At 40.6% G+C, this 72,089-nt stretch overlaps 1 protein-coding gene across 1 annotated transcript; it reads right to left on the reverse strand.

Annotated features, from left to right (window-relative positions):
• Positions 1-27,903: 27,903 nt before the first annotated feature.
• On the reverse strand, positions 27,904-32,360 carry GPR85 (G protein-coupled receptor 85). The gene is made up of 2 exons (XM_084305985.1): positions 31,937-32,360; positions 27,904-30,326 (listed from the first exon to the last, which is right to left on the reverse strand). Exon 2 carries the CDS (start codon positions 30,149-30,151, stop codon positions 29,039-29,041), a length of 1,113 nt encoding a protein of 370 aa, XP_084162111.1. The 5' UTR covers positions 30,152-30,326; positions 31,937-32,360; the 3' UTR covers positions 27,904-29,038.
• Positions 32,361-72,089: the final 39,729 nt, after the last annotated feature.

Raw genomic sequence — 72,089 nt, forward strand, 5'->3', positions numbered from 1 at the left:
GCAAAACTGTCAGCAATTTTTCTTGCAATCCACAACACTTATGGCACCCAAGGAAAGCCACTGCTTCTCTTGCCTTTTTTTTTTTTTTTTTTGTCTTAAAATAGATCAAACTCACACTTTTGTTTTAAAATAATGGGAACATATATCACAGACACTGAGTAAAATACTGAATCTTTGCAGAAGTCATCAAAACTCTGTTCTCTTGACTATCTCTAACCATAGTAATAGAGTTCTGGTTCACAGAATTACAGAATTGTTGAGGTTGGAAGGGACCATCTGCTACAAGCCCCCTGCTCAAGCAGGACCATCCAGAGCAGTCTGTCCCCAGGTATGGCCTCACTGGGGCTGAGTGGGAAGGATCACCTCCCACAGCTTGCTGACAGTGTAGCTCAGGATACCATTAGTTTCTGATGCAAGGGCACATTGTTGGCATGTATTAAATTTGATGTCCACCAGGACCCTCGGGTCCCCTTCTACATAGCTGATTTCCAATCAGTTGGCCCCAGCCTGTACCAGTGCGTGTGGTTGTTCCTCCCCAGTTGCAGGACTTTTCATTTTTCCTTGTTTAACCTCATGAGATTCCTATCAGCCCATTTCTCTAACTTGTTGTGGTCCCTCTAGGTGGCAGCACAACTTCCTGGTGTATGCACCACTCCTCTCAGTTTTGTGTCATCAGCAGAATTGCTGAAGGTGCACTCTGCTCTGTCTTCCAGACCACGTTGACTAGCACTTTACACATTATTGACAAAGCTGTCTTGAACCATACACGAAACACTATGTAGGTGATTTCATAGAATCATAGAATCATAGAATATCCTGAGTTGGAAGGGACCCTTAAGGATCATCAAGTCCAACTCTTGACACCGCACAGGTCTACCCAAAAGTTCAGACCATGTGACTAAGTGCACAGTCCAATCTCTTCTTAAATTCAGACAGGCTCGGTGCAGTGACCACTTCCCTGGGGAGCCTGTTCCAGTGTGCAACCACCCTCTCTGTGAAGAACCCCCTCCTGATGTCAAGCCTAAATTTCCCCTGCCTCAGCTTAACCCCGTTCCCGCGGGTCCTGTCACTAGTGTTAATGGAGAAAAGGTCTCCTGCCTCTCGACACCCCCTTACGAGGAAGTTGTAGACTGTGATGAGGTCTCCCCTCAGCCTCCTCTTCTCCAGGCTGAACAGGCCCAGTGACCTCAGCCGTTTTAAAATAATCTTCCAACTTTCATTTAATATTGTGCTTTGAGCATTGGCTGAAGTCTTCTGCTTCCAAATAAAACTGAATGGTCTGGTAAAAACGGTGACTTTCAAACTAATGTTTGAAGTACGTGCAGATCACTTCTTTGTTTGATCTATTCCATTTCCAAGTCAAACCCTCCATTAGTATGTTCAGAGTAAGTTAATATGATGGTTATATTACTTTCAGAAAGGACAGCACGATATTTTTAGGACTATGAATTGCGATTATGGGATGCCAGTCTTTCAGATTTCATTTAGACAGACAGTGCTATCTTCCATGTAATCATTGTTTTGGAACCTCAAATTCTTTTGTCGTAGGATCTGCTGTCATTTCCCCACTGACAATATCTCAGTATGAATGACTGTATAATACACAGTATAATATATTATTAGAATTAATGTATGTACTGGGAACTGTGGGGTATAATGAATGTGTGCAAATTTGCCCAGGTCAGTGAGAGACCACATACACAGGGTACCAGTGATCCCTGCTTCAGGTAAGTCTCACCTACAAACTCTACTAGGCTGATTATGGGGTTTATAGTTGTTTTGCACAAAACAATGATATTTTGAGGGCTGGTATGAAATAAAAAGAAGGTAGTGTGTTATTTATCAGTGATGGCAGCATAGCCTATGTGCTTCTTGCTGAACAAACCAAGAATCTGTAATGTTTTGCTGGAGAAAAATGTGAACTCTATGTAGGCCAAACAGGATTATCTTCTTAACAACAGCAATTTGCATTACTTTTAATAGGATTTATTCTTAGTGGCTTGTAGCAGAGAATGAAAGAAACATCTCAGCTCTTTAAGCAAGATGTTCCCTAAATGAGTTCACAGGGTTACGTGTAATACTGGTATTGTATAGGCACCACTGTGAAACAAGGCTAAATTCAATGACACAACCAAGAAGAAACAGAGAGGAATTATTTTAGCCCTTCTGAACATAAGCAAACATTTTGTTAGTGAAAAGAAATCCTTAGATAATTTCGACATGAGATGAGGCAAGGAGAAAGAAAGACTATTAAATGTGTTCTTTAGTGCATTAGAGGAACTTTTTATGAACAGCAGAGTGGAGCATCTACACTGGGTACAGAGCGAACCAGAGAGGATCACAGAATCATTTAGGTTGGAAGAGACCTCCAAGATCACCAAGTCCAACCTCTGACCTAACACTAACAAGCCCTCCACTAAACCATATCACTAAGCTCTACATCTAAACGTCTTTTAAAGACCTCCAGGGATGGTGACTCAACCACTTCCATGGGCAGTCCATTCCAATGCCTTAACAACCCTTTCAGTATGAAAATAGGATGGTTAGCTCAGATAGCAGAGCCAGGCTGTCTGGCTGGGTTTTCAGAAGCTGCTCTGGTAACTCCTCAGTGAAGGTGAGGGCTGATGCACAGAGCCTCCACTATCGACATACAAAGTGCAGAACAGCAAATGTGCAACTTAATAGTAACAGTTTTTCATATGTCATTTCACTCTTGCTATGAACCCCCACACAGTCTTTGCATAACTTAGGCCAACGTCTTTAAGTTGTGTCAAAAAGCAGATGACACTTTTGTGCTTCACACTGGGGGTGTGTAAGCTGCATAGTAAAACAGCTAACCAGATAGCCTTAACTACAAAACCTTGCTGATTTGTGAACTATCATCCCCCTTTACCCTTTTCTTGCATTTTATATGCTGTATCCTTGTGCATTTTTAAAGATAAAGGAGATCAAGCCCAACATTTAACACAGTATCATATGGTGTGATATTATTAGTAACTAAAATAAATTTAATTTGTGTCATTGAAGAAGCTCTAACAGAAAACTAAAGCTATCTGTAGGCATTTTGGTATAAACTCCTCCAGCTGTCTCTATAATCTATCCACAAAATACTTCAAATATTGAACCATGTTAATTTGAATAGAAATATGATCTGCATCATACTTACTTCCCAACAATTGAATAGTTGATAAAGTATCTGCTTTGAATGAATACATTTAATTGAAGGAGAAGCCAGTATGAAATACAAGCCTTTAAGAGCAACTAATTGTGTGGCTTAAGTTACGGCAAGATGTGACTGGCAGTTGACTGACTCTGAGTTCCCCAGAGGAAGTTTTACTTCCAAAGTAATTGTAACAACCCTACCAGTGTAGTGTGGCGATAATCAAGAACGATGCTTTCACAGATTACCTCCTGTTTGATTAACCAGGCAAAATGTCAAACGACTTCATGCCTTAATAAGGAACTACTGAAAAAGTATGGGGTTATCAAGAAATATAGAGGATGTTACATAAATACTCTGTAGTCCTTGACTGCTCTATAGTCAGTTTTATTCACTGTAAAAATTGCTTGAGGCAATGGCTTTGAGTTACCTTCATAAGAGGTGAAAGGAAATAGTATGGGAGGGCAGGCTATTGACTGGTGCTAACGTATCAGATGTTTGGGATAGGGCCCAGAATGTTGCACACTGTGATGGCACCAGCTATTGTTCACAAAGAAACACATTTTTAAAAGTTACAGAAATAATGTCAACACTTAGTTTTCTCATCAAATGGTAAGGAAACATACAACTTGCAGACTGTAGGTGAGAAACGTGTTGCTTGGATTAGTGAAAATGCCCCTTGAATAGCAAAGACAAAACTCCTGCTGATAAACAAGGCACTGTCTTTTAATGTTTTATCATGATAGAATGGGACAAAACTGTGAAAGAGAATAGCAACACAGTTGTAGGAGTGTGGATAACTCTCCTTATTGAACTCTGACAAACTCATCAGTGCAACTATGAAAATGAGCTGAAAAATCCCCCTTCACATCAATTCCAGCTGGTAAAATGAAAGTCACTTTTGTACATGTAGTATTTACCTGAATGATAACTTGATTAGGTACTCTGAGTTGAGAATCCTCTGAATAACTAGAATACACGATCTGTACTTCTATTTTGCTTAATAGAAGGCCCAGCAATTACGTCAGTCAAATTATGCCAGTCAAATTAGACTATTGAGAAGAGAGAGAAATTCATTACACCAAGAAACTATGCTTCTGTACAGCATTACTGTAAATGAGCCCAAGTGGACTAAACCCATGAATCACTCATACTTCATGGTGAAGAGCACAAACAGCCGCTTAAAATGAGTAAGACTCTTTGACTTGGCCTGAAAGCTAAAAATACGACCCCGTATCTCAACCTTCGGATAAAGTGCCAAAAGAGCTCAGGATACTGACTGAATTCTAAGGAAAGGGGATTTTCTTTAAAATTATCTACAGAATGCTGTAGGCTTTTATGCATGATAGTCTTGCATATATAAATGGAAAAAAAAATGTGTCCGTAAGGATTATTGGCTGTTAGTTGGCAAATGTAGAGGTTGTGGTTGGGAAGTGTTATAAAGCAATAAAACCAGCCCCTCATGGGGCACAGAGCACATACAGCTATGCATGGTATTAATCTTGGGGTTGATCCCCACTTAGTAGATAAGGTCATTTTGAACTGATCTGGTACTTTCTGAGTACTAAATATCCTGTATACATTCCTAATGTACTCAGAACAGCACAGACAATCCTGCAACTCCACTGGCACAAAAGCTTGACTGGCATGAAGCAAGGGCCTGTATCAGAAAACACAGTCTCATTTTAGTAGCAAAATCTTTGCGTGAAGTCAGCAGAAACAAAGATGGAAATCTGAATTTGCAACAGAATCGTGATAAGACTGAGCTGAGTCATTACCTTTTGAAAATATTAATGGCAAGCTCTAAGTCTGCAGTTTGCTTGAAATTCTTGTCTGCTTCAAGAACTATTTTAACTAATGCAATTCTCTACTGTGCACTCTGACTAGAACACGGAGATCCCAAGAATGATGAAAAAACTCAACGTGATCAGCCAGATGACCTGGATGGTGTGGTTTAGATCTACTGCCCCTCTTGGATGCTGGTCATACCCCAGCCACCTCTCATATCTGTGGCTGCACATGCACTCCTGGCACAGCCCACCTGCATCAGGAATCCTCCCTCATCACAGCTTCTGCCTTTGTGGATAAGTGAGGAAAGAATATTTTAGTTTGACAGGACTTCTCTTCCTTGAGCTCCTGCCTGAGGAAGTTTGTTGCTCCTTGAAGAGTTTTTGCCTGGTTCAACTGCATGCAGCCAAGTAAGAAAGTATTGATGACAGAGCCTCTGACAGTAACACAAAATATACTCAGTACAACCTCTGTGGGCCAGATTGCTTCATACGTGGCTGAACAGGACAATTAGGTACTCTGTCCTTGGGCAGGATGAAGCAGCAAGGTAAAATCCAGTATCTCTAAGTGGCAGTAGTGCGGTTTTATAATACTGAATAGCAGAAGAAGCTGTGGAAGGTGGGGGCTTTTTTGATTTTGACTGCAAAAGCAAACTGGGACTGGGTACAACACAAAAAGAAGAATATTAAAGAAAGGTATGCTAAAGTCTAATGCCATTTAGCGTGAGAATGGCATAAAAAATGTAGGATAGAAGACATCTGTGATGTCTCTTTGTGTGTATATTACTGAGGATTCCTCTCAAAAGCATACAAGTATACAAATATTCACATTTTCTGTAGTTGTAAGGATGCCTGTAAAAGAATTACCTGTTTCATGTTATCTGTGGAAATGGTTCATTTTTAATGGTAATGCTTTAAATAATGAATCACTTCCAGGGATGGGAGTAAGCAAAAGCATTTTCCATTTGGTTATTCATTCTCTTTATTTGCAGAGGCCATGTAGGAATTCAAATTAAATGAATGTAAAGTGGCTGTCTTTTAAGATGGAAAAATGTAAAAAAAGCCATATAAAATTATTCTTTTTATGGCTTGAGAAGACATATATCCATATTGAAATAATACAAAATCTGTCTATTTTTCTGCAGCTATTGTACTTTTTTTCCCTTCTGAAGTGAGCCTGAGAAAAAATTAGATTTACTTTCCCAGTACAGCTTGAAATTAAATATTAAATAGCTGATTTACCAGGAAATGTAAGGTGTTTCCAAACAGTCTCCTTTTGCTTGAAACAAATTTATTGCAGGAACAGAAAAATGCATATTAGTCATCAAAAGCTGTTTATAGATGAGTTTAAAGTGCTATCAACTAAATGATTCTCATCATGTAGACTACATTCCAGACCAATAATGCAGAAGAGAATTAGTGGAGGATGGATTAAATAGCCAGAGGTAACTGAAAATGAGGAACAGTAATAATTTGCATTTGGCTTGTGACATAAATCCAATATAAAGGTTTGTATTTTCTAACTTGGTGTCATCCAAATCTCACTTTTGCTACTGAGGCCAAAATTCAAAAAGTGACTGCTTATTTTAGATATCTGTTTGATGGAGGCCAAGTCTGATCCTAAATATGTTAGGTTTTTAAGCTTGGAAATAATCCTGACTTTGAATGCTACTGTATAATGCAGCCTCCTAGTCTTAGGAGAGAAAGCTGTTTTATTTTATTTTATTTTATTTTATTTTATTTTATTTTATTTTATTTTATTTTATTTTATTTTATTTTATTTTATTTTATTTTATTTTTATTTTTATTTTTTATTTTTATTTTTTTTAACGTGTGAGGCATGAATGGTGTGTCTGGACTGAGGGTGGATGTCCTCTGCACTGCAACTCAAGGTCCTTCTTCCTCAGCCCTTCACCTCAAGGGATCTGCTCAACGGCACAGCAGTTTCCTTCCAGCCTCTCTATCCAGACTGAGCTAAACTGCTGCCACTTGGCCTTAAGCTTCACCTAATCCTGCTTCATGGAGTTGGCCTAACAAGGACATTAAGTGGGGACACTTAATGTGTGTCTTGACTGGGTAAGGGTGTATAATAAACACTAAACTTTCCAGTCTAGTCAATATAGTTGAAATTCTGGGTATGCACAATATTGGTATTACTGATAATTTTTCATCATCACCACAAACACAAAAAAGCAGGTGTTGACAGCCTTACGAAGGAACCAGGCATAGCTTGGAGGCCTATACCGCTGAAATTCATTGCTTTGGCTCCACAGAAGTCCCATGTCAGGTGCCAAGATCCTTTGTAGATCTGGGCACCAGCACCTTCCACAAGGTCCCACAGGAAACCTGGGTGAGTTTTTTGGGTGTGGGTTCAGCAGGGAATTTAATCTAGCTCTACACCTGAGACTAAGCCTCCAAAACGCACAACACTCTGCTTTAATTCTGTGTTCAGCAGTCACTTGTTAGAATATCAGGATTTCCGGATTTTGGATACTGTCTTTTGTACTGAACTGAAAACTACATTACCTGTACAGTACTGCTGTAAATTTACAGCTTGCAGAGCTTGTTGAAATCTTTTGGGATAAAAGGTCTCGTATAAATGCAGGTGTTTTATTAGTACGCCAGGGAAAAAACACTGGACTACTGAGTAAATATCTGCAGGGTGTTAAGAAAAGGTGAACTGTCACCGCCCGTCAGACCAAGACAGTGACAAATGGCCTGAAAGAGATACTTTGAGGGCAACAGCAGATGCTTTAAAACTGGATGAAACACCGAAAACAGACACTTGGACCCTTTTGTTTTATAGGGTCTTTTTCAAGTATGGGAGTGAAAACACTAAAAGGATGACAAGCTTTTTCCTTCCTCAGAATCCTGTTGGCAAAGGAGAATTAAACCTTTAGAACAAAATAGTTTGTCCTAATGGCAGGGGAAGAGGAGACAACGGCTTATATGCAACAGAGAACCCATTAAAAGGTGTCTGGGATTGCAGGAATGTTTGGGAATAGAGGCAAAGCAGGTGGTTGAGGGCTGGGATAGCTTTGTAGGCTGCAAATTATAAATTGTCCTTTGTGGTTTTGCCATCTAATACCTCTATTCAAAATTGCATTGGTTGTAAGTAAATTAGATAAGGATATAGCATCTACTATTGTGACAACGTTTTCTTGTGGAGGCCAAACCTCTCTCATCAACAAAAAGCTTTGCCAGAATTGCTATTATATTTAATGAACCAGAAAATAATATACAGCCAGGTTAATATTCTTCCAAAACTTCTATTAGAGGCCACAGCCAGGGGAAAGGACACTGTATTAGTGACATGTTGCAGGAGGTCAATTACCGTGCAAATTCATTTCACCTGGTAATATTTAGTGCTCAAACTTTCATCTGGCTTGCTTGGATTGGAAGGCAGCCTGCATGTGAAATGCCCTGTAAAAGCAGGGTTGCTTTCAGTGGGTTACTGCATTAAAAATGTTATCTTTTGCATTTTTGTCATTTACAAGCTAACAAATGGTGACAGCTCTGCCCTTTTAGTCATAATAACCTGTTGTCCACTCCTTAACACCCTCCTCCCTAAGGACTAAGTTATTTTAATAGAGAAATTTAATTAGGATTTTTCCCCATCCTCATTTTTGCAAGCTGGTGCACTTCTAGACTTGGTGTTGAAATATAATGGAAAAATGCAGTTTCCCCAGGAATTGTTTCTTGACTAGATGTGATAAATATGAAATGCTTTAGGACAGTTTGTTCTAATGAGGCTAGAAACTAGTTCTGCTGATACGAATGATTGAGGTAGGATATGATAAACATAAGGTTCAGATAAGCACCAAGACTGTAAGGTGATTATCTAACCTGACCTTCTCTCTTTCTCTTGTCCACCTGGCACTGCAGAGCAGTGACAGCAGCCGAGTCATGGGATCCTTTCTTTAATTTAGACTGCCTGTCCTTAAAAGCTTTTGCCAGAGGAACAAGTGCAGAACCACTCACTCCTCAGGGCCCAGCACTGAGGCACCACAGTCCCTAACCCTTCCTGTACACATGCCACCAAGCCACCAACAACTTGTGGTAGGGTCACTCTTTCAGCAGCCTTTCTGCTGGCCCGTATCAGGCTGATCTGTCAGCAAAATGAATTTTTCCTTCCCAGATGGGATTAAACAGTAGCCCCAAATAAAACAGGTCTTTCAAGCAAAATAGTCTTTTCATGACTTTCTTTTAAGTGCTGCTGTGGGCTTCCCTAAATCTTGATTGGCTTTTCAGCATTCACCGGGACAGAAACTGGTCACAGTTGTCTGGTGGCAGTCACATCAGTACCCAATGTGGAGTGACACAGCCCCTTTACTACTGTTCACACTGTTTTATTTGTGCACTGAAGGGTTTCATTTGGCTCCTTCAGCCACACTTGTGCACCAGGAGCCTACATTTGGCTGATATCTACCAGGACATCAAGTCATCCTTGCAATGACTGCTGGTTAGCATGCAGTTCCTGTTCTTCAAGAACAGCTTCAGCTGAAGAACGATGCATACTGTTTGTTTGTGCCTGGTCAAAAGCACAATCTGAATTGTATCAGTGATCTGCCAGCCCCATTATTCACTGCCTCCTCAATTTCTATAAACTTTCTCAGTCATGATTTTTTTTTTTTCTTCCAGGTCACTGATAAAAAAAACGAAATCATCTGAGGCCAAGAACAAATCATTGAAGGCCCCCGTTAAAAAAAATCCTATTTGATGCAGATTCCCCATCTACGGTTTCAGGCTGAGTTCTGTCATTTACCTAGTTTTCAATGGCTTTAATCATTTATTTTTGTATCCTGTTTCTGAAGAAGAAAGTTGGAAAGAAGAAAGTGATCTACAGGTCTAGATCAAATGATGCACAGAAGTCTAAGCACGTTATATTATCAATATTGCTTTTAACAGTTAACATTTGTAATTTAATCAGAAATATTGAAATCTCTATTTATAGGTCAATTCAAACTTTTTTGATTGGCACTAATCATTCATTAACCATTCCTTAATCCTATCATGAATCCCACTATTAGGACAATTTTTGTGTGTGTGTTTTGTTTTTTGTTTTGTTTTGTTTTGTTTTGTTTTGTTTTCCCCAACTGTTTCTTTATCTGCTCTGATATCGATAACAGGAAAATCAGTTTGTATCTTGAGTAAATCTTTAGAAGCATAAATGCTTTTTGCAGACACTGGTCCAAGATTATCAGCAACAATACAGGAGTCTGTTTATCAGGAAGGCAATACCTCTGAGCAAAGAGGTATATTCACTGGGCTATAACATCAAGTTCTACCATGTTTGCTTTCTTTTTGGTTTCGTCAGTCTCACAGCACTGATCAAACAATGATTCCATTTCAACAGATTATATCGTAGTCCAGTGGCATGAAACAACTGAAGGTTTGAATTCCTTCAGCCTGAGGAGGGATTGAATTATCAGATCTCTAATCATTCCCAGAGTCCTGTTTTAAAATCCTCAGGAGAGGATTCTGTGTTCTGGATCTTGACTGGACAGGAAAGCCTCCAGGTGCTGAAGGTCAGAAGAGGGTTTCTGTGCCCATTGTATTTTACTAGCGAGCTTTTATTTACTTTGTTTAGTTTGTAGACCTTCTGGGTTGCTCTCTGAGTAGGTGCCCCCTTCTCGTTACTTTGATATATCCTCCAAGGGTATGTTGCCACTCCACTGAATCAACATGTATGACATAGCTGCCTTACATTCAGGCTTTCCAGTGTCTGAATTACAGGCATCTCGATAGTCATTTTGGTTCTCTACTTCATATTATTGAAGTCAAGGGTAAAGAGTCATTCACTTTACTGGCAGTGTGCCTGGATGATAGTCTGAATCCCCAACTGTATATTGATTTCACTAATACCAAAGGACTTACAATGAATAAGGACTCGCTCTTAGCCTATATTTTGTAAATATTTAAATAATTGTTCTATCTTTTCTAAACATTGCCATTCTATTTATAAAGAAAAGTTGTAAGTTGTTTTGTATGGAGTTATTATTAATCTTTCACCTCATGTCACTTAAGTGTTGCATGCCCATATTTCCTAGTCAAATGAAAGTATAATTTAATAACTATACTTAAAATTGTACTTAATTCTTATGTGTGTTGGGGATCTCAAGATTAAATTCAGTGGGGCCAATTCAATTAGATATACTGTAGACCTCAGTGAAGATGCCAGCTTCTGAAGACCATAGTTATTAATCACTACGAGCCACATCATGTCCTCTGAGTTAGCTAAATACATACACAGAGCTGGAGTTAAACTGATATCCTTGAGGACAAGACCTTCAGCTCCTTTAAAGATTAGATGATGATAACAATGCTATCACTTAGAAAGCCTGACTTAAGACAAATTTGACTATACAAAGCTATCAATGAATGCTTTAAAGATTTTATATCTGAAAGTATTTAAAGTAGAAATCATCCTAAAGATGTCAAGTAAAAAAGCTGTCATCCACTAAAATGTGTCTGGATGATACAGAAATACTTGTATAATCAATGCAAAGAAACAAACTAAGTCCCGTGGTGATTTCTGATCACTGTTTTCTACTTTGTCATTTATTTACTTATTTTTTCTGTAAGGACACTCACAAATAATAAGTTTATCCCTTCTACATTGCATCTGTACACTGAATATACAGGGCTTTGCACAGGGAGTATGGGAGGCAAAGAGCTCTTCATCTTCCCATCTGGTGTTTTAAGATTAATTACTTACAAAAGAGTGAATTAAATAAACTTTTGAATGCTGTATAGGAAATTTAGATTTTCTAATAAAATATTGAAATGAAAAACAAACATCTCAGATTTCTGTGATCTATTTCTACTTTCAGGAAGGTTTGAATGGACAAATCTGCTTCATAAATTATCTTCCAAGAGCGGCCCTAATCCATGATCCTAAATTAAAATCCTATCTCACATCCAACCAGGACATGTTTTCTGAAAACTTTTTATTCCAAGTTTTTACAGCGAAGAGCAAAACTTATTTGAATTCCAGCTTCTGCCTCATAAATTTTACAATCTCATGTGTTTGGAAAAGTCAGTTTTAAAGGGGAAAACAGTCTTTCATGCACAGATACACAAATCAGCCAAGCCGACCCCATGTTATCTGTTTGGATCTGAAGTGAAATTAAACATGTTATTAAACTGTTAAACACTTGCACTACAGATGAAGTCTGATAACTGTTACTTTCTATTATACACTGCAACGTTAGCATCAGTATTTCATAACTAGCCTCATAGGATAAAATGTATAATCATTTCTCTTCGCTTTTTGCACAGTGGTCAACTCTATAAAACACTCAAATATGTATTTAAATACAGTAGTGCCAAACTAGATTTTATTCCCAAAAGAATGGAGAGAGGACAATAGAATTTGTGTTATCATTTACTTTGAATATCCTTCCCCATATATGTACCAGTCCTGCAAACATTCATGTGCATAATTAATTGTTTGCATTGCAGAGGTACCGCTGAGGCTAGCTAAAGCTGTACTTGACATTTTTACATTTTAGTATTCTAAATTCAGTTTATGAGATGTCTTCAGAATTTCCCATTGTTTGTAGAAGCTTACTCTGCTGCCAGCTTGTTATTAGCAGGATAGAAAAAAAAAAGAAAGGATTGTTATGCAACTTCTTCCTTTCTTCATGATACATTTGGGTTTCATTCAGTGTGCCCCAAAACCTTGGGGAAAATTTCTCTGGCTTAAACAGCTACTAGATCAAGCCCTGAGTGAATCATCCAGGAGCTCTGTTTCTGTGATCAGACGTTCACTCACCAGGGGATGCCTGTTTCCCTTTTCTTGCCATTTCTGTTTGTTGCAATCCATTCCCCTTAGTCTACTGGTATTCAAATAACCTTTCTTTCAACTACAACAACACAAGTCATTTACTCCCAAGTCGTTATTTCAGCTCTTTTCATTGGCAGCTACTATCCTGATGATGTTGAATTGCACTACGAATTCCTCTTGGGAGGAATAGCCCCATGCATCGGCACAGGCTGGGGGCTGGCTGTAAAGCAGCTTCGCGGAAAAGGCGCTTGGTGTCCTGGTGGACCCCAAATTGAACACAGGCCAGCAATGTGTCCCTCTGGCAAAAAAAGCCTACAGCATCTGGTCACCAGGTCAAGCGCTGGCATCCCTACCCTCTGCTCAGTGCCAACAAGATCCATCTGGAGTGCTGGGTCCAGTGTTGGACCACTCGGTACAACAGAGACAAAGCCACACTGCAGTGAGTCCAGAAAAGGACCACAAAGAAAATCAAGGGCTTTGTCCACCTGACATATGGGAAGAGGCTGAGAGCAGAAACTGATGAGCTGGGACTGCTTAAGGTGGGTCCTTATTGGCATGAATAAATGCCCAGCCCAGCTGGGGAATTAAAGAAGACAGGTCCTCCCATCTTCAGTGGCAGGATGAGAGGAAACAGGCACAAATCAGAAAACAGAAAATACCTGTTAAAAATGAGAGAAAAAAAAAACTTTATTGCGAGTGTTTACTCGAGCAAATTGCCCTAACAGGTTGTGGACTGTCCAGCCTTGCAAGCACTCAGAAGCTGACTGGATATGGCCATGAACAACCTGTTCTACCTGACCCTCTGCTGAGCTGGTGTTTGGACTAGATGATCTCCACATCTTTTCCAACCTCAGCTTTTCCATGATTCTGTTTAGCTGAAACATACTGTGTTGGGAAGCTGGTGTTGCAATGTGGTTCTTACATCCTTGAATCCAATTCTGCACACATGTATTACTGACAATAATATCTGCTATCAGAAGGATCAGCAACGATAAGCTGTTGCTGGTTATAGGTTGTATTTGCAAGATTAGGCCTTTAATAAATTCAAGAAATTCACTTCTATCAAGCCCAAGCTTTCAATTACGTGTTGTAGATTGTTCTTTAACAGAGCTCAGTACAGGACTGCATTCTATATACACTTCACTGGTTAGACAGGTTTGATGGAAGGAGGGAATCAATAATTTATGTTCTTTTAAAAATATGCATAAGTACATCACAGAGAATATCAAAACTTCAGGGAAAGGTGATATTATTATTTAATGCCTTGTTGATGAGGTTTATTTTGGTAAGCTCTTGACAGCACAAGGTAACATATCATCTTTGCATTGACACAAACACTACCAAAATGTGAAAGGATGCCTAGCAGTAAAAGATCTGCATCTAAAATAGATTTTTGAGAGAGCAAATTATTTTTTCCTTCCCAATAGCTTGTTGATTTTTCTTTGTTAGAATTCTGCCAAGACCTCTGAGCAAAATTAAAAAGCATTTTTGTTATTATGTGCCATTCTCTCCAGGTCTGTTGTAAATTCTCAATTTCTTTCTGCCTTCCATTCACTGTTGAAAAATGTTTGTTGGTATTTGTGACGGGGATGAATGTCTTTATATTTCCATTGCTTTTGCAGTATAGCTGCTTTCATTACTCATTGCACTGTGCTATTCATTTTTACATTGGAGACCAAGGCCTTTTTCTATTTTTCTCCTTTATGTCCTTTGTTTGGCTTGTGATGAGAGTGATTCAGAATGCTCCAGAGGGCAGTGTTGTGCTGAAAGCCTGGGTTCTGTGGGCTTTGCCTGGATACTTTTTGGGCATCAGGAGGCTGAATGTTATTTATTCACACGCAGAATCGCTTAAATGACCTTAAGTCTTAATTCCACAATGGCCTTGGATTTACACATTTTATGACTGGGGTCCTTGCAACAAACAAATTAATTGTGCTTGTGCACATAATATGATCTTCAAGGTTTTTCAAATGCTGAGTTAGATGGAGTCAATTAAAAAAATACAATTAAAAAATCACAGTCATCTTAAATAACAACGTGCTAGCTTCACCAAACAGGCTTAATGGTTTGGAATATTAATTTCCCTGCTTGTGTCACATGGGGGAAAGGGAAGAGAGAAATCATCCCAATGAGGGTGCGAGACAACGCTGTTCCCATCCTCCCCTGGGAGTTCTGTGAAGGAGAAGCATTTCACAGAGAGGCTGCAGGGAAAGCACTAAATCACACATCTCCTACAACTATGGCTTTCCATACTCTCCTTCTGCCTTGTCCTGCCCTTGGGGTATGCACCAGCATTGATAGCTGGCCTGGAAGAGCCGGGATCACTGGGTCCAATTGTCACTGATCCCCATACTCCTTAAGAGCTTTCTGGCTGCATTTATCTTATTTTTAAGTAATTTTCAAATTCCTCTGTAAACCAAAGACACCTTGACTGTGTCTAAACTGACCTAATTTAAGGGATGCCTACTAATGAAAGGTTACATTGTAGCAGCCTCCCACTGAACCCAAGGTGCCTGCCTGCCCACGCTCCTTTCCCCAAGACCCCAACGACTATTGCAGCCTCTCCACATCACCTCTCTGAGCATCCGTGCTGCTCCCAGGGACCCTCCCTGCTTTCAGTAAAATTTCTGATATCTGTGTATCCACACTGGAAACCACTGTCCATTTCCTTCTTCTGCAGCAGTTCCTCCCTTTGCGCACCTCACACTGCCCACGGCACCCCGAGTCCCTCAGAGAGCTCCTGCTGCATGGTGTGCTGCTTGGCTTAGAGGCCTGAGCAAAGACAACAAAGCTGTGTATCCTCACTGGCTGGGGTGCTCATCCCATCTCAGTTCCCGAGGACAGAAGCACTTGCTCACCCCCTCATACCACTGAAATCCCCACAGCACAGCCTGAAGCCACCAGAGGGACCCCGGAACACCTGGCTGTTTGTGCAGGAGGTGCTGTGAGGTGGTCACTGCAAGCTGGAGGATCTGTAATGAACAGAAAAAGGGTCATGGAGCACTGTTGTGCCTCAGCTTGCTCTTGAACCTGCCTAACACTGGAAGACAAAGAAGGATTAAAGACCAGATACTGTAAATGCTTACAGATTTAAGCAGTCCTTGCAGGGAATACCATGAAGTTGTCCCCTGGGAATGAGCTCTGCCCTCCCACAAGACACCTGGAAGCAAGCACAGGGGCATCAAACAGCTCAAGACATGGATTTACATTCACTTATTTTTTTTTTGAACAGGGACAAATGAGTTCTGCTGTTGTTGCCCTCCAAGAACATAATGTTCCACGCATGGAGAAACTGTAGGAGGAGAAAGGAAAAAATGGGCAGAGGGTGGGGTGGTACTTGTGCAGAAGAAGTGGTGAAAGGCCCATGGCCAGAACAGAAATACCTAACACCTATACCTCTGGTATCTACAAGTCTGCATTTTCTTCACCTGAGTGCTGGCAGAAGTTTCTGCCTTGTGGAACTACTAAAATCCATGTGGATTTTGATGATCTGCTAGAAGGTAGGGCCATTTCCTCCCACACTGTGACATGGGTGCCTGCGAGAGCCTCACTGGCAGGAGCAGCTACTGAGGGGCTGCTCAGAAGTGCCCATGAGCAAAGCAGGCTTTCAGCATGCTCATGAGCGTGTGAGAAATACATCACTCTTTAAACTGCTTGTACAGCAGAGGGAGGGTTTGCTATTAGCTCTCTTGATAAACATATCTCCAGATTCGTGACTTGAAGAGAGTGATGAGCTCCGTGCCGAGAAAAGGGAGGGGAAAAGAAAATATTGCCATCTGCTTGTGTAGAAGTTTAAATCCATGCACCAGCCCTTCTGCACAGATAGAGAGGGATGATTCTTCCCTTTCTGCTAGATGCAGCCTTGAGAGTGCGGCAGTGTTCCTGCAGAGAGACCTGAAGAAAGACTGAAGGGGTATTGACAGCTTCAAACCTCAGGTTCTGCTTTAGGTGCCTACTTCGAAAGCCTGCAGCATTCAGAGAACCTCTCTCCAAGCCCATCAGTCAAACCATCAGCATGTCTGCTGAAGCTCCACAGACAGCCGAGGGGGCCTAGGCTGCTTGCACAGCCTCCCAGGGGACACAGGCAGCATCCACAGCACTACTGTTCCCACAGGGTCAGCACACACAACCTGGGCTTTGCAGGTTTGGGATCTAGCATCAGATCAGTGTGACTGGGTTTCAAATATTAAGATGTTAGGTGTCACTGAAATCCACTGAACTGATGACGGTACTGCTGTCTGGCAAAAGTAAATTAAAAAAAAAAAAAGAGATCAGGTAACAATATTTGTTTTTATTTATAATATTTTTGGTAACCCAGATATGGAATTGCCCAGACAACTGTACCTTCATCATGTGTAACTGCCAGCTTGCATTTTTGCAGGCATATCTACCCTGACAAAGGCTTTTAATATTTAAAATCATGCAGATTATCTATTCAGCCCTCAGAAAACTCATTGCGATGAATTCGGTATCTCAGTTTCAGGCACTTCAACCACTGACACCTTTCTTCAGGCTACAGAGAGACTTTATTAATTGTACTAAAAATCCTGTGCAAACATTTAAAAATATTATTTAGTACTCAGTAAAATATTTTTTTTTATTTGAGTGTGTTACCATCTATCAATGTTGTCATGAGTCTAGATCTCAAAAGTGTTTCTTTTTACTCTCCTTTTAAAATGTATTTTTATTCTAAGAGCCTCTGTTTATGCAAATTTATCAGTCACGTCTACTCAGAAATGCTTATATCATATCTGAGGTCAGGAATTCAGCTGTATTTAAATTATATGCCAGATGGATGGGCAATGCATACATTTCAGTTCTTTGACAACTTAATGAACATATCTCTTGGCAAGATGAGGTTATCTGAACATCCCAAATCATCTGTCACAGTTGTCTCCAAACTTTTGGGCTGCAGTCTACCGTCAGCAATGAAAGCTGACCACCACACTGTCTCATCAACCTTTAGCTGAAAAGGCTTTAACAACTATTTGCTTGCCTAGGGTAGCTATGGGCTTCTTATCATGGCCTTGTCAATTACAGGGGGTAAATCCTGATTTGTAATGAGTTTCAGAAATCTAGAAACATTAGCTCATTAATTCTCTCATCCTTCAAGTAAGTTATATTATTAGCCATTTTGTTCAACTGGCACATTATGCAGAAAAAATGCTCGGGGAAAAAAGAAACAAAACCAACAACAACAACAAATACATTTTCAAGCTGACCAATAATCTGGCTATCTAACTTCTGTATCCTGAAATACTGCTTGGCCTAATCCTTAAGAAGAGGTTAGAAAACAGCTTTTTTTTTTTCACATAATATTTTGAGTTTCTCAAGAAGGAAAAATCTGAAAAGATGTTGAAATTTCCTGCAGGAGGCCAAGACTTGGCACAAGGTGCTAAACAAAACATTTTTCATCAGTTTTACCACCTACACACCTAGCACACTAACATAATCTGTACTTATTAGTGCTGCATTGCCTTGGAAATTGGTCACCTAGTGTCTTACACTAGGAGCCCCAATTGTCCTTGGAATGCTTAAAATTAACTGGGGATAACTGGAAAGTTGGCCTGTATAAATCATCCAAGGTCACCCATGCAATGACGTTAGCAGCAAAGCTGCAATGAGAACCTGGAAGTTACTGGCTTTCATCCTAATGGTCACTTCACCAGACCAAGATACCACCATTATGGGAGATAATGATAATAAAACACTGCAGTGCTCTCAAATTGCACAGGAGCTGCACTTTCACTGTTCAGAAAAGCTATCATTCAGTCTGGAAGTTATCAAAATTGCTGGCCCAACATACTCTAAATACAGAGTGTCACTTATGAAGAACATGTAGTTTTTCTTAGTAGAGTAACATTACAAAAAGAGAAAGAAAAAGAACATGGAAGTAGAACAGAAAATCCTGTTATAATGTTAAAAAGGAATGAATGGAAAATGATGGGTATTATTCTGCTTTTCTTCAAGCTCCTGCTGAACTTGGATATAATAGTGGCTACAAGACACTGGGACCACTGCTGCCACAGTGGGGATCACAGTGGTTACACAAGCACTAACACCACTGCTGCCTAGACATCACTGATGTTGGAAACCCTTGGCATTGCTTTATTTGCCATGGGTTAGCACAAAGTCATTGGTAAGGGGAACCTTGAAGAGACTACAGCAACCTGCTCCTGTCTAGGTGACCCTCATTCCTGGCTCTTCACTTCTTTCACCCTTCCACTCCCTAGCTAATGCCACCACCCTTTCTCCTCAGCCTTTCCTTTTTTGCCTGAGTGCTTCTCCTCCTGTGACCTCAAATGCACATCTACTTGTTTTGATTCATGGACGATCAACCAAATCTGGTCATTCTTCCAGCCTTTCTTTCAGATAGCCTCACCTCCCATCCCTCCTTTGAATATCCAGACCTGTCCTTCAGTCACTCTTGCTGGCTTCATCAGCTTCTTGCTGTCCTCTGACTCCTCCTGTAACAACTCAGGGGTAATGTAGCCTCTTCTTTAATTTGCAAACAAAAACAAGCAAGCAAACAAAAAAAGCTGGACTTCCGTATTCCACTTACTTTGACAACTACCCTGCTATCTTATTCTACCTCTGCTTTTTAAGCTCCTTGGCTGCAGTCAGTACCTGGTGTCAATCTCCTTGGCTTTCCCCAGCTGTTTTCATTGAGCCTTACTTTCAACACGACCTCTAATGACCTCTTCCTACCTAATGCTGTGGATCAGCAGTTATTTTCTGTCCCTCATTCAGCTTCACTGCCACTTCTTTCTGCTCTTCTTGGCCTATCATCTTTCTTTCTTTATCGAGAGGTTCTGATCTGCTCATGTTGACAGGCTATCACTGACAATTATCACCGACAATTACATTTTCAGGAAAGAGCCTTTGTACTTTCTCCCAAGCTGCTTTTCTCTGCTGAGAACCCATCCCCTTGTTATTTTTCAATCCTTTGAAAAATTCCCTTTTCCATCATCTCTCTCCCTCTCTTCCTTAAAAAAATAAAAAAAAAAGAAAAAAAAGATAAAAAAAAGATGGAGTATTGTGGGATCTCTTCTCCCATCACGCTTACTAACAAACACTGTCTCATAATTTCCTTGGAAGCCCACTCGTCTGTACCCATCTTCTGTTATCTTTTAATTGTAAGCTTTTAGACAGAGGCTGCTTTTTCACAGAACCTAATACAAAGAGGTACTTGTTCGTAATGAGGCTATTAAGCAACATGGTTATATAAACACAAATTACAAAGGGAGTTCAGATTTCATTGCAGCAAGCATCATACAAAACCTTGTCATGAAGAAAAGAGAACCAAAATGCTTAAGAATACGGTCAAGGCCTTAAAAATTCCATTCTTAGACATGCTGGGCATGCACAAGTGAATCTGTCATCTTTGGAAATTAAGGCTTATGCACAGCATTCAGACTTCACTGAAAGCAACAGGCATTTTATTACTAAGTTCAATATGGCCAAGGCTTTTCTATCCATGTCTTATCATACGGACTTTGTGAATATTTGCAAAGAATCAGTCCATTAGAATACACCTAACAATAGCATTTCATAGTTATACTCAATGACTAGGAATTATCTTGACAGCTTGATTTCTAATTTTGTATCAGGTTTGTATGCTAGGTCTGACAATACCCAGGTACTAAAGCCAATGTTTAATGGATCACAAACACAACTTAAGAAAACATAGCTTGTTTTGTTGCTTTACACAGCCTCTTCTGAACTTTCAATTAATAAATTATTTAGCACTTGTCCTTAGATGGCATGGCTGAGATGTCAATACCACCCAAAGCATCTATATTTACCAAGCCCATCCTGTATGAAAGGGGATGAAGATGTTTGTGTAAGGAAAATGTCAAAGTGGGAAATTAACCCCTTTGGGGGTTTTACAGTTAAATATTGCAATGACTGCTAACATATCAGCACTTATCTGATGCCAAAGGATCACGATATCCCTGCTGATATTGTTTACCAGTTAGACTCATGGTTCACCTAGTTCAAAGAGGGCAATGGACTCTTTTTGTAACACTGCCTTTAAGTTGGTATGCTAATAAGCAAATATAACATGAAATTTTATTCCAAAAGATACAATATTGAATTTTCTCCAATACAAAAGGATACAATAAATCTCATCTTTTGTGACAACATGCCTCTTAGAGGAAGGTCATCTGTATAAAAGAGTGTCCACAAATGGTGTTCTGTCTTTTTGGAGATTTACATTGGGAAGAGACTGAATGCTGATGGGGGCCGATCACTTCAGTCCCTTGTGTGCATATATGCTAACTAAGCTGAAATACAAGACTGTCTGAGAGCTTTGGTAAAACCATGAGGGACTTCCACATCTATCTCCATCCTTTTGAAATTCCTCACACAAAGGTTGTACTGAAAAGGATTTGATCTGCCCATTCATTCTCTTTACACACTCCTCTTTTTTACCTATGAAAACCAGAAACTACTCACAGCAAACACTGAAAGAAAAACAAGCTTCACACATTCGAACAGCATGGACTGCGACCAAATAATCCACCTGGGCTAAATCCCTATGCTGCTGGGTTTAGTGACCAAAACAACCACAACAGCTGCCTGGGGCAGGAACCAACCTATAATGTGTACTACTTCCAGTCTGCCCATATGGAAAGAGGTGGGGGCAGCAGCATTCCACTCCACCTTGCTACAGATGCCCGTACCAACACACAGGAACTTACAAATGACTCCAAAAACATTATCTACTCCTATTAGCACAGGTCCCTCACCTTCCTTGCACCTGTTTCTATACTCACTTGTCATGCTCTAGCGTGATGCTCTGTGCCTTCCCCATGGGCTCAAACCCCACTACTTGGAACCAACTACACCACAATCCATCAAAGAGCCTGAGAAAAGCCCATATATACACATACACATTCCCTCTTGAAACCAATCAAAATATTGGTTTTGCACATAGAGTACAACATAGATTACGGTTCAGGTCCTGCTGTACCATGCTCTCACTGAGAACTAGTCAAGTAAAGAACATGAACACTTACGTAAATTATCAAGATCTTACAGACTTTATTGAGACAAGTTTCCACAAAAGAGAGGGAATTTCTTCCTTGAGTAGGGATTGCAAGAATATAGCCAAAGTTACAAGGATTACATGTCAAATGGTACTCTATTTTCTTTTTCTTTTTTTTTATACGTCCATCTTGCTGTAGCTTTGACAGGATATGTTAATCAAAATCCTATGGAACTGCATTTAATTGTGTATTTAATTTTCATTTACATAATCATCTTACAAAAGGAGCATTTCTCCTTTGTGCTGGATGTCTTACGATTAAAAGTTGCAATTACCCAAATATGTTATTTTAGGAGCCCCATCACTATCGCTTCTATTGCTCAGTCATTACCATAAATTATTACACAGGAGCTAAATATACATTTCCAGTCTTCATGATGTCCAAACAGTCCTGCAGTCAGAGAGATCGAATGTTCCCTGCGGTGTGCCATAATAATCTGCATTGAGTGTTTTGGATCAAATAGGAGAAATTTCCAAAGCTTAAGGGCCTTAACAGAGAATTCAGGAAACGCATAATTGTAGAGTGCCTTAATTTCAAAAATAGGATTTGTGTGCCTGTAACACAGGAATTGCTTATGGAAATGGGCAAGCACTTACACTGATATATATCTCCATAATCAGTGCAAAGCTACGAATGTTTTACTACTAAATATGTATTGTAAAGACTATACAAACTTGATTAAGCATAAAATCAACTTGTAAGGGGTGGGATATAGTAGAGTGGCAGAGATAGAATATATTTTCCAAAAAATAGAAAATAAAAAATCAAGAGTAAACCAGAAGATCTCAGTCATTGCTGAGGGGGCAACAGGGCATGAAATACCAACCAGCTCACAAAAATGTTTACCTCTGGGCCTCTGCTTCTTCTGTTACTTCTGTTTTGAGAAGACAAATGCATCATCTATCTGTAGCCTATGAATATTGTCTAGGCATTTCTGCTCCCTGCTCAGTTTCACCCATTAACACTCAGGGTATGCACAAATGAAGTCCTACTTAATCTCAGCATGGAAGTGGGTCACAGGCTGGAGGTGGGCCGGTTCCATGGGAGGTGGTTTCACTGAGGGACAGCAGGACTTTAGCTAGCTCATAAACAGGGGTTAAAACTTTGTTGTATCCTCCAGGCTGCTGCCTAAAGTGGTCATCAGAAATAGGTACCCTGCTCTTAGACTGTCTCAAGAAGCTGATCCTCCAAAATTATTGTAGTGCAAAACTCTATTTTTAGCAATTTCTTCAGTTTGCATAAGAATGTTAACATGCCTGAGCTTTACAGTTATAGAATGAAAATAAAAGGGGTCTGGAAATGCTGTAGTTAATGGTAGCATGAGAATTCAACCTATGCTGCTTAAATGCATTGGCAAAGCTTGGGCAAGCTGATAGACTAAAACCATGCAGAAAATGCAATACACACACGATAACCTTCTTCTTTGTGAGGATAACCTCAACAAATGTATTTCTGGCTTGCCTTCTCTCCCCTTCAACATGCTTGTTTTCAGAGTTTGCCTTCAAATTCTTAAAATTGAAATTTTAGCATTCCATGCAAATAGGAGAGAGAATGAACTGGAAGCATGTCATTGAGTTTTGCTTTCTTTGTTTGTTTTCTAAGTGATTGTTTACATTCTTCAACCATAGACCTTGTGGGTTTACTTAAAACATGACAACAATACCATGGATAGGTGGCATAATAGCTGGAAATCAGATGTATCCTTTCAAACTTGGTATTTTTAATTCCACATTACAGAAGAAGCTGTCTTGACTAACAAATGAAAGGATAGAAAAAACACCTTTAACTAGATGGCTCTTTTACAAAGGTGAAATAGACTTTTCCTAAATTAGCACAGGAATAATTTTGAATAATCTCTGGAGACAGTAATTTACCTAATATTTGGAGAAGTTTTATTGTAGCTAATGCAGTTTGTTGACGATTATATCAGACAAATTCTGTTTTCAAATCTCATGCTCATTAAATGTAGTGCATAGTACAAAAGCTGTGATGTGAAGAGTAAGTCTCACTGGACTGCATCAGTCACCTCACTGTCTAATGACTTTTTTTTTTTAAATGCATTGGGTACGCAAAATCACTATGTAGTGAAAATCTCAATTATTACTTTGTTTCCTAAGTATTATGAAACACATGGTCAGCTACATTTATTTTACTTCAAATGGCTTGTTGTTACTTATTTCCTCTTTAGACTATTAAAACTCTGACTTATTTACTGTGGCACTCCTTTGATCATCATATACTTATGTAATTACACAGTTCAGATAAACAAAAAAACACTACAAAAACTCTTTGCTATTTATAATGAGCAATCTTTAAAATTCACTTTTTGTTTTGCTTTGTTTTCTGATACCGGCTAGTTACAGACTTTATCCATTTAAATGGACAGCTTCATTGTATCTTTTCTAAATATAAGCATGAGCTATTTTCAGGCCACTCAAGGAAAGTCATGGTGTGTAATATCAAACTCTTTGATTTGTTGCTGGCATATGCATCGCAAAATGTCATCTCATCCTGCTGTTAATGGACACAGCCAGAGAACGCTTATGATCATTACTGATTTAGATCACTGATTTCTTCACACTCAAAATCACTTCAGTAAACAAAAGCAGAGGGCATACACTGAATTTGAGTTTTGAAGAATACTGTATCTCAGGCTGATACTCCTCTTTTCTCTGAAAAGTCGATCAGATTAGTAGCGTGCACTTCCATTGCTCTCAATGAGTATACACTGGAGGGAAGTTGTCTATGTGGTATGCAGAACTGTACAGTCAACTCCTGGTTGTCTGTGGGTGTGTAACCCAGGTTGCAGATTAGCAGGGCTATGTTAAAACAAAGCAGAAATAAAAGGAAAAACACCCACCATTTTCCTTTGAATTTCTCCTGCAGCTTTTTAGTTCAGCTTAACTTCATTCCTCAAGAAATGTAATAAACACAGGAAGTCCTTACAGGCTAGCGTGCATATGTTTTGTATTACCTATGTTTTATGCAAGTTAGTCTACACCATTTCTGTTTTCAATAATTGACAGCTGACTGTGTAACTACGGAAGAGCCTGGCAACCCATAGTTTTATTCAACATTTGCTAAAAAAACAAGTATTAGTCAAAGTACGTCTTTAATTCACCTCAAAAACCACCAGACTTCCCTTTGACTTTATTTATTAAACCCATGAATAATAGCAGCTTGCTGCAATACTGGGCTCGGATTAATATAAGTAAAATGTTCTCATGCTTGGAAGGCAAAGCACAGACAATACAAGTGAGCAAACTCAATGCACTTAAAAGGAGACGGATACAGCAGGCTGCTCTGCCCTCAAGGCCTGGAGACTGCCTGAAAACCATTGTGTAATAATATTTTAGGGCTATACCAAAAACCTTGCATTAATTTGCTAACTGTCCATTTTATTCATTTAGAGGATCAATGCAACAATAACTGTGGTTTCTTTATGAAGGAGTTGGGAGAGGGGAAATTGCTTCCTGCTTCCCTCTCGCCAGTATGCATTTTTCTCTGCATAACATAGACAGTGACTACTTCATGACCAAAGCCAAAAGATGAGATAGGCAGTGTGCTAGCCAAGCATCATGCCATAATGGCCCCAGGAGGGCAAGTGGAAGGAACCAGTGGCCTCTCTCTGTCTTTAGGAGGGAACCCAGACACTGACAAACCTTGGGAAGCTGCTGCAAGAAACTACTATTGAGGAAAGTGGGCTCCTCTTATCTGCTGTGGAGGGGGGATGGCTGAGATACTTCTTAAGGAGCACTGGAGCAGAAGAAATACAGGACTCAATATATGAAATATTTCACATTGAAGAAGAACTGATGGAGAGGTTGCCAAAGGGCCAGTGGCACAAATAGAGGGTAAGAAAGCAAGAGGTGCCGACAGTCTTTTCTCGAGGGCACCTGTTCTTACTCTTTTTTTTTCTTACCCAGGAAAATTAAAACAACTAGCATCACATAACCCATGAGCATCAAAGATCAACGCAGACATAAAACACTGATATTCTTTGCTATTCTGAAACAGAAGAGTAACCCACCAGCCCTGCATAAGCTTTGGCACCAATTTCACTCCTGTACTAAAATGAGAGCAGAGAGCTTTTCATTCTGTGACACAACCATGTACTGAGCTGGAAGGAACCTTCTTGCTCTTTGTAATTTATCCCCCAATGCATGAGGTTTGATGTGCTGACTAGGATCAAATGGCACCTGTGGCAGAACCTGCAAGCACTGCTTTACTTCATGTCTACATGTAATGAACCTCTCTAAGGTACCGGACATCCTGCGCCAGTGAGTTCCACTGAGTAATAACTTTGCATGGCATGTTACTTCACATGTTGGTTTTTAACTTCACTGCACATCCCCTTGTTCTTTTAACACTGGAGAGAATAAAAGGAATTACATCTGTCACAAGACTTCTTAATGGAACAAGTATAAAAATTCACTTAAGAAAGAGAAAGTCTTCCCCTGTCAGGTAGCAATACACTCGTGTATTTTTCAGTTAGTCAAAGGAATTATGTTCATATCAAAAGAAAAACATTTAGCAAAATATTTGCTTTCAGACTTGTTTACTGTTTATTATTTTAATTTACATCAGTTACTGCTTGCAAAACTTCCAGGGAAATAATTTTAAATTGTTTTTTCCTTTTCCCACTGCATAGTAAATACAGCCTTCTTAGTATTTCAGAAGCATAGTACTATAGAAACGTGAGGGCCTGCTTCTGCTCCAAATGAAGTGAATGGGAAAACACCAACTGACTTTATTAGGAGCTAGGCCAGGCCCCAAATTTGCAGCTTGTGAAATTTCAGAGTTGAAAATTTTCTGGCTAATCCTCAGAACCGACTACTTCTACAACTATAACACTATTTACAACTTTATTTATATGTACTTCTTTATTACAATATGTAATATCAATGTTCCTTGTAAAGGTTACTATTTTATAGAAATTAGACTGAAGTTATTGCCAATCAACCTTTTAATAAACTTAAGTGGGATAACTTTCAGAATTTTTCTCAACGTACGATTCAGTTTTTATGCACTCCTGCTATCTTTGACAATTGCTTAACTACCTTAATTTCCAAGCCTTTTCCGGTGTAGTAAAAAAAGTCCTTTTGGTGGAAGTTTATTGGTCCCGTTTCAAATTACGTTCTGAAACATCCTTGTACTGATGAGGACTCGGTATTTCAGCAAGTTTTCTGTTTCAACACAGTATATTAAGCCATGCCTCTCAACCAATCAACCTCAGTATAAAAGTGTAAGTGAGGTCAAACAGATTGCTCACTAAATCTTTGATCAAGTTGTCTGATCACATATAGACACAACTCTCTGAATTGTTGCATATGTTGTATAATGTTATCATACAAATTTAAGCATTTCCATTATTGACTGCTGCTCGTGTATGTATATATTAACTTGCTGGTCATAAAACTACAACAAAGAACAAGATACACCAATACTGAATTAAGACCTCTAGTCTTGTCTCTCCAAAAAAATTAAGAAAAAAATCAATGTTCTTTACGATCGACTGACTCATGATGTTGTGCTTCAAATATACACATTTTCCAAAATTAAACCGTGAAGTTAATGTCAAATACTGTGTTGTAACTTTAAATATAACTGACATATTAGAACAGATAGATGGGTAATTATGATAAACTACACAATAGTGCTACTGTAGATAATACCATTTATCAATCCTGTGGTCCCCATCATTCATGCATTTACAGTTTGGGAATACAGTGACTGCAAAGGATAATAATTCATAATGGCTACATTCTCAGTACTTCATGCTAGCTCACTAGACAAAATAAAAAAGGTTAATTGTATAACTGGAAAAATGTAAAATTTTATTCCAAGAAAATTAACAAGCTACACAGGTAAATTTTGGCAAATGCAACTTTATATTGAAATCCACACATCTGTATCTTAAAGAAGGAAAGACTCACAGACTCTAATGTATTTCTAAAATACTAAGAAATCATATTATATGCTTTCACAAGTTAAAACTTAAATAATTTAAAACAACCAATACACCAAAATGTGCAGAAAATATAAACAAGACTGTGCCTTCAGTAGAATAAATGCTTCACAAATTGTGCAAGATATCATACTAAGGCTGCGGTCTCCCCATGACAGCTGTCTTAAAATATAAACATACATCAACTGCCTGTGTTTCTCAGAACAAACTAGAAAGGGCGGCACACCTAGAAAAAAATCATATCATCCCAGTGATGTGCATACTGATTTTGGGAACCATTGGAGTAAAAAGGAAAAAAGAGGACTAAGTGATCTCTCATGCACTCCCAAATGACTGACCAGAGTTACTGATTCAATTTTCCTTGCTTATTTGCTTCAATGCTAAACAAAATGGAAGATACTAGATAACCCTTTAAGGCAACATGTGTTTATTCTGTATAATTATAACTGTTCAATTATGACTGGATATTATCATTAACGTTGCCTAACAGACTGATATCTAGCTTTTTAAAAAATATAAATAAGAGTCTATTAAACTTTATACCAAATCAGCAAAACCCACAGAATACAGTTAAATGTTAGTAATTTCACCGTTAAGGAAAATGGTATTTAGAAAGAGTAATATATTTGGGAAAAAAGAAAAAATGAAAAAAAAAAAAGAAAGGAAAAAAAAAAAAAGGAAAGTCTAAATCCGAACAAAAATACTGCTTTGGAATGCTCCCCAAAACTTACTCACAAGGCAAACAGATTTGTAAGTGTGATAATCCAATAATGCATGGCACATCTTTAATCAGTTACAGTACTTGAGTCCCCAGTTTTCAGTCTTTGCAAAACAATAATTGTATGAAATGTTTTAAAGGTCTTCAGATGTCTAAAATTAGTTTTATCAACACATTAACCTCATATCAACTTAATTTATTAAGATGTCCAATGCTAATCTTTTTGATGGTCTTATTTTATGTAGTGATATACACAGCATTTAGCACTGATACTTAGCACCTGCTACTTTCATAATCTAGATTTCAACCACATAAAGGAATTCAGGGCAGTAGTTCAGTCCTTTGTTCTTAATTACAAACCTTCAGCAGTGGTCAGCAGGAACATGTTTAGGTTTAAAATAGGATTAGAGGTGAGCTATTGCAAAGACTGCAGAATGTTGCCCAAATCCTTACAACTGCTGACATCCCATTCTTGATTTTCTTCTCAAGACATGGCTACAGGCCACAATTGCTTAGCAGAGAATGGTAGTGTTTCACAAGGCTAAAGATTTACAGATGCTCCCTCATATAACACAGTAAGGTTCCCTTGGTAACCTGGATTTTCTGCAGTAAAGAAGGGTTGTGCTGAAACAGCGCCTCAGCTCCCTGTTGGAGAAAATGCAGACAAAAGGATTGATTCCAGCTTGGGCAAAACTCATCCAGACAGCGGCCGTTAGAAATCCCCCTGGTACTACAGGCCCTCTTGCGAAAACTCTCCAGTAACAGGCTACCAAATAGGGACCCCACAAGGTCAGAAAGAGGAATGTCATGATGTAGAACATTCTGCTGATTCTCTTCTCCATTTTGAACTCGTCTAAAACCAGTAGCCTTCTCCTGCCTGTGGTGTTCGCGTTTTGCCTGATTCCCAACAAGGTTGGCGGTGTGGGACCCCTTCCAAATCCAGCCAGCCAATTAGCAGCCGCTTGACCGCTCGCTCCAGGACCATGGAAAGTCCAGTTCTGGCTCACTGCTGCAACAAACTGGACTGGCTTCATTTTCCTGCGGTCGTGAACAAAAAATATCAGCTTGAGGTAGACAAGCTGTGTGGCTAGGAGGATGAGGGCAAGAAGAAGCATAAATCCCAAAGAATCATTAGCCCTGAAGGAACGATGCTGGAAAGTGCATTGGTCTTCCTCCCTAATGAACGAGTAGGTGCCCACATCTAAAACTGGGGGGAAAGCCATGGCTACAGAGAGGGTCCACACCATACAGATAACGGCCAAACAAGTCCAGAAGGTCAGCCTTTTCGTATAAAAACGGTGGTGGGCAATAGCTAGGTATCTGGTGACGCTTATGCAGAACAACATGAAAGCAGTGTGAAAGCAGGACAAAACCCCCAAAAAGGCAATCACTTTGCAAGTAAGAGTCCCATACGTCCAAGTAGAGCCATTTTTTACAGAGGTGAAAACAAATGGGAAACAAATTGCAGATCTGAGGATATCTGAGCAGCAAAGATCCAACAGGAAGTAGTAAGGAGCTCTATGCAAGGTCTTATCTTTGACTAGCAAAATGGAGATCAGAAGGTTACCCACCACACTGACTCCTATTATGAAACCCAGTGAAGTCAGTTTCAGAAAAGCTGTTAAAGGAGAGAGATTTTGTAAAATGTTGTCAGCTGCATGGCTGTAGTTCGCCATAGATGGATGGATGATATGTATATTGCCTCAGTCAAGTCTCATGATCTATATATAAGAACAAGGAAAAAATAGATCCATACATCTTACTGAAAATGTAATCCACAAACAGAACTGATCTGGTGTCTAGTCATACAGTACATCCTCTTCTTTCTGATTTGTCATGCCATCAAAATATCTGAAAAAAAATCGAGCTATCAGTTCTTAAGTTAACAAGAAATGATGTCAGAAAGTGCTAACAAAGATGTTAATTTATGGAGAAGCAAATGAAGTTGTAAATTTGAGTACTATTGTTTGTTTTCAAAAATCCCGAGGCTTTTTTTTTTTTTTTTGTACTTACTGTTTAGCATGTTTGATTATTGGCATTTCACAGATTTGGCTCGTTACAGTTTCAGAACTGACCAGTGCCCCTTATATTCGGCAGCATATATAATTTTACAGTTAAAGCCTCGGAGATTTTATGAATCAAAAAGATTCCTAGTTTGCTAGCCCAAGAGTTAATCACTGACATCTTTTTAAAAATCCCCAAAGGCTGCTGATATTTTGACATTACCTATATTTATTTTACGGCTACAGTATTTGTCAATGTTTTAGAGGCAGCTGCTGTGTTGATACGGATCACACCCAAAGAAACCCTGCAGAATTTATGTTTTTTAACCCAAGTCACCAAAGCACATTAATCACACTGTGTTGGTTCATGCACATTGTAAGAGAAACAGTATTCATTATTCCCCTCCCTTCCTCCTATAAGCCATAATTTTATCATTTAGGCTTCCAAATAAACAGGTATGCCAGACAGGCGATAGCACTATGCTTTAGGGTCCCCCCCCTCCCCGCTTTAATGCAAATCTTTAGAGCCTCAACATAATTCAGAATAAGCAACGCTCGATGTAAATACTGAGAAAAAACAGGCAACACACCCAAGATACAATGCCCATCCTTTCAGGAGGGCTGGTTTTGGTTATGCTTAAATAAACATATAATAGATTGATTTTTTTTTTATTTTTTTTTTTTTAGCTAATTAGGGCTCCGCGATTCCCACTAATCCTCCCGGTGAAGCTCACCGGAATACCATTTTGTGCAATAAAATAAAATACATTAAAGAACTGTCTGCTGCTGTTGTTTTTATTATTATTATTATTATTATTATTCCCCCTCCCTCCGGAGCCAGGGACGGGAGCCACAGCAGGCATGATCAGGCTCCTTCGCTCCCCACCCCGAGCGTTTCCACCTCGGGTGTGCACAAAGGATATTCCCACTGAACCCCAGCAAAACCCTGCCATTCTTACCGTCCACAAAAGAGCCTGATTGCTGCTGTGTAAACAGAGGCTGATCAGATCATGGCATCGTTTTAAAACCATGAAATCAGGCTCCCCCTCCCCCCCACCCCCCCCCACCTTCCTCCCCCCCCCCCTTTGCCGCTTCCCCCTCCTCTGTGGAGCCGTCCCCGCCGCCCGGGCGGCCCTGCCTCCCCTCGCCCCCACCCCACGAAGCCCCACGCACCCCACACGCACCCCACAGACGCCGGCACCCCCCGGGGAAGGGCCGCCCGCCACCCGCGGCCATGCCGGGCAGGGCTGCGCCGCGCCGCCCGGGTGCCGCCGCCTGGCAGCCGCAGCTGCCGGCGCCCTGCGGGAGCCCCCCGCGGCGGGGAGCCGGGGCTTTGTCTGCGGGCTTCGGCTCTCAGCGCCCCCCCGGACCCCATCGCCGAGCCGGGGGGGGGTCCCCGCACCTGCGGCTGCGGCAGCCCCGGCTCCCCAGCCCCTGCCCTCCTCCTCCTCCTCCTACCTGTTGGTGCCGGCGGTGCCCACATGCCACAGCTGCTCCTCCAGCGCTGCTTTATCCTTTTTTTTTTTTTTTTTTTTTTCTAAGCCCCTTTTCGCTTTCCTCCGCCGCGTTCCGTTCTTCTCTCCCTCATTCCTGTAGGGTTATTATTATTTATTTTTCCTTTTTTTTTTTTTTTTTTTTTTTTCGCCTCGGTACCTCGCCTGAGGATCCAGTCAGCGGCTCGGCCGGCGCATGCCCGCTGCGCCTCCTCCCTGCGCGCCGAGCCCCGTCCTCCCTCCCGTGTCGCAGCGGCTCGGGCTCCCCCCGGCCCTTGGCGGCGGCCCCGGCCGAGGGCAGGGCGGCCTCAGCGGCGGCTGCTCCCTCGCCGGGGGCCGGGCAGCCCCCGCGGCGGCTGCTCTGTCCCCGCCGAGGGGATGGCGGCCCCCCCGGCAGCAGCAGCAGCCGCCGCCTCAGCGCGGGGAAGGCGGCAGCGCGTCCCCATCGCGATGCATAGCCCGGCTGGATTTATCGCCGAGGGAAGCAGGAGTGGGGGAGGAAGCGGGTCCTGCGCTCCTTGTTTGTGCCGATGAACTCCCCCCCGCTCCCTCCCCTTGTGCTGAAAACAGGGGGGGGGCGAGGGAGCGCCCCCTTCCCCCTGCTAGCCCCTGCGGCGGCGGGGAGAATGGGGAAGGGAGGGGGGCTCCCGGAGAAAGCGCCCGGGCTGCGGGGCCGCTAGGACACCGCACCTTCCCCCTGCCTCCCCCGCTACCCCCCCGGCAGCCGGCGGCACGGCGGCGCTGGCAGCGTGCAGGCACGGCCGGCGCAGGGCTGCTGGCAGCGCTGCATGGCGGCGGGGCTGAATGCTAATGGCAGCCTGCTCCGGCCGGGGCGCGGCACCCCCGCTGTGAGGGAGCGGGGAGAGGCGAGGGGACGGGGTGGGTCGCCGTCCCCCGAGAGGGCACCCTTCAGACCGGCTGTACCCGCAGATGACACCCTTCGGTCCAGCCGTACCCCCAAAATGGCACCCTTCGGGGGGACCGAGGTGGGCATGGCGGGAGGCGACCCATGGCCTAGCCGCTGTGGGAGCCTGGCTGCCCGCTGCCACTCGCAGAGGGTATAAAACCTGGGGAAGAAGCAGAAGGTTTGGTGAAAAGACTTGACAGAGCGTGGCCCTCAGCCCTCCAGCCTCTTGAGGCGTTGTAGAAGTTTAGCCAAGACAAGCGGTACCCCAAAAGGCTTAGAGGAGAACAAGATACTCCAGGGTGGAAGGAGGCTTGGGTTCCGAGGAACTGCTTCACAGGGAGCCTCCACTCAACCCAAAACAAGTCCTTCTGGAGAATGGGGTTGATTCAAACTGTGTGGCGCATCTTTGGGATCACCGATAGACTAACTGGCGTTGTGAAAGCTGTTGTCAAAGTTTGGGTTCTTCTTGGCTTTGGCACTTTCTAAAAGTCTTTGGAATTAGTGGCCAAGCCACAAAATTAGCTTCAGGAGCAGCGTGACTGAGCCCAAAGGTCTGCAGCCACTGAGTAATACAGTTACTTAGAACAAAAAATTGCAGTATTTCAAGCATGTGACTTGCTTCAAATTAAATATTTTATTGAGTAGAAAACTCACATAGGGCCTTATCATAGATACCTTTATCATTTTTTCTTGTCTCTTTGTCTCTGTTTCTTTGTTTCTTTCATAACGTAATTACTATGACCTTAGGTTGCTGCTCATCTTTGGGGTTGATTTCACTTCCAAAAACTGCCATTTTGGGTGGTTATTAAAGCTACTACTTCAAGATGTGCTTCTCATGTCACAGTCGGCTGAGCTAAGCAGACCTCTCTGGCTACCCCTTTCTGTTAAATATATGTGCTTTCTCATAGAGCTGTTACAATTTATATCGCTATATAACATTTACAAATTTGCTTTTCTTTTATACCTGTCATGGACTGCTGACGTCCATAGACTTCAGAATTCATGGACTACTGTTCAACTGCTGGTTTAGCATAATCATCATAGGTGTAATCTGAGAAATAATGCTCTAATTTTATTCAATGAAATATAGACATCTAGACTGAAGTTACGTATAACTAGGCTAGTTTCCCATTGTAAATGGAAAAGAGGAGAGGAGAGGAGAGGAGAGGAGAGGAGAGGAGAGGAGAGGAGAGGAGAGGAGAGGAGAGGAGAGGAGAGGAGAGGAGAGGAGAGGAGAGGAGAGGAGAGGAGAGGAGAGGAGAGGAGAGGAGAGGAGAGGAGAGGAGAGGAGAGGAGAGGAGAGGAAGAGAAAATAGTTCAGTTGGAAGGGACCTACAGAGATCAACAAGTCCAACTGCCTGACCGCTTCGGGATTAAACAAAAGTTAAAACTTATTATTGAGGGCATTCTTCAAATGCGTCTTGAACACTGACAGGCATGGGGCATCAACCACCTCTCCAGGAAGCCTGTTCCAGTGCTTGGCCACCCTCACACTAAAGAAATTTTCTGAATGCCCAGTCTGAAACTTCCCCAGTGCAGCTTCTTGCAGTTCGCATGCATCCTATCATTACCAGGGAGCAGAGACCAGCACCTCCCTCTCCATTTCCCTCCTCGGGAAGCTGCAGAGAGCAATGAGGTTGCCTCTGAGCCTTCTTTTCTCCAGACTAGACAACCCAAGTGTCCTCGGCCTCTCCTCACAGCACATGAGAAGATGTTTTAGGGATCAGATCACCTCATTTTGAAGCACGAGTCTAAAATAGGTCAGATGGATACACTGTTCTCTGGGGTAGAATTAGGCAAGAGAAACCCTTGTTACACACGGAGAGATTTCTGGTGAAGTGTGAAATAACACTGTGTTAAGCTGTTGTGCTGGGAGCAGGTCACTGTCCCCATGGATGGAAAGCAAATCCAGGAGTCATGGACTGGGAATCTGGGAGATGAAAGGAATGGTCAGTTACAGGTAGCTCCAGGAAGCATAAACTGAAATGAATATGCTTTTGGAAGGGGGGGAGGAGAAAAGCTACAAAAGAGAAGAGTAAAGAGATCTGTCCTCAGTAGTTCTTCAGATCTGTACTCTTCAGTTCTTCAGGCTAGAGATCTGAAAGGTACAGAAAAAAAAATATGTGGGGAAGCCTTTGTTGTAAAGTGAGTTGATTAGGGGTAGCCAAGCAGAACTTCTTGGGCTTTTGCCACAAGAAGGGATCCTGAACTTGGAATAAATGGCCCGTTCCTCAGTGTAAGGGGAACAGCATTAAGGACAGCAGGAAGGAAGTTTAAAAGAGAGGACTTGCATGCTGTATAAGCATCTCAGAGGACAGAAATGATTACTCTTGGGAAAGTAAATAAACTTTCCCTGCCGTTTTTATGTAAGTTCTTGTCTGCTTTTCCCCAAGAAGGAAGGGGAAAGGGACAGAGAACAAGTCAACTGTGAGAGCAAGAGCGTTCATGTACCCCATTAGAGCTAACAGCAGAATGATTTGAGCGTTCCCTAGAAAATATGAGAGCCAAGACTCTTTCCCTCATTTTCTGATTTAGATCAAAGACGTGAACTTTCTGCAGGTTTGGGCAACCCTACTGCAAGTTTGTTGACAGTTATGGTACAGAGATCTTTCCATGCCTCCTGGAAACATCTTATTTTTCTCCATGTTACTTATTTTTTCATAAGACCCACAGCCTAGAAAATAAAGGGTGAGGTACTCAGCATTGCTGTTGGTAACTGAGGATCCCGTATTCTGTCATTATTTTTCTATTTAGGTATTGATTAAGAATAACCAAGGTCTGGGTCCACTAGATCCATTCCCAGAACAGGATCACCTTATTACAGAATCATACTTTGAGATTTTTGGTCTTTGGCAAGAGGTCACGGCAGCCCATTGCCATGAGGTGGTGGCGATGTTTGAGTACCAGGAGTTCTGGCACCTGCGTAGGGGACAGTTGAGTACTGTTGTAAAGGAACTTTGTTGGCAAGTGAGAGCAGTTTGGGTACACGGCACTTGATTTCTTTCGAGGAATTGTGTACCAAAGTCATAAACCTTGTGGGCTTGATGGGTAGGTGATTCTCATTGTTTTGAGCTTTTTCCTCAGAATGGAAGAGGCTTTTTTTAGAAAAGTCTGACACTGAGAAATCTCACTAATGGAGTCTGAGGTAGAGATTGGGCTGGAGGACAGGCTAGTGATGACAAGTGGCTATCAGCTGAAAGATGGGGTGAGATATTGGCCTCACCAAGGTCAGTAACAACTCTTACCAATTTCAGTGGAATCAAGATTTCAGTCCAGGGCCAGAAGCTGTGAGCAGCTAAACTGTAAAATATTCATTTCCCTATTCTCTTGATTATTTGAGTAATTAAAGCGTTTATTAGTGGTTCTGAAATCTGGATGTATGCGATGCCTGCTCAGTCTGAAAAATGCAAACTGAGAAGCAGTGTGGGATTTTGTGACACCTCTACAAAACTGGAGATACTCTGCAAGGTGTACCCACCTCTGTGCAGAGGCCAGCACAAGATTTATGTATTGCTTAAGAGACTGTGATAGATGCTATCAAAGTACATCCTTTTCAAAGGGCTCAAGGAATTCTTCCAAGGGAAGTTTCATGCCAGTGCTGTAGATTTGTGCAACTTTGAAATAGTATTTAAGCACGACTTATGTAATACAGAGACCTGTGAAAGACCCCTGCACAACAGAGAATTTCACCTGCAATATATTTGCTTCCTGTGCTTTGTAAAGTGTTTGCAGAGTAAAGACATTGTTGGTAGTGTCTGGCTGCGGGGTTGGCTCTGAGCGCAGACATAAATTTCACCCCACGTTAAAGATGCCTGAACTGGTCTCCATCTCAGTGATGCCTGGTTTCACGTATAACAAAACCACATTCATATGAATATTGAGAACAATTCCTCTGGGTAATTATTGCAATTTTTAAAATTAATCTTTTGCCAGATCCTCAGTTGTTTTATAAATATTTCTCAGAAGTGTTTAATGAGGTATTTTAAAAATGTTTCCAAAGTGCCCTTTGAAAGTTAATTTTGTTCTTAAAAATTGATCCCTGTTGCATGCTAACACAGGGATAAATTAGGGTTTAAGGGCCCGTATACATAAACTCGTCTGCTGAGCATATAAAAAGGTTTTGTCTTGCAGAGGGAAACCACAGCTCTGTGCGACTCTAATGGCTGTGAGAAACCAACGTGCTTCTGAAAATCCCATTAGGTACTCATCGGTATCCTCAAGCTTCTAAACATCTTCTTACATTTTTTTCATTACAACTACATTTGAAAGACTGGACACACATCTTCTGCATCTAGTTTTCATAGATATACTGTTAAATAAATATTTCAGAGTTAAGTTCAGTTATTTTTTATGCAATTTAGGTAGTGTGGACAAGTAATTACTTGACTTCACTTGCTATCAGGTAGTCAGAAATGCAAATGAGCTTAACCATGCCCATGACTAATTGCCAATGTTAAATTGCACTGCTAATTACTTGTTTCTACAAAAAGATAAGCTACATTTTTAAATTGCTGGACTTCACAAGTGGCCTTTTTATATATTTGAGAGAGAAAGAGAGAGAGGCAAAGAAGGGTTCATGCTGCCTTTGTGGTTTGTGCTCCATATGTATGTTGTAATGTACTGAAAAATTAGCAAATTACTTATTTTTACAGCCAAGGTGGATTGATAATAAATAACTGGTTAAAGATATAGATAATCACAGCCACAGTGATATGAATAGATGATTTATCACCACAGAAGTATATTTAAAAAAAAAAAAAAAAGATAAAGATAAAGGGTACTTTATAGTAGCTGAAGATGTAGTTCCATGAGAATATTTGTCTGATATTGCTGTCTTGGATTTCTTGTAAATTGTATGCATAGATAATGGTGTATTTAAAATTTAATCTTTGAATAATTTGTTTGGCTCAAATTAAAAAAAAAAAAAAAAAGCAAAACAGGGTAAATGCTATCTTGTGTGTCCATATGTAATTTTTTTTTAAATGTGAATTATGCTGTATTTGCAATTTTGTTAGTGTAAAGTATTGAAATTCTCCTTCTGTCAACAGTTTTTAGTTAATATGAGCAACAACATAGTCTTCAGTGAGGTCCTGAGCTGCTGACCTTGGAAGGACACTTGCAGTTATTCCCTGCCCTCCTGGGGAGGAGAACAAACCTCTCACCAGGACTTCAAGAGAATGCAGACCAAGCTTAGGGCAGTACCTGCTATTTCCAGTCTTTCTGCTCTCCTCCCATGCCAGAAATTCTGTTGGTGTTTTGGTAACTTAATGTGGAATGGTTGGAAATAACTTTCTTCTTTCTCCCTAACCAAAACCAAAATACCATTGCTTACAAATCTGGTAGATGGGACTTGTTGAAGCATCTGCACAGACACCGGGAGTAGTCTTACAGAAATAGCGATTCATTTCTTCAATATATTTTCATCTGTGCTTTAATTAATCCAATTAATTGTACATATTTTAGTATAAGCTATATACAATATGTCTTTCAACTCCTGTAAATACATTCCATTCGCCGATACATTTTCCTGTGCATGACATATGGCTATGTGAATACATCACAGTGGTACAATTCAGCAACCAAGACAGTTGAAAGGAACGATGCTGACAAGTTATGAATTCGTGACTAAATCACCGTAGGTGAAAGCTGTAACTTTTGCAGGTGCCTTGTCTAACCAGTAATGCAAAAACATTCTGGTAAGAAACTGGTGGAGTCTTTCAGAATCCAAAAACCGAACTGGAAGCACTGACAAGGGCCGTGCTAATGACTTTCTGGCTCCAATGCATGGCTAAGCAGGCTTGATCTCTCCCCTGACTGTTGTCCATAGACATTACCTTCTGACAGCCTGCCAAACATGTTTTGGTAAGAGTGGAGCATCTCCACTCAAGGAAAGATTTCTAGCCAACACAAGCAGCTCTCAACAACTGACACAGAAAGCTAAGTTCATTTACTCCAGTGGGGAAATCTGTTACCGTGATTGTAGAAGTGTAGTCTACTAGACTAGATAGACTTGATAGACAAAAGTTTGCTGATTTTTATTTATTTATTTATTTATTTATTTATTTATTTATTTTAAACAAAGGAAGTGTTTGGTTTGTGTTTGCCCACCTCACCCCTTCTTAGGTATTATGTTTGATGGTCCTTTTGTCTAGGCTATTTTAACACTTGAGCTTCAATAAAATGCTTACTCAGAGGCTATGTAATGCTTCTGGTTTACTTTACTAAATGGAAAGTCAGGACTTGAAATAAGCCAACCACTGCTGAAGCACACAGCAGCTCTGCAGTGTCATGGTCATTAACCGTGCCAATCACAGCATTCAAGAGCCTTTTATTTATTTATTTATTTATTTATTTATTTATTTATTTTATTTATTTATTTATTTTTTATCACCATTACAGGTGCCACTGCAACACTGTGGAGCAAAATGAAGAGTTGGTGACATTACAGAGAGACTGCTTGCCTTGAGAGAGCAACCTAAAAATGCAGGAGAGAAAGGGGAAGGATGACTTCTTCCAGCTGAGCTGTGTCCAGCATTTTCATGCACCCAGTGTTAAGTGCAGACAGCCTCATGTTTGTGATGCATGTAGCTATACCAGTTATGTAAAGCTATTCTGTCCTGAGGTCATGTGTAGTTTTCCAGCCGGTATGGGTATGTGTGCAGTGCTTCTTCAGCTTTCTTGGTGTGGCTCCTGGGCTAGTACAGTATTGCTCCCATCTATTTTTTGTGCAGTTGGCTCACTGGAGATTATTAGGAAGTGGTTGGGACCTGATGAAAGAAGTGATTATGGTTCATTATTTTTCATATACTTCTCATACACTTTTTCATATACTTTCTATCATGAAGCTAGATAATGACTAAGGAAATTTATGCACATTTCCTCCCCTTCACTGAACCTGAAGGCTCTTTTTAGTGAAGTTAGATACATGAGCAGAGAGGTCTCACGGGCAAGTGAGATTCCTGTAAATTCTGTGAACGTAGGTGTTGGCATTTTGTCCTAGAGTTTACCTTTTTCCCTTGCTCTTATTTCTCATGAGCCACCACTTGTGATCTCAGGACACCCTAGTGACTGTGGCTGATGCCTGACACTTCAGGATACAGCCATCTTTCACTGGCCAAAACCAGCCATGGCCTGGAGTCTCAATCTGTCCTCATCCAAACACTTCATGACCAGGCTTGGCTCTGCTCAGCTGTGCAGCTGACCAGGGGAGGAACGGCAAGTAGCGAGCACAGCACTGTTAGAACCGAGGGCTTTGCTGGTTCTGCGATAGTCTGAAGACATCCTGTTTGGTAGTTTAGTACCAAACCAATCCTGTTTATTAGTTTAGCATCAAACTGTCCAACAGGCACACTGCTGAGCCCCTCCTTGCTTCTGTTGCACAGGTACTGCTCCATTTCTTCTGGTGCTCATAGAAATATTTGGATGACCACTATTGGTGTGCAGCAGTATACCTAAGTCACTTTTTGCAGAGCTGAGTTGTATCACTTCTCCCATTTTTTACCATCTTTAAGGCTAGGTTAGAGGTGAACCATGAATGGACAATATGTTGTAGGATTAAAGAGACTATTTGGCAATAACATTTTCTATTTCTAGCAATATACTGAGAAGGGGATTTAAAAATAATAGGATAAAATAGGATAACTGTCACTGACAGCTTTCAGAGAACTTTTAGGCCCTTCTCAGGGACAAAAATTCACAGTGTTGGTGTTAGAAATATGTATTTTTGCTGATACAATTGGTTCACAGCTAGGCATTAAACTTCCTACTAATTTATTGTTTCAATTGAAGGTAATACAGACGTACACTATAGGGCTCTGAATCGATTTAAAGCTCTGCAAAGAAAATATAAAATGGTTAAAGAAAAGTGTTATCCTGAATAATAATTGCTTTCAATGCATAGGAGTTAGGCAATGGAAAATCAAGTCTCTAGCATCAGAGATGGAGAGTGAATGGTGGCTTTCTGAGCAGTTAATATATGTTCTACTCATGAATTTAGGTCTTATGGTCTGGAAAGTGCAAATGCTCCTGGACAGTACTGTGTCACCTGTTACCTGTTTGATGCAACTAATTTGACATCTAAAACCTAGTGCCAAGGTTTCATTTTGTCAATTTGTAGGTTATTAAGTTTGAAATGATCTGATTTATATATGGAAAATGGTGAAGCAATTTTAAGTCAGAATGAAAGACTGGTTTGGGTTGGAAGGGACCTTAAAGATCATGTAGTTCCAACCTCTTCACCATGGGCAGGGACACCTCCCACCAGACCAGGTTACCCAAAGCCCCATTCAGCCTGACCTTGAACACCTCTAGGGATGGGGCATCCACAGCTTCTCTGGGCAACCTCTGCCAGTGCCTCACCACCCTCAGAGCAGAAAAAAATTCTTCCTAGTATCTAATCTAAGAAAGCCATTCTTTCTTGTCCTGTCACTAGGATAGTGATCATCATTTCCCTGACAAAGAGTCTCTCCCCATCTTTCTTGTAGGCCCCTTTTACGTACTGGAAGGGGGAAGACTGGAGGTCTTGTGGTACTGATGAGGATGCAGAAATCAGTCTCTGGATAAGGATAAGCCATCTGTAAGAAACGTGACAGTTGGAATTGTTCAGGTACTTTGGGAATAGCATGGCGATGGCACAGTAGGAGGAAGTGCATGATTGCAGCTCTATGATGCAATTGTGAATACAAAATTATTGTTGAATTGCCTGTTTCGTGGAGGTATGAAAGAGTGAGTGTTTTATTGAATTGTCACCTACAAAACTAATCTAGCCTAATGTTAGCAAATGGCAATATCTGGTGCTTAATTGGACTAGTATTTGCATATAATTAGGCAATGTTTGAATGCCTAATGGTATTTAAAGAAAAGAGTGGAAAATAGAGCAGGAACAGGATATTGCACTGCACTAAATCAGACACTCAGCTGGCAAGAGCAACTCATGGGTTCTGATCCCTGCTACCTGCACTGTTTAGTGCTGGTTTTGGTTTGTTTCCTCACTGACTGCTTAATGTCAGGCCATGGAGCAGCAACCAAGACCCAGATCTTACCATAAGAGGCAAGTGTCCTAGGCAGTGGACATGGGAGTCAGTTTCTCTTAAATTTTTGTTTTCTGGTGCCATTGTTCTTGCATTTCTGCACATAGGGGATCCAGGATGAACAGGAATTCCAGATCTTGTTTCATGTGTTGCAACTTCTAGGTGGTAGTGCAGAAGGAGGGCTTCCTGCACTTTTTGTGCATTCGCTGGGCTCAGCACTAATGCTGATATACCTTACCTGACCAGACTAGTCATATCAGACTCTTCTATAGTCTTTTTTGGGGGGAAGGAAGGCACTTGGTTTATGCTCTGTCTCACATCTGGATCACAAAGGTTCTGAGCTGCGTACTCTTGGGCAGTCCTGCACATGGATGGAAAGCTTGTGAACACAGGTCCCAAGAATAAATGCCAAAGGGAAAAGTGAGCACTGGTAAGTCTTGCTGTTGCTGCACTGAGGGTCACTTTTTAGAGGATTTATGTCCTAAATTCTTTTCAAGTCATGGTTTAGATATCTAAATCATATCTGAAGCTCTTGCACTTGTGCATTACATAATTTTGTTAAACTTCAGTGAACTTATTCACTCTCCATTATTAATATAAAATGTGGAAAGAAGAGACCTAAATACTAGTGATCTGTTCTCCCTAATCTGGGATATGTGCCTGGACATAAAAGCACTCCTTTGATGAGTGAACTTACCAGTTCCTCACAGTACAGGACAGGCAGCCAAGGAAAACGTACCTGTTGGGTAACTCTGTACTGCATTGCAAGTTTGGTATTAATGTTATGCTTCAAAAGCTAACAGAACATTTAGCGGATATACTGTATATCTCTATTATGTATAATATCTCCTCATAAATATGCATGCATAACAAAACTGTGGCAATTTGAGGAATTTATGTAAAACTTACGCATTCTCTTTGATATCATGGGTCCTCAAGATATATCTGTTTCAACCTGCATGCTCTCTACTGAAAAGGGAACATTTTTTTCTCTCTCTCTTTTTTTTTTTTTCCTAAGCTTTTCAGTGTATTGAATTTTAAAAGGACATTGCCATGAGGCCAACCATGGAAAATAATGAAATGCTGACAGCCTGAAATTGAATGGAGGACCCTCAGACAAAAAGAGCTGGCAATTGCTCAGAATGATTTATTTGCCGAAGTGGGTTAGTTGCTAAAACACAGACCACAACACAGGAAAACCTGGTGATGCTGAAACAGAATGAAAGGTTAAAAAGCGAAGGGCCGTTCTGGAGTAAGACAGACATCAGAAGAAAAAGCTCGTTGCAGGAATGTAAGAAGGTGGTTTTTATTTTATTTTATTTTTTTTCCCCTGCTGCCACAAGCAGGCAGATGAAATTGAGAACATACAATCAGTGGAATTGCAAGACTAGATTTAAATGTACTTTTTGTTGAGGTGAGCCTAGTTAGATAATGGAGCTAGGGTAGCCTTCAGTGAGAAGCAGGAGAGAGCTAAAGTTACAGTCTTAATTATGAAACTTTCAGACTTCTGCTTTGCTTTGCAGTCTTGGAGTGCAATTATGAGCCTACTTATACCAAAACTATTTTTAAGGTGAGGTAAGTGTTCAACCTTTAAGCCCTTTAACACTTACTGAAAAAATCTGCTAAACTGGGGATAAGGATTCAAATATGGCTCCTAATGAACAGAGTAAGACACATTTCAAAACAGAAAATAATGCTAAATACTTCTTTCAATGTAAAAAAATAATAATTTTAAAAAATGTTAAATTATGCCTTGAGGTTTCTGAAATTCATAGAATTGTAGATTCACTTAGGTTGGGAAAAACCTCCAAGATCATCAAGTCCAACCTTTAACCTAGCACTGCCAAGCCTACCAGTGAACCATGTCCCTAAGCACCACATCCACTGAATGATATAAGAAAGAGTAAGAGGATGAATAACTACTAGTACTAAGAATATGTTGAGATTTTAACATTGGGTTTCCAAGTGCTAAAATGAAGAAAGGAATGCAAGTTTAGTAGAATTTGGATCAGCATTATGGCTTAAGGCTTGGGTATGCTGTAATGTGAATAAAACTGCATTACATAGCAGTTTTAAGAAAGGATTTCTGAAGTGCCTGTACCAGGGGATGGTGAAAGATTTGTTCTGGTCTGTTTAGAGAGTAAATCCTAGAAGGAGCTGTTTGAACCAGTGTAGTTTATGGGGTTTTATTATTTCTGTGGCAAGTTTAGAGAAGCATATGTACTTATACAACTCTTTGCAAATGTCCCAGTTCCATATAAGCTGCACATTTCTCAGTCTTGGTAATGAGACCAGAAATAGTTACTGTAAGCAGGTGGTAGGGATCAAGTGGTTCAACAAGGGAAAAAACAATCTTTCACTCATGAAGTTTACTCCCTTAGCATTTATTTCTTGACAAAAAAGAATGTAGCTGTTGCAAACACAGGACAAAAGGAAATTGTTTTTTCCATACCACATAGCGAAAAAACGAAAGCCCAGTCCTGTAAGAGGATGTGAAATCCTTGCTGAACAAACAGCTCAGCTGCTACTACATCAAAGAGGGTGTATATAAGGTGAGTCTGTCAGTGCCTCTTCACCTTGTTTCTGTGACATTTGCTTTGCAAAGCCTGTATTTTGCCATAAATCCAGTAATTGTCATTGTCCTGCATTAAGACAGTTGGCATTATGATATATTAAGGCAGCAATCTGACAACCAGTATGTACGGCCCTTTTCAGCTTACTGGGACTTCACTTTGAATACACTAAATTTATTTTGGTAGGGTACATAAAGTGACCATGTGCTGTACGTTTGGTATTGGAAGGTCAGTAGTCCCTTAGAAGGGATTTTCATAGTTAATTCCTATTAGGCTATTGGAAGCTAAGCAAAGAAATCGTGGAAAAACTCATGAAAGTTCAGATTTTGAGTGCTTTGTATTTCTAACTTCTGAAATTGAGAGCACATAACCTTTTTATTTTTTTTTTGCTGGGATTTCATTGCTACTTCTGGATAGGAAAAGAAAATTTACAAAGTGCTTCTCATTCAATACAGAGGACATCATGCAGACAAGGTGAAGGGAGCTCTTATGGAAGTTTGACATAGACTCAGAATGGATTTTTCTCATTGCTGAAATGATAGAAAAAACAAGGCAGAAATGTAAGCTGGTGTACATCTGACGTGCGCAGCACGTATGCATTAGAAGTGTGTGAATAGACACTTTATATTCATCTGGCGTCCTTGAGAGTGGGCTTTCCTCTGGATTTCCCTTTTCCTTGGGTGATAAATCTTGTGGGGCGGAAACCAATAGAGTGTAAGTTGAATATATGAGTTCTGAAATGTGTTTGTAAAATAGGAGTGGGGAGAACATTTTTTCCAATATGTATTAAGATGTAGGTCAAATAATTTACTGGTAGCGGACTGAGAGAAAAAAAAAAAAAAAGTGTCTATTTTAAGAACCAATTTAGATTTTCACATAAATGGAAATCAAGAATAATTCTACTGCATTACACAGAAGTGTAAGGGCTGGTGCAAGGTCAGAATGAAGCCTCTTGTGATTTCTGTTCAAAATGAATTTAAATCAGGATGACTGTACTGATTTCAGCAACTTCAGGCTGTTTTTCAACCAGATGAAAAATTGGCATTCAGTTATTCGAATACATAATTCAGCTAATATTTTGCTAAGGAACGAGGTGGGGATGGAGCCTAACGTGGCTGTAGTTCCCCCGTGAGCACCACGTCGTGCAAGGGGCGCTACTGCTCCAATGACGGGGAGCCCTCCAACTTATTGATGTGGCTACTGCATCCAGACCTGCATTTTGCCTTTGACCTTGTCCGAAGGTCCCACTGATGCAAAGTGTGAACACCATGTGGAGCACAGTGTTTTATGCAGGCTGTTGACTCTTAATATTTTCAAAACATTGAATTTGCCAGGAGTTGAGGTAACTCGCGTTTGAGCCTTTGAACTGAAGCGCTGAATTCCTTTTGGAGTACAGTGCTAGCCCCATGAGCCCATCTCTGAAAATTCTGCTCCAAAAAGAGGATTACTGTACATATGCTATATTTGCTCCCTTTTTTCCATAACCTTTTAATGCCTCAGGGATTGAGTTTCACTAGACGCAGTGGGAGAATCCTGGTACATCTGGTTTCCCTGTGGTCTTACATGATGACTGAACAGCCTCACAGCTTTTGCGGTCAGATTCCCTATGGGCTCACACTGTGATTAGATTTGTTCACCACAAATATATCCTTGTTTGCCATAAAGATATGAGTGAATCAAGTTGCTGTTTATGCGTTCCATTTACAACTAAGATTTCATAGAATCATCCGGTAAATTAGGTTGGAAAGGAGCTCTGGAGGTCACCTCTGCCATTTCCTGGCTTGGTCTCTTCCCAGAGATGATTTTTTTTTCCCTTTTTGAGGATGGGCAATTTAGAGATATCCTTTCAGCCATCCTTAAGTTCTGACAGTGACCTCTGCTTTCCTGCTTCTCTCAAATAAAAGCACAGACCCCAGCCTACATACAGATTACATTTTAAAATATTATGTATGTGGTTTTTAAAAATAAAGGGTAACATTCAATACTGAATTTTAAAACCCAAAATCTGGCATGGGAGAAGGTTAAAGACTGTCTTAAGCCACACAGCTATAACTGAAAATGTCTAAACAAATACTTGGTCTGGCTTTTGTCGTAGCCAGAGAGGACTCCTCAGAGAAGGTAGCAATGGCCTGGGTGTTCATTGGGAACCCAGGGAGACCCAGCTGTGCCACCTCGCAGGCAGGAGTTGAGGTTATCCAGCACCTTTGCATCAGGACAGCCTGCTGCCATAACCCAGGCATGAGAGATGGCCGTGACAAAGTTGCATGGCGTTCGAAAGACACAGTTTGATCACCCCTCTAGGAGAGCTCGATTTAATTTTAAGACAGTAAAATTTTTTGAGCTGACTTCACCGAGTTTTTCACCAGGGCCATAATTATTACTAGATAACACTGATTTGTTCTTGGGAAAGCACTTTCTGCCTACTTTTAATGTACAATTGTTTCTGGGATTTACGTTTCTTTTCTGCAAATACAATAGAGTGAAAAGCATGGCTGTGACATTTATTGCTGAGTCCTGGTTTCTTACAGGCAACTGCTCTGGATATATGATCACCATCTTTAATTTTTATGAAGAGATGAAAAGTGACTTGTGTAAGACCCATTGAAGTACTACTTTTTATGAAAAAAAAGGACTTTTATTTTTGATAGATACAGACTATAGTCTATAAACACTATAGATAATAAACTCCAAACCTCAGCTAAACTTCTGAAAGTTGGCCACAATTGGCCTTTCTTCAAATCTGAAACTTTAACAAGGCATAATTGTCTCTTGCTATTCATGAAGACACTGAAATAAATAACACGTTTCGAGGAAAAATGAGTCAAGATGGCTTCTGCTAATACTCCAGATCATATGAATAGATTCAAATACATTTTAAAACTGCTACCACATGACTTATGAACAATCACAGCTAGATCATGTTAGGTTAAAGTCTAAGGAATAAGTGCAGGTATTTACTGCATAATTTCCATAGCCAGCTGAGTTCTGAAAAAGGTTGGCAGAAAATGTCCTTGAACGGTTCTAGAATTAACTAAAGACATTCTGGTTTCACAGGTAATTCATAAAATAGAAAGTGAACATATTTTGATTAAAATGACAGATTTCTTCACTTTAATTGTGCCAGGATTAAAACTGGTCATGTTTTAGGACTGCTGCTGTTCTGTAAGAGGGTAGGGAAGGGAAATGGGTTTGAATCATTTATTCCTTGTATTATAGCAATGCGTGTAAGAATGTGTAATGTCTGCACAAACAGAAGATCAACAGAAAAACACAGACCCTGCTCTAATAAATTTTAGACAGAATTTTGACCCCACTCAGATAAAAAGGTAATTTTCAAGCTCTTATGTTTGCAAAGTAACAGTATGAAGATGTGCACAAGTGTTTTAGTGCCTAGCAGCTGGGAAAGCTGCTGGAAATGTTGATTCCAGTTAAAATTTCCAAGACAGGTATGGGTGAGGAGGAACACAGCTAGTATGGTGATGCTCAAGATAATCTTTAACCCAACCCAGCAGCAAGGCCTAGTTTTCTATGACTGCTGTCTGGGGACAGGATGCTGCCTTTGCTGGTTGCAGCTGCTAGGTCTGCTAGAGGCCACCTCCCTTCAGGTCTTCACTTCCATCAAGAGCTTGTTCTCTCTTCTTAGCACTCTAATGGGCTGTTCCATTTTGCTTTTCTTATGAAAATCTCAGTTCTGATCTGATTAGATGAATGATCCAGAATCAGGCTATGCTAGCTGACTTGTCTGCTGGAAAGCTTTCTTTCTGAATATTGGAAATGTAATATTTAGGTGACATTGCCTATTCACATGAACTGAAAATCTTCATGGTTTTAGAGCAGGTTGCATTCTTTTAAGAATGTTTTGGGTGCTGTCCACCTTTAGTTGCCTCAAAGGTCACCCAATATAGTTTGCTGTATTTAATTCTGAATAGCGGTTTTGTTTTTCTAGGCTGGTGAACCACCCCAACTTCTGTTGACTTCAGATCACTTCCTAACAATGGGTTCAAGTGGGAACTGGGAGGATAGGTCCAAGATGGGAGGACAGATCCAAGTCCTCCTTTCCACCAGTCCCAATAATCTCTCGTCATTACATCTGCTTAGATCTGTCAAATCTTTCATCACATGTAAAAAAATGAACGGAAAGGTTACTTTTGTAGCATAATAATTACAGCCTTTGCCATGGTAACAGACCTATTACAGTTCTCCCATGCTTTATCTTATCCATCATGCTTGATCTTATTAGAAACGGTGAACTCAACTCCATACTCCATTCTCACAGAGCTTATGTAAACACATTTTTGAAAAGAGGAACCTGGGCTTCAGACTGCATCTAGTCACTACACAGAGTCATTGGGCTAGTCGAGGGGTAGCTCCTATGGCAGGGGAACACTGATTGCCAACTACATTCACAACGTGCTCCAGAAATCCCAGGGAGCATCCTGGAGGTGCCACATGCTTCCTGCCACACCAGGGTCAAGTCACTGACCGTGACTTCCACTTTTCCCACTCATAGGATAAAACGGGTATGCAAACATTGATATCTATAAGCATATAAGGGCTCTTAGATGGAAGATGCCACAGAATTGCTGAATCTCCCTATAGTATTACAGCAGCACCAGGATTTGTCTGAGGGGGAGAAGGGGTTCACGGCAGTTTTATCAGTCTTAACACACCCCGAAAAGGAAGGGTGTTAGGAACTGGAAGCAGTGTTTGCATTCTTTTCTCAGGTACCTCTGCATGCAGCAGGATGGCAATGCCCAGCTGCCGTGCAGCACCTGAAGGCAGCAATGAGCGCTGAAGGACGTCTGTCCATTCACAAAGGGACTGTAGGTTGGCTGCAAAATGATTGTGGGATGGCTGTGTTTGAGCTACGCTGTTGTTAAGGCAGACAGTAATCACAGGAGTCAAAAGCTATGTTCCCGACTTACAACTTTCCTGCGCTAATGAGAGGGTAGGTTGTGTTTGTTAAGAGGTGGGCGTTGTCAGGCTGGTTTTGCTTTCTGCTCTGAAGACAGCCACTAATGGTATTAGCTTAGTGCACAAACTGCTTTGTGCACCAAGCTGAAGTCCCCAAAGAACTAGAACCCTGTTTTCATAAAATGCTGGGATAAAACAACCTCCTTTGAAGTCTAAAAAATGTATAATTCAAATATCTATAAAGCATTAGAACAATTTTTCTTTAGGAAAAAAAAAAAAAAAAAAAAAAGAGAAAATGGTCCTTTATGTGCTTTGGGTCTCCAGCTAGAAAACTGCCATAAATGGCTTTTCTGATACAAAGGCAACTACATAATAGTAATGTTCAAAATTTGTAGTCTAAAGGAAAAATAAATACTTCAAGTTTCCCGGGTACCAGGGAAAACAGGCTTCTTCAAAATTGCAAGCTGTCAGATTCAAAGTAAGAGGGCCAGCCTCTTAAAAAGTGCTCTTAAGTAACTAATATTGAAATGAGATAACTTTTACATGTAGCAGTAACAGGATAAAGAAGTATACAATTTGTTCAGAAAAGACATCTTAACAACACCTAAATTTGTAAAGTCACCTAATGGAAGCAAAAGTATGGAAGAAAACATTTAATATAAGGAATTGCAGCACTTTCAGTCATTTCTGTCATCCCTATTTTCCTTTTCATAACAACTACTCATCAAACTGGTAACAAATCATATGTGAAAGTTTATTAAAACAGAAGAAAAAGAGGGATATCCAATTTTACACTCAAGTCATTGACAAATGCAAGTTGCCAACAATAAAGCTCTGTCAGAGCCTAGGGAACGCCATTGTGCTGTGCAAACACCTTTCAATGGAGAACATAAAGCTTCAGGCAAATACCACAGTTCCTCGTATCCCTACAGCCTGACGCTAATTATTCTGCTAAAATTTCATTCTCCTGGAGTGAAACTGTTGCATAGCCCTGTGAAACCACTGCCAGGGATCTTTTCAATGTGAAGATAAAGGAGTCTGAGAAAAGCTGCTTGTGATAAAATGTATTCTATTGAAAGAGCATTATTTAATATTCTATTGAAAAATTGGCAGACTTCTCAAATTTGGGAAAATACAAAGTGAATTGAGTTTGTCAGTGTTTTGTTTTTTTTTTTTTTTTGTTATCTTTTGTTTTGAAAGGGTATTAATGGTTTAGCCAAGCTGCAACGCAGAAGATCACACATGATGTGTGCTTGCATCCACCCAGTCAAAAAAAAATCACATATTGGACCATCTACTGCTTCAGGGCAGCCTTTGAAGGTGACACCAAAGCTCCCTGTTGGGCTGTAAATTTCATTCATAAGTATGAGAATGGTGCACCACATCCCATTGTGATGTTTGGAAGTCACAAAACGAGTTTGAGAACAGCTACATGGAAAGGCTTACATTTCATCACAGCAACTTTGTGACCATTATTATTCCTGTAGTTTGAGAGCAGAAACCACCATTGCTGCAGCTTGCTGTGTTGAGTCCTACAGTTTCAGCCCCACAAAATTTTGGAAGCTTTGATTTTCCCTTCCTCCTGCTATCAACCATGAGACAGAGAGACACAAGTTGCAAGACTGAAATGAACAAGGCTTCTGCCTCCTCAGAAACTAGAGAGGGAAGTCAAAACAGCCACAAATGGCATACAGAACACAGAAATCTTAGAATTTGTAGAACATGATCTGCCCATCCAATTACTTATGTAAGACCTACTTGACAATTTTTCTAACTGTTGCTTTATGCTCTACTGAACAGAAACATTTACACAGAAAAGGGAGAAACAGTATCAAAATATATAACTTTGCATCACATTTAACCTTTTTCCCCAGCTCCAAAAGATAAAAGCCAAGATTTCTAGCAAGAGTGGCAGTGCCCACAGCACAAGATCAGAAGGAAATTCTGTGAACTGCAGAAAGTTCACCTTCCTACGCTGCTTATTCCGCTGCTATTTATTTGCTTTTATGGACTGTATTCCTTGCATCAAGCTGACAGCTAGAACAACCTAATAAGCCAGAGGGATTTGTGGTAGAGATTCTTGGCTGTACCATTTCCCCTTTGGTACTAAAAGCATTAAGTGGGTTCTAGATATGCTACTAAGTAGATTCTTTCAACCACATAACACAATCTGACTGAGTATGAATAGGATTTTGCATCAGGACTGTTTACTTTGGTTTTGGTCCTTCCATGGAACTCCAATGTATCAGTAGATAAGAAGCCTAAATGCTTAGCTAATAACACTAAGTTTGTCATGAGGATGATGCTCAAGAACAACAGATCTGTTGACTAAAACCAGGATTTTAACAAAGCAAATGGTTTCCATATTGCAAAAGAAATGTGCACAACTGCCTTGATATATTTCTAACAACCCTCTAATGCAGAAACACTACACATAATTCCTCAGTAAAATAGCTAAATCTTCATTTTCAGGAAAAAAAAAAGAAAAAAGTTTAAACCTTGTGTGCTTAAAGGAAAGCTGAGTGCAAATAATAAACATGTGGCAACAAAACATAATCCTTATTTGATTTGATTTAAATGCAAAATTCATGTTAAAGAAAATTAATGGTCCCATTCTGCTAACAAGAACTCAGGCTACAGAAGGGGCACATTCTAAAATAAAAACACAATAGAATGAAGTTTTCCATGTTTTCTTAGCTCTCCCAAATCTTGTCCCCGTGACAGCAGAAGTGAGCTGTTAGGTACTAACTGTCATTACAAAGAATGTGAGCACATGCACAGATGTCAAAGCAGCCTGCTCGCTAGTTGTCTCGTTAGAGGTATTTCCAAAGCTCTGTCATCCCGACTGGAAGACTAATAGCTGCTTCCACCTGATTAACCCCTGAAACCAATATTGCGGACATTGTTGATAGTCTCTCTCGCACATTTCATTTGCAATCATTTACTGTGAACCACTCTATGGTTTTCCTTCCCCATTCAAACAGTTTTTTACCCTCTGCTAAGGCAGTATTTAATCACAAGCAATGTAACATCACCTTACAGTCATGAGGACGGGATCCTACAAATCCCTTCTACTGAGTACAATCTCGATCTGCTGTATTGCACAGTAAGAGGGGTTTGCAGAATTACGCACTACAAGTTTTAGAAAGCTATCCAGAACTGGAACACAGTGCTAAGTCCCAGGCCTCAACCCCAAGCAGTATTTGGAAATACACTTCATTTGAGCATCTTCTTGACATCATTGCTGTCCATTTCTTTTCCTGGCATACAAGCCGAGGCAGGCACAGAATCCAATGACGCTGACAGCGAGGCCCAGCAGGAAGGCAATCGTATCTCCTGCATCCATGGCTTCAACCGCTGGCAGCACCAGCAGCAGTGAAGCGAGGGCCAGGAAAAGTTTTGAGGTGCTCCCGGTAGAAGACATGCTGCCGACCCCACAGGGAAGTTAAACGAGGGAAGTGCTGGAACGCAGGGACCTCTGCGGTATCTACAAGGAAAACAGAAGGAATGTGACAGGATTTCCCTTGCTGCCCCTTGAATTCTCCCCCAAAAGCCAACCAATGTGACTGCTGCATTACAAGATCTGCACAGGCTGTAGGACATACAGGTTTTATCTTCACAACCAACTACAAAAATGAATCACTTAATATGAGGAAACGAGAGGGTTTGCAACTCTTTTCACTTCCTTTTCCACTCAGCGAAAATAAATCTCTCAGTCTCATCACGAGGTCAGGGCAGCATGTGCTCCGCTGTCTGTGGTGGGAGTGCCTGCTTACCCCAGGCCGTCCCTTTTCCACCAGGGGCCTTTTCCTCTCGGTTTCTACCTTTTGGCTTGGCACAGCCTCTGTGTACGTGGGGCGATGGGTATGCGCTCAGGAGGTCGTGGATTTAACCTTCAGTCCTTCTTCTGAGCAAGTTCCCTGTGTATATGCTCGCTGTGGGACAAATACCCTTTCTGTTTGCCCCAGAACCAGTTTGAGGCCAGCACGAAGAAACCAAAGGAATAAAAAACCACGCTGCTCGCCCCGGGGCCACACAAGCACCTCGGGGAGGGCGCATGGGCGCCAGCAGCAGGAACCCCAACCCACGGGGGAGGCCGTGGGGCACTCCCACAGCCCCTGCCCTCAGCGGGACGCCCCCCCAGCCGCCCACCCGCCGCAGTGCCGGCCGCGTCGCCCCCCGGTCACCTCCCGACGCAGGGCAGCGCCGCTGGCTCCGGGCTGGGAACGTCCCCGCTCAGCTCCCCGCGGGGCCGGCCCGCGCCACCTCGCCGCGCTGCCGGGGGCCGCCGGCCGCCATCACAGGAAGGGGCGGCGGAGGGGCCGGAGCCAGGGGCGGGCGTGACCCGGCCGGGCCGCCTCCTTCTTCTCCCTTCCCTTCCTTTCGTCTCCTTTCCCTTCCCTCCCGGCACGCAGCGCCGCGGCGCGGCCCGGCTCCGGCCCTCCGCCGAGCCCCGTGTGCCTGCCGTGAGGGAAGTCGCCCTCCCGTGAGAGCCGCCATGGCGGCGGCTGTGAGGGGGCTCACCGCCACCTGGCACGGGGAGCCGGCTGCGGGGCTGCATCGCGTCGGAGTCAATAAAAACGCGAGCGGGCTGGCTGTCCGCTCGTCTCCCTCGAAATGATTAAATAGCACGAGCTGCCTTCAGTCCCACTGCAGCCGCTGCCGGGTTCACTTCCACCGTGGTACCAAGCACTGGTGGGTGCCACCATCACAGCCCCTGCTCAGCAGTGCTAGGGCAGGCTGACGGGGCGCACGGTGCCTTCTGCAACAAAACAGGCAGAAATCAAGGGGAATCAGGCGTCACCTGAGCTCACCTCCAGCATCCAAGTCAAGCTTGACCTATTTTTTTGCTTTAGACATTGGTGCTTGTGGAAGTACTGTGCTGCAATGTAATATCATTTCATTACGTTGAACAGAGCTAAAATGGCTTTTTTTTTTTGTAAATGCCACACCACTGTACATGTAAATGCCACTACCTATACCTCACGAGTTCCTAATCAAAGCTTAAGCACTTTTTTTTTTTAGTGGAAAACGTGTGTGCTTATATTTGTATAAAAGACAGATAATTATTATGAAGTGTGTGTCTTTGGAATGGGCATAGAAATAACCAGACATAGCTGTGCTAATACAGAGGTAAAATCGACCAGGAATTTGTAATGTGTTATGTAAAGCATTAATTCATTATAACCCACGTTGTCACAATGTTTCCCTGCACTCGTGCAAGAAAACAGCTTCCTTAATCATTTCTTTTGAAAGAAACAATCTCTGATGAGCTTCTTAAGAACATTAGAAACTCAGATAGATTGTCCACCATACGTATAGCTTTGCCTCTGCCTTATATAACTTCACTACGATTGCCCTTGAGCAACCATTCATCATGCTTATAAAAACTTTGTAAGTCTGAGCTGGGATATTACTGTTGTGCTGACCATAATTACTTTATTGCTGCTAATGCTTTCCTCATCTGTCTGGATCCATCAACTGTTTTAGGCTATGAACTACCAGGGATAGGAGTAGTTTTATTTTTGTATGTTTTATTTTGTTTGTGTGTGTGTGTATTCTTTTTATATCAAGTGGTGTGAAAGCTTATTCTTTATAAGCAAGAGTCCCTAGACACTGTGGTAATACAAATAAAAATAAATATTAGTATAACAGATAATCATCCCTTTTGTTCGTGAAAAACCTCTTTCACAGTTTTTCTGTTATGAAATACTTCATGTCAACTCCAAAGGCATTTTCTCAAGAAGCTGAACAAGAAAACTCATTACCTGAGAAAAAGCCTGAAATTTCTGAGATAAAGTTACCATGTCAGAGAGGAGAGTAATGTTACAATTCCTGACCCATTCCTTAATGAATCACAGACAAATCTAAGCCCTATCGAATCTGGAGAGCAGCAATGTGAAGTGCAGGAGGTAGGTAGGTGTCACCTTAATCACTGCTGTCATGTCAGAGAGGGGCCTTGGAGTCCTGGCCCTCTTTGTTCCCTGCTTGGCCTTTTTACTGCATCCTGCACTGTTGACAGGTAAATGTTACAATGTTCAGTATGTCAAAAAATGTTTAAGTCATCCCTGTAAATTTCAGTGTTGTATTTGCTGTCACCAGCACTTACCAACTAAAATTTTCAATAGCTGTCATTTTAGTCCCACAAAACAGATGTGAGGGGGTTGAACAGTGTCTTTCAAGTCTATATGTTAAAACTAGAAATGTCAGTACCAAAGAGTTATGGCATCTTTGGACTTGAGTATTTTGAAGGTGAGGCGTGTAAAATCCCAGAGGAAGACTGGACCTAACAAAATTATCTTGCTGTCTCTTCCCTCTTCTCAACTGCTGTACTAATTTAAAGACAGTCGAAGTCACGTGGACAAGTACAGTATGAATGTTGTGGAAAATATTGATTGTTAGATATGTCATTTTTTAGTAATAGCATGGAAGTGCCATTGAGAGTTAGAAAGCAGTGCCATTTGGGGATATATCTCTGGCTTATTAGCTCTTTCAATGCCATTGCATTTCTTAGATTTGGCTTCAGAAACAAGGCTGCTTTGAAAACATGCCAACAAAATCTAAACAGTGAAGGAGACTCTAGTGGTTTTTCATGCTGTCTGAATAGCAGAGGGATGTGTATTCAGCTTCAAGCTCTGCCATCAACTTCCTGCATCACCTCAGGCAAATCTTCCTTTTGACCTATCACCACTTTGATTGCTTAGCTCAAGCTATTATGTAACTAATATTCAGAGGAAAGGCAGAGAACTCCCAGAGCTGACAAGCTAAAGCTTTGTAAATTCTGAGCACAAGGCTAAGGAGGTATGCATGAGACTGGAAATTGAAAATAAAGTGCACTTTCTGGACAGGAAGAAGTTAGGACATAATCAACAGAGCAAGGCTGCACCCTGAAGGGGAGATTGTTTTTCTCCTTTTTTCCTTTTTATTTTTTTTTCTTTTTTCTTTGCTTCAGTTCATCTGCTCATGAGAACCATTTGTTTAAGACTACACTGATCTAAGAAGCATTCTGATCAATTTCTGGACTTCAGCTGTAATGAGAAATGCTAACTCTGATTACTGATAAGACATTGACTGTGGGGCAATGCTTATCACTTCTACACCAACATGTTCATCCCTTGAGCTACTTTTCCTTGGTGATACTTAATCTGACATTTTAACTGTCTATCAGTATGTCCTCACCTCATCACTTTGCCCAGATCCATCCATTTTTTTCCCTTCCAAAAATTGGGACTTGCTTTATTTGGCTTTCACTTCTTTTTCTCTGAGCTCCCCATCAGAAAGTAGACTCTACCACAGACACTTCATTTGCCTCTGCAGAGAAAAGAGGTAGTTAAAACACAGCATGAGTTACTTCTATCATTAACTTGTTCCACATTTACTTCCCAGCCCGCTGTCACAGAAATGTTGACTTCATCCCTTCTCTTCCTTCCTCTCTCTCTATCCCCCCCCCCCCCCGCCCCCATTCCTATCATGTGTATCTGCTTTGTCCTGCCTCATTTTTTCCCCTCTGTTTCTTGAAGTCCTTAAGTTTCCTCTCAAATCAGTGTAGGTAGTCAGACCTTCCCTATCATGAAAACACCAGTTGGATTCCCTTCCTGTAACTATCACTCTGTTTTTATTCCTGTCATCTCTAACCTCTCCAAACATGCTGTCCAAAGCTGCTCTAATTATATCCTACATCTCCTTCAGTGTGGCTCATCCTTCCTCCATCAGCTGAAGCTGCTCACGTTCGTATCTCTAGTTAGTATCTCAAATATGAAAGCTTGTGTTTCCTTATTGTCTCTCTGATTGACAGACTGCTTTTGAAATACTCATTCCTCTTCCCAAATCCAGTAAGCATTTGCTTTTTAAAAAAAGCTTCCTCTCCTGGTTCCTCACTTTTGCTTCTTAAATCTTTGTTGCTGAGTCCTTTTCTGCTGCTGAGATTGTGATAAGTTTCCATCTGTGTTTTTAATACTTCAGTGTCTATACGTTGTCTCTGGCTGCCCTGCTCAACAAACATGGCTTCGGATATCATCCTTCAATTCACGTTTTCTTTATCTTCCCTCTCTTTTTATTCCCATCTGGTGGTGTTGGAGTCTTACTGCATCTTGCAGAGCAGTTCCTAGGCCTAGCAATTCCCTTCTGACTCTGTTACCTGCAGTCATGGACTTACAATCATTCTTCTCTCTTGCTGTGACCCCTGCAGCTTTGTTTATTTAAAGTGCTGCTGCCAAGGTGCTTCTCTCAGGTTTGTCATTTCTTCTGTGTTCACTCACTTCTTAATCCTCTGGTGTTACTTCCCTCTTTTGCTGAACCAAAGACAATTTTCTTCTTGGTCCTAGAAGGCCTTTGCAGTCTAATCTTCCTTCATACTGGTTTATCTTATTGCCATGTCATGAGGTTAACTTCTACCTTTCTTTTGTCACCCCTGGCAGACTCCTTTTGATCCCCCTAAGAAGCAAAAGTTACTTCTTTCTGAGAGCAGCGAAAGGCTTACAGAAAGAATTGCACCACTTTTTGATACAAAACTCCTTCCTTTGGCACCACATGCTTCCTGCTGTCCTTTATACAGCCATGAAAATCAAGGATTAAATAGCCCAGTGATTCCTTTTCCTTCAGCCCTTTGCTCCTCTAGTCTGGCGGGGGATCTCCTCTGCCGCTGGAATCTCTTTGAGCTCTCTTGCCAAGACTTGAGAGGTGTCTCTGTGCAGCGCTGGCTGGAGCAGAGAGGCACGGAGGCAGCTGCCAGCCCTGCAGAAAGGAGCTCTGGAGCTGGTGCTGGCAGGAGGTGGGAGCCGCGAAACCGCAGCAGCAGCAAGTGCGGAGCTTGCCAGCCAGAGTTAAACACCCACTGATTGACTGCCCTGCCCAACTGCAGGGGAATGCGAGAGCTGCCCATCAATAAGGGCAAACCCAGGGATTCCCTGTGATTGTTGTGAGCACCGTCATGATTATTATTATTATTATTGGGAAGCATAGTATATTAGAAGTAGAATAAAAGCATCCAAACTCCCCCCAGTGCTGAGTAAGTGACTAAAGACTGAGTCCAGCCTTCTTGACTTCAGTCTGTCTTTGTACTAATGTGAACTATTGAGATGTTATTTCAATATGCATCAGTGTTTCCACAGGTATTGGAGTATTGTGTTCTGTTTGGTTGGTTCTTTCTGAGAAAAATCAATTATTGTACAACATTAGCAAGAAAATATATACAGCACCAGCAGCTTAGCTTGAGAGGGCCTGGTTATTCATCGGTATTGAATGGTAAGGAAAAGAGGATACAACACAAGAATGACAGAATGAGATTTAAAGGGGGAGTAGCAGCTGTCATCCACACATTGTTTTGTATAGTACATCTTTTTTTTCTTTTTCCAAGCTATGCTGTCAGATGTTTTCTTGGCTTCTGTGCATATGGTTGTAATAAGTAGGAGAAGCTTCATGAAAATAAAAATTGATTTAAAACATAATAAGCTTGAATAATCATATGTTTCAAATCTAGATCTAATCCATATTTGGATGCATGCTTATCTATAGGAACATGTAAATAGCCTTTTTTATTTTACCAGCTTTAGACATTATTAGAAATAAAGCTTGTCTGCTTAAGTTCTGAGCATCTAAATCCAAGTGTGTTAGTCATAAATGAGAAAACTGGTATAATGAAATTGTCCCTTATATTTGCATGCCTGAAATATACTTCTTTATTTTTTATTTTTATTTGAAGATTGGTGTCTGAAAAAGAATGTGAAATAATGACATAAGAAGATAATTAGGGAAAACAAGAGGTTAGTGTCAGGCTCAAGGTGGTGTATCTAGCAGAAGAAGGGGAAGAAGTCAGAAGGAGGAGCTGTGCTGTATGTCCAAACTCCATGATTAGGGGAGGAGAATCACAGTATCACAGAATGGGGGACACTGGAAGGCATGGTGCCTAGTCAGGTTTTTAATATTTCCAAGGATGGACACTCCACATCTATGCACAACCTGTGCCAGTTTTCAGTCACCCTCCCAGCAATAAACCAATAGATAAATTCTTATGTTTAGATGCTATTTTCTTTATATCAGTCCGCACTCATTACCTCTTGTCCTGTCACTAGATGCCTCTGAAAATAACCTGGTTTTGTCTTCTTTAACAAGATATTTATACACATCACTAAGAACCCACTTGACCTTTCTCTTCTCCAAGCTGAGCAGTCTCAGGTCTCTCAGTCTCCTCTCATATGCCAGATGCTCTAGTCCAATGGTAAGGGCTAAGCCCATAAATCTAGGGCTAAGCCCAAAAAAGATCCCATAAATAAATAATTGCACTGAAAGACACCTATCCAAAAATCGATTTGCATCTATTTGGTAAATGCTGAAGATTTGCTGTTGTGAGCTAACAAAGTTTATTTGTGGAATATATTTCCTGTATCTTATCTTGGTCATAGAAGGCTCTAAAAATACTTTGTGAAATAGAAAGTAAATCTGGATTATTTCAAAGCCAGTCTAAAGGGAAGGGACATCATTCATGAGGGACAAATTTAATGAGCCAACTGTCCGCTCTCAATAGCCTGCAATTCATTCCAGCACTTGGTTATTTGGCTCCCTTTTCATTAGCAAAAACAGTTTGAGTTTCACTGTTGAACTAAATACACAGCTGTTGTTACAAAAGACACCATGATTTCAGAAAAAATATAACTGCTTAATGTCTTTGTGTTTCACAAATTACACAAACCTTTAAAGGAAAGTGCATTTATCTTCTGTTACCCATTTGAAAATTCATGCAGTGAGAAAAATCACTCATCAAGAGTAAACTGAGAAATACAGTTGTAAATATATGTAATTAAAACTGACACATCTCACCTTAATGGCTCCAGGGACCATGGTGATAAAAATCGAAGATACATGAAATATGGAATTGATGTATATTTTGTGTATGCTTAGTAATAATATACATATAAATAATAAAATAATAGTTACAGCAGGTTTAGTATTAAGGCACCTGATCCAAACTTAGCTACCAAATTTATTGGAAGAGTCTTCATAGATTCAGGGGGTTTTGGACGATGTTTAAATATTAGCTTTCATTCATTGATTTCATGGCATATTACAAAGGTAAGTGGGGTTGGTCACCCACCTTTTATAGCCAGAATAATCAAGACATGGAAAGATGAAATGAATTCCTGAAATTCTTGTGGAAGATCAACAGCAAATCAGGAAAGGATCTCTCATGTTCTTTTTCTTGCCATTAAACTGCAGTGTCAAACTTCCTGCAAAACACTTACAATGAAAGTGACATATATTATATATATATGATATTGATTATGTCCTACATATTTCAGTCTTTAGAAAGACATGACTCCTGATAGCTCTTAAATATCTTTATCTATAGTTACGTATCTCAGTTGGCAAAAGGATAGAGGAATTATGCAATATTTTGGGAAAGCAGCTGACTAGATGATGACGCTAGACCACAGCAGTAGTTAAAAAAAAAAAAAGGAGGACAGACACACCACACTCCAAGGAGTCTTGTGGTTACAATTCTTATTCCCTTCCCTTCCCTTCCCTTCCCTTCCCTTCCCTTCCCTTCCCTTCCCTTCCCTTCCCTTCCCTTCCCTTCCCTTCCCTTCCCTTCCCTTCCCTTCCCTTCCCTTCCCTTCCCTTCCCTTCCCTTCCCTTCCCTTCCCTTCCCTTCCCTTCCCTTCCCTTCCCTTCCCTTCCCTTCCCTTCCCTTCCCTTCCCTTCCCCTTTCCCTTCCCCTTCCCCTTCCCCTTCCCCTTCCCCTTCCCCTTCCCTTTCCCCTTCCCTTTCCCCTTCCCCTTCCCTTCTTTTCTTATTTTCTTTTTCTTTTCAAACTTTGCAAAAAAACTGTTCATATGTTCAAAAATCAACATAATTACCAAAAACCATTCATAGTTACTTACTTTTATTCCCACTGTAGCTGACAGTAACTTCCATAGAATTCCAGAGAAACAGAAAAGGAAAATCCCTTTGTGCAAACAGTGTCTCTGGCAAGATGTATGGAATTTCCTTCCAAACCGCAAAGCCCCTGAATGTCTCAGAAGTCTTTTCCAGTGACAAAGTTCAACATTTTCCATGCTGACTGTCCTTATGTTCCAGCTGAGATACAAATATTACTGTGATGGAAGGTGTGCAGATATGTACGTCATAGATATATGTTTCCATCACTATTTTCAGAATTTATTGGTAGCACATTAAATCATATATTATTTTATTTTTACCAATCCTAAATTTCAAATGGGTTAAAGACTGCTAACTTACATGACTATTTGCTATTTTGCTTATTCACTTTTGGGAATCGGTCCCTTCTTCAGTGCAGGAGTAGGGCAAAATCACACATTTTATGCATTAGGGAGGTGTTACTTCTCTTCTGAAGTGAGTGAAGATATGTTCTGCAATCATTTCATCTGAAGTTGTGAACTCATCAGTATCAAAACAGAGCATGGCTCAAACTTAACCACTTATTAGATAAAATACCTAATATCCATGGTAGCATGAACGTGTATAAGACACCCACAAACGTGTATATAAAGGTATGTATGTGCACAGCTATACATGCACACACATAAGCTTTTGAAGTACTTAGGATGCTTCACTTCCCCCTCAGCCTGAACACTGTCTGAACTTTCTGTCTGACATCCTGTGAAGCCCTTAATCACGTGCCAGCCTGTAAGCATATCCTCAGTACCAGGACAGTCAGCAAGACCATTTAAATTTAGTCACACGCTTGCTTGCCTCCCTGCATCAAGAGCAAGGCATTCGGTGCCCTGACAGATCAAGCCCTGAATGTGCATCCCAGCAAACAGAGGCAATAAGTTCTGCAACTGGCATCCTACTTTTTGATAAGGCTCTTCTGAGTATTAAGGTTGGGTTTTCAGTCTATAGGAGCCAGGTTTTATGCCTCAGTGTTACGTGCTGTCGCGCACCTCTGTGCACAGAATGGCAACGACTGCTCAGCCAGACTTTGCAATTACAGACATATATAAGAGGCATCTACATTAAAGACAAACTGAGAGTGCATTCTAATACATAAGGCATTTGAGGATGTGGAGAATAAACTTTAAAAAAAGGGGGTGACAGTAGATTAGCAAGTTTGAAACCAATTTTATATGAACATCTGCATTCTAATTCTTTTGACTAAATTATAAATGCATTGTCTATCTGTTCCCATTGCAGGATATCTTGAAAGTATTTAATAGGTGGTGCTAATTGCTCACATTCGTAGTCTCTGAGGACTCCTTTTGCCAGTATCTGTCATCTTCTGGAAGTGTCAAGCACTGAGAGATTCAAAATTTATTCTGACTTTTTTATGACTTGCAGTCCAAATAGAGATAATAAGTCACACTTTCTCTTCACCAGCCTGTAGTAATGTAGTCTTTTATTTATCCATGATTGCAGGCAATTAGAAAGCATATATCCGTTAGACTGCATATTTTGGAACACAATAGCTATATGCAGATTAGCTTAGATAGTGCTTTCCTTACAAATGTTGTCCTTCTGTTTCATGACTTTTTATTATTTTTGATGCATCAGAGAAGATTTATGTATGTCTTGGGGAGGCCATAAAAGAGAAAGTTAGATGGGCCAGAGAGGGTAGACGACAGGACCACAGACTGATATTTTAACAGTAGATATTGGGAGAAAATGTTGTGTTTTGTTTTAAAGAGAAAGTTATGACAAGGTCTATTGACAATTGGGTGTCTGGCAGAAACTGTGGGTAGAAGATTGCATTGCAAGACTATGATAGTGGTTGTATTCATATGGTGGGAAAGAAAGCAGATGAGTTTGGCTTGTGAGTTTTAACATGTGAAGCCAGATGGAGGCCATCTAAACGTACTGCTTAAAAGCAGTAATTTCTGATCAGTTTTGTTACTTTCATTGCCACTGGACCAGATGGCTTGTACTATGGTGTTGAGGCTGTCTTGGGAGGTCCCCAGTACTGTGCTTATACTGGACAATACAAAAGAAGGGAAAGAATTTAAAAAATACCAAGCTCAAGCTGATGGTGAACTTTGGCAGAGCAATAGTCAGCTGAGTATGACTGAAAGAAGAATTCTGGGCCAGTCTGGATTTGAATCAGTGCACAGATAAAAGGCTGCACAACCCATTAACAGCCACTGAGAAATCATCATTCCTAGTTTTGTCACAGGTTTGTGCAGCCAAAGCTTAGCAACTGTTGCTAAAATTTCTTCACCCTATAGTCCTTTGTTTTTCACAATATCACTTTTTACTTCATGCTTGCATGAAAAAGCTCAACTGTAAGTCACTGTGACAGAAAGGAATGTGTAAAACACTTCAGTGTGTGAATGCTGCTCTTAAGAAGACGAAGAACATTTCCTGGGCTGCTTAATAATCCTGTGGTGTTTGTCTTTATTCATGTCTCTGTGGAGTCATGGTTGTTCTGCTGTCTACATGAGGGACAAATGATAACCCTTGATGTCATTGTGAGGAACAAAAACATTACTACCCTTTAGCATTACAAATCTCTGTAAACGAGTTGTATGGAGATCAGTTCTTTGAGCTGTATCTGTAGTTCATGTGATAAAGAAGTTTGATACTAAGTCTTTTCCGCAGGTTAGCTAATTCTAGATCTGTAACTCATTCCTGGAAGTGGACTGCTGCATTAATTATTATTAGTAGTATTATTATTTTCCTTCTAACAACTTTCTAAGGACCTGCTCTAAGTTTCTAAGTTTAGGACAATGCTGAAAGTAGAATAAACCCTACTGACTTGTTTGGTTCTCTTCCTACCATTGACATTTCCAAGCTGATAAGACGCAGCAATCATGCTTCCCTGAAGATCTCAAAGTTAGCGAAAGGCATCTTACTTATCCTTTAGATGCAGTTGACCTTATGATGAGATGAATAATGGGAGAATTAATGTTATTTAATCCTCCCTGTGATCATCTAAGGGAATTTGGCACAACACTTTTTTTTTTTTTTTCTCTGTGTTTATTCTTACTATGAATTATTGAACTGAGTTTCGAGTGTTGTTTTCAGTGCCTCAGTTGTGACACATGATTATCAGTAAATAAATGCCCCATGGCTTCATTAATAAAGATAGCAATTTACTGGAAGAAAGCACGCAAATATAAAACCTTGAAAGCAGTGCAGCCATAACCTTGGCAAACATAGGTTGAATTCATCAAGCAGACTTAGGTACTGTGTGTATCCCCCTGTAACACCACTGTCACTGATACTACCCAACTGCCTCCCAGTCCGTAAGTGTCTGTAATCCTGCCACCAGACAGGACTGATCTGCCCATTGACCATTCAAGAGAGACCCTAACTCAAAGCTGCAGAAGTGGGGTCCTCAATGAGCTGGAAGGGTCTCCCCCCAGTCAGTGCAGCGCCAGATTCTGGCTGTGCTTGAGGTGTGCTTCAGCTGGACATGATCTTAAGCACAGCCCAGGGACCAGGTGTGGAAATACCACTGTGAGTACACAACAGGCAACATCTTGTACCCAAAACATTCAGGTTCAAATCTTTACTACAGCCCAATTTAGAGTACGGACTTGAACTTGTGTTTTCCACAGAAGGCAGGAGTGTTCTGGCTGCCAAATTGCTCTTTCTCTTAGAAAGACAAAATGTCCCTAGATACACAAAGATTTACAGTCTGGTGTTCCAGGCAGAAAGGGTGGGTGGCCCTGGAGAGGTCAGATGCTTAGCTCAAGCCCAAATCATTTTTCCGTGCAGTCAAATCTCACATGGCTTCTGCAGGTCTCTCAGACATCCCCTGTGCAACCCAGGGCAAGAAGAGTCTGAGGACAGTGCTATGTCAGGGTGGAATTACACTCCAGCATGACAGGACACAAATGACAGAGGGCTTAGAAGTGTGGCAATCTGCTCCCAGGCATGACTGAGAATATCCCAGAGACAGGCACGGTTTAAGAAACGTACACTTACGGCTGTGTGGAGCAGGGGATCCTGCCAGGGTCAGGCTTTGTCTGTGCTTGGTGCCCAACAGCAAGGGCCCTGCTGTGCTGCATGCAGACCGGCTACCTCAAAAGCTTGGTGTCATCTTTTCCTTTTCCTGCTGACAGCTTATAGTAACACTGAAAAAAGCAGTAATATATTCCCCCCTTATAACATACTGAACAAAAAACGATGCTAGCTATATTCAGTTAATCTTCACATTGCCCTTTCTTTGTCTGTCTCTCTCATCTGTGCTGAGAATGACTCTAACATAATCCAATGGGCAACCCCCAAGAAAGCTGTTGGCAACCATAGTTTCTTACTACAGAGATGAATTTTCAGAGATGTTATTTTCATGAAGGGGTTGTAAATCCTAGAATACTGACAGACTTTTTTTTTTTTTTTTTTTTAAAGCAAATTTGTCTCTTTCTCATCCCGCAGCTCTTTAGTGAGTCTGACATTGTTTTCTAACTGTGCAGGTGTTTTGTTTTTGTTTAGCAAACTGTCAGAAGCTGTCAGCACATGATTCATTGATATAATTTTGTGATCATATTATCTGTGTGAGGAATTATAAAAAGCCATGAAGACTGGTATGAGTGGGGAGTGAATGGAAATGCTACGGTACAGAAGAACCAGAAGGAGCAACAAAAGAAAAGCGCGTGCTTTTGACACCTGTAAGGGCAGGTCTTTAGGATCTCAATGCATCTATATACAGCTTCTCAGGACATCCAGATCAGAAGACATGAAACAGTGAGTAAGTCCTAAAAAAGCAGTGCAGGATGAACAGGGATTACATTCTACTCCTAAAGAATATAGAAAAGCATATCTAAAAACAGCATGTCATCACTAACCCAGGAAGAGCCAGGGAGATGTGATGAGGTCTCAGTAGCTGGCATCCCTCATCTTCTGTACAGCCAGGACAGGCAGACCGACCACCTGGGTACCTCCGTCCTGGTGCTTGTGAATGTGTGGGTATGAGACTGTGACATGGATGACTGAAACTACTGTTGTTTTAACATAAAACCATCTGTCCCACACCCTCAAAGTCTTGTGTAGGGCTTTGCAACACTGATGCAAGTTTTTCCTGCATTTCTGATTTCCTACATCCTTCTACAGTACTTAACATTCATCAGTTGGGGTTGGGAGTTAATACGGACTCATTATCATACATGTAATCACATATGTAATTTTTAACTGCCTAAATTCATGTCCTCCAAAGTATGATCCTGTTGTCAGACTGCTGTTAGATATAGCATGTCTGGCAAAAGCAGATTTGGCAGGAAAAATCTATTGCTTAACTGTAACTATCTTGAGGAACTGTTGTAGGAATAACTAATTTTTGCCAATCAGTGTAAAAATTCTAAAAATCTCAACTAGTTAGATTTTATGGCATTGACACTGGCCCTTCATTTTGATCATTTTGTAGTAACAGGCCTTTTTCAATACTCTCCCAGATGTATTCACGGAGTATTTAATGGTATAATTATTTTCACTGTATTTTAGGACTGATGATTCTTTTAGGTAACTTCTTGTGCTTCTTTTAACTTTTTATTAATACCAGTACTTTGCATCCATTCTGTATCTTCCTGAAGGTGCACTTTCAGCTTGCAAGTACAGACAACTAGAGCAGGAATGAACACCGATGGCTCTTACAAGAAATCTCTGTGATTCTGCTTGTCTGTTGAAGCAGGCACAATGATAAAGCATCCGATTGTTTTGAAATACCCTTGCATTCTCTATTATTCACTTCTTTTCATTCCATAACACAGAATGAAAATTATATGTTAATTCTGTTAAGCAGTTTAAACTGTACTCGCATTTTTTTCTCAGATGAAAATGCCCTTTATGCAGGACTCATCATAAAAAATATGCAATATTTTCTGCTGAAATGTCATGGATGCCAAACTACCAACCAATACCTTCCCAAGATGTATAACACTTGTGCAACAGGATTCTATATTTTAAACAAAATTTGCCAGATTCTTGCAAATGTGCGTGCATTAGAGAAAATATATGATAAATATACTTAATAAATTTGACAAAATATCAGTCCTATTCCTTGATATAACAATATGTAGATAGTGGTGATGCCAAATTCTGTGGCCTGTTTTTGTCACAGCTTGTGTTAAAGGGCTTATCCCGACTATGCACATCTTGAGCAAAAAGTACCTAGAGCTTAAAAAGTCACCAGCTTGCTTACTCCCTCTCTCTCTCAATATAGTTATAATAGCAGTGAAATGCATAGGTACTTCCTTTGTTTCAGACCACTTTTTCAGTATTTGCTCAAGCCTGGCAAATGCAGCTTTGCTGCAAACGTGATAACTATCCATCATGCGTACCTGAAACAATACTTATGTCAGTGATTAATGGGTAGCCTCCCCTCTCCTGATCAGGCATGAAAAATGAAACACTCATGACCACTGAAGAGAGTGCATAATCGGTCACACATGCCAAGACCCTGGGCTATATAAATCTCTGGTAGGACAGAGAGAAACCTGACCATCCAGGTCCCACCTGTCCTGCAGAAGAAGGCAGCTGTGGGCTGGTGACTGGTTCTGCCACAGCTGATTGAGCACATAGCTGTGTTAAACACCAGCTGTAAAGTATCCTACTGTGAAAAGCTTGCCATTTTTCCTATATTGTGCAAGCTGTATGGCTGCACTTTGATTCCTTAGTACAGTGGGCTGTGAAGGAAAATGAAAAATAAAAAAGAAGAAAAAGAAAATGAAAAAGCTTTGAATACCACATCAAAGCTCCCTGTATGAGCATCAAGGCCATGAAAGACGCAATCCTATCCCCAGAACTAGCAGTAGATCTCACTTTGTTCTTGAAAAGAAATAAAGAACTTTTCCTTATGTAAAAGTTCCTGATCCAATAGGACATTGACAGCTCAGATGTCTGACCCTGAGCTGGACCTGGTAAGGGGCAGATAGCTGCACTCCATTACAGTCTGTCTGAGGATATTATGTTGACTCTGGGAGAGATGGAGAGTGTCTTCCTCAAGGAATGCATGTTAAGTGAGTGGGGATCCAGCAGTTGGCAAAGAATAGTGAGGAACATATACCTCATGCACCCAGGGTTACTGTCTCTCTCCATAAGCCCTACCCAGGGGTTCTGCACCCGTCTTTGATGCTCCAGGTCCCAGCTCTCTTACATCCCTGCTGCTTGACCTTGGCTCATACTGATGTGAAAGAGCTGTTAGAAATTCTACAGGAAAGTCAGAAAGGTAAAATTATAGACAGAAGTGAGATTGTTGAGACAAGATTGTTATCAGCTCTAGTATTCAAGAGGGAAACTATGGAAAAGAGTAAAGCATGAAAAGGTGTAAAACCTTAAAGTAAAATAAAACAAACAAACAAACAAACAACTTCAAAAAGCAGGGAGTTTGGCCAAAGGTTAACTAAAAATCATAAAGTCATTGAATTGAGATATCATTATTATCAAAGGACCTGCTGGGGATGGCAGCTCAGCATCACCTAAGATCCCTTCCAGGCAGCTTCCAGTTAGTTGCTGTGCAAGAGCAGAAAACCAGAGGAAGACCTTCCCAAAAGACTCTTAACTGCTCCATTTCAGGTTGTATGGTGACAGTTGAAGAGGATGCCTAGCGGCTACAAAAAACATAGTTATTTAAACAGTTTGGAAAGTCCTGTTGGAAGGAAATTCATATTCATGGGCTATGCGCAGCATGTCTTAACTCAGTTTCCTTGTGGCCCATCAAGGCTGTCAGAATTTTGTTGTATTTGCTGCAGATGTTTTCCCTGAAGCTTTCTACAATTTATTGTTACATCTTTTTCTTAATCTTACTCTCTTACTGCCCCCAAAATTAATCCCAATGCTTATTTAGTTAATTCTTTTAAAAGTTATTATCTGCATCTGGAGGGTATGGCTGTCTTAAAATTGGTTCTTCTCAGTAATTGTTAGAATTAAACACCACGTGAAAGGACAAAAGTGAAATTCTCATGCCTTAATATCCCTCCTCATATAATAGATACTTATAAGTAATTTTGCTACGTATTTGACATGGTGTTATTGTGATCCATTTCTGCCAAGGTCTTGACCAAATCTGGAAAGGATTCCTTCTGAAAAATATCATTTACCATTTGCTCATTACAAATTTGAAGAAGAGACCTGAAAACCTATAACCGTGATTTCTTTTTCTATGTTTTCAAGCCCTGTGTTTTATATATTTATATAAAATTATAAATTTACATATATTTATGTTTTATATTATAAATAACTGTCTTCTTCATTCAGAAGATCTAACATCCTGCACAACTGCTGTAGGCTTTGACCATATTTTCCCATTTTATTTCTCAATACTGATAGATTTATACTTCAGTTAATTTGATATCGAATGCATAATTAGGAAAAGACCTTGAGCATGGCGCTATAATAATATCACTATATTATTAATATGAAAATAATTTAAATTAATTTAAAATTGCTTTCTAGAGCTAATGGAGATCTTATTTGATTTTTAAATTATTAAAACTTACCTACAATGCAGATATATGGCTAACAGACTTCATTATTAGTTTTCCACATAATGTGATTTTTTTAACTACTATGAGATTCTGCTAAGGCTTGTACTCTGCTAAGGCTTGTAGTTAATTGCTTCTTGTCAACCATTTGTTTGTTTGTATGTTTGTGTTTATTATATCCACATAGTACATTTTGGATCAAAAAAAGTGCATTTGTTATGACCTTCCTAAACTCAGATTCTGGATTAGATGGTATAATTTAATGCCAGGAAGGGATCCAATACGAGCTGCTTGTTTATAAGCAAGAAGAATGCATTGGAGGTGAGGAGGATGCCAGAAACCATGTGTGATATATTCTTATGCCTATTAAGATTCAAACCTTCAAAAAGTTCATTTTGATTTTTCCAGGAGAATGATAGTTTACCCGAGCAAAGTAAAATGATAAACTAGTACATTCAAGTTGCATTGCGGTACCTTAAAATCAGGAAATGCATTTGTTTTAGTGTGAACTCACCGTTATGAGTTTATTAGCACAAAAAATACAATTAGTTTAAATATTATTCTCTCATTTATGGTGCACATCTTCATCAACTAAGAACCTAACGGAAGATTCCAAGGGCAAGACATAATTAGTAACTAACATACATACATAATTAGTAACTAACAGTCCTTGAAAGCTAGATGTGATATTATCAGTATAGTACAGAAGAGAATCTACCATCACAGGGAAATGCACTTCCAGAATCATCCAGGGGATTTGAGTTTCTCATCCCATAATGTGGTTCACAGCTTCTCGATTCACACTTATGCTAATCTGAACTTGAAGCCATAGACAACTAAGTACAGTTACCTGCAGCTTGTAAAATGTTTAGACTTGTTTAGGTGAACTAATACTAATACTATATATAAAGTATTTTCTAGACATGGTTACAATATCAGGTGCTTCACTGATATCACAGAAAAGATCCTCATGTCGTCTTCTGTCATTAAATTATCTGGCTTTACAGGTTGGTGAATAGGTGTTACATCTCCTGGGAAGAGGAAGGATGCTAGAATGATAGTCAGGAAACCCAGATCATATTCTTTTCACATTTTTTTGATAAGCCCTTATCAAGTCATCTTGTGCCTTAGTTTCTTCTCCCATTTCTCAGTGATGCAGTTTATAATCTTCAACAGGAATCGCTACATGATGGTACAGGGCCTTACACAACAGCCCTGACCATGGGAGTATGAGGTGAACTAGTCACATCAGGAAAAGAGGCAATTTGAACTTGGCCATGGCCACTGCTGCTGCTACTCATACTCTGCAGGATAATTTTCTTTACATTTACCCGTGGGTAAAGACAGGTGAGTAATTACTACAGAATACTCAGCTGAAAGCTCATCCTGAATGTAACTGCAAAAGGTTGTTCCACTACACATACTTGGAATATTGTTGTTTTATGTATACATGTGTGTGTGTGTTTGTGTATAGATACAGTTTTAGATATATTCAAATGTAAGTAACATACATATATTGTTCAAGAGAGAAAGTTACGTGGTAATATTTATAGGATGTTACTCTTATAAACAGATATATATTTTTTCTTCCTTGGTATGGAGATCTTATGTATGCAGATTTATACACCTGTAGCTTGTTATTCTGTGTTAAAGAAAAGATGAGTAAAAAGGATTAAATATAGACAGAATATTCAGCAGAGATGTGTCCCTCTCTGGTTTAGAGACAAGGACTTGCAGAGCTCAGATTTCTTGACATCTATGCTTTTGTTAAAAAATTGCAGAGGTCTAGTGCTCTGCTCTCTTTTCTCTGTGCCTCATTGTACCAAAATGGGGTATCAGGTCCAATTGCAGTGTTACTTCACAGCAGTCCACATCACGGTAGCAGATGTCAATGTTTAATACTGTCTATAGCTAGAATTGATGACAATGCTCAATGTAGAAGCACATTTTAGGGCACTGAAGATGGACCAAGGATTCATACTCTTCAGGGAACTGATTAATTTTAAACTTATTTCTTTCCTTGTTTCTATATTTAGTGTAAGAACAAATCATTTTCATATAATTTTCTGTTCTGGTTACAATCTTAAGAGTGTCAAGGGAATGGATAAATGGATAAATGTTCTGCTATTTTCTCTTTATTATTATAATTTTTCTCACAAGATTGAGAAAAAAGGGAGAATATAATGAGAATAAAAATGCACAGTGTTGAAGCATTAAAATTTGGTGATAATTCATTCCTGTGACAGACTACAGCAAGTACAGAATGCAGTGTAAGATATATTCATTCTCCTGACAAAACCTGTAGAAGGAGGAGGAAATGGTAAAA

The sequence above is a fragment of the Netta rufina genome (assembly GCF_964035555.1).
Source record: "Netta rufina genome assembly, chromosome: 1".
Lineage (NCBI taxonomy): Eukaryota > Metazoa > Chordata > Aves > Anseriformes > Anatidae > Netta > Netta rufina.

Coding starts and splice junctions, on each gene's coding strand:
- GPR85 (XM_084305985.1), bottom strand. CDS start 30,151: ATGGCGAACTACAGCCATGCAGCTGACAACATTTTACAAAATCTCTCT.